This window comes from Gossypium arboreum, chromosome 3 (genome assembly GCF_025698485.1).
Source record: "Gossypium arboreum isolate Shixiya-1 chromosome 3, ASM2569848v2, whole genome shotgun sequence".
NCBI lineage: Eukaryota > Viridiplantae > Streptophyta > Magnoliopsida > Malvales > Malvaceae > Gossypium > Gossypium arboreum.
Genome location: NC_069072.1, coordinates 129,407,560 through 129,479,648, shown reverse-complemented (window position 1 = coordinate 129,479,648; position 72,089 = coordinate 129,407,560). Strand labels below are relative to the sequence as shown.

The following is a 72,089-nucleotide window of genomic DNA, read 5'->3' as shown; positions in this document are numbered from 1 at the left end:
TTATTTTAGTTGTATAATTTTATCTTATTATTCATTCATTCAAAAAAAAATGAAAGTAAAGAAAAAAAAAATACATATATGTTGATTATTATTAGTTATTTGTCTTGAGCTTAAATAGTTAATTTTATATTCGAAAAGAAGCTCATGTTTATCTTTTCAATTGATGTAACTATTTAAGTATTAGTTTATTTTTCTAGTTAGGTAATTTATCAATTTGATCTCAATTCTAACATTCTTTTTAAGCCTTTATCCACACCTTTAACCCAAGCGCCGTTACAGCCCTTTAAAGACCTTTTGATTTGTGTATCACATCATTTTATAGTGGTGGAGATTTGATTTTCATGCAAGCTTATGGTAATAACTTTTCATGTTTGGCTTTTGAGTGCTTAATTTTTTAACCTTAAACACTTTGAGTGATTTGAGTGAATCTTTAGTAAGGATGTCAATTCTTGTTAATTTCTGAATTAGAAGTAATTATTTAGATAATGGGAAATACCTATGTTTTCATGCTTTTAATGTTAGACTTGGAGTGCTTGTGCGTTTAGTGCTCTTTTAGTTGAATTATCAATGTATGATTATTTGTGAAATTATGATAAAAAATTATTGATGAGAATTATGAATTGAGAAATTTTAATTTTAATTGTGAGTTGAGGATTTTGCTTGAGGACAATTAAATGCTTAAGTGTGGGGATATTTGATAAACCATAAAAGTAACACATTTTTATCCCATACTTAGCATATTTTTGGATGGTTTATCATATAATTTAGTGAATTAGATGCTCCTAATCCCTTAATTTCATGTTTTATACTTAGGAGAGCATAGGGGAACAAAAGGAGTATAAAACGGGCCAAAAATGGGCTGATTGAAAGATCCACACGGCCAAGATGAATTCCATACGGGCTGAGCACACGCCCGTGTGAGCCACATGGGCTGGCCACACACCCATGTGGCAGCCCGTGTCGATATCGCTACCTGTTTCCCAAATACGCGGAAAAAAGCCAAATTTTAGAGTTCCTGAGCATTCTAAAGTCTATATAAACACACTAGAAGCAGACCTAAGGGAGCACGCAGAGCAGAAAGCAGAAATTACTCAAAGGAAGCCGTTAGAATCATCTCAGAAGTAGATCCACGTCAAGATTGAAGATCTCCATTCAAATTTCTCTCGAAGTTTATTTGGGTTTTTCATGTCTTTTTGTTTTTCTAAATTTGAGATGTCTTCCTTTTATATTATGAACTAAATTCCCTAGATACCTAGGGAAGATGAAACCTAAGATGGATCTTATTATTTTATATTCTGAATTTAATGATAAATACTTGTTCTTGTTCTTAATTATGTGTTATTAATTCTTGCTTTAATATTTTTAGGATATTATTCCAAGTTTGATGTGCTTATTCAATGGAGCAAAAGTCCCTGTTTAAGAGTAGATCTCACATAATTAAATGGAGTTGCATGCAACCCTAGAAATAAGGTGACATAAATCTGCCGGATTAGAGTCAAATCTAATAAGGGAATTCATAGATCAAGTTAATGCGACGATAGGGGTTTTAATTAGAAAGAGATTTTGATTAATCAACTTCGAGTCAGTTGTTCTTAGTCTTGAAAGAGATATTAACATAAATTAGGGATTTCTACAGATCAAGACAAGTGAATAAATCGTTTGATTCAGAGTCAGAATAATAAGTGAAGTCTAGGTGGATTCTTCCTTGGGTATTGCCTTTATTATTGGTTTATTCAATTATTTTCTTCACTCTCTACCGCGTGCAGTAGTTAATTGGTTAATTAATTTTAAATTAGAACAAATCCCGTATATTTTAGGCTAAATAATAGAAAGAAAGTTAATACTAGTACTTTTAGTCCTTGTGGATACGATATTCTGGACTCACCATAACTATATTACCATTCGATAGGTGCGCTTGCCTTAGTCGTGATCGTAGTCTAGTTTAGTGGCTCATAAAACGATCATGAATTGTTTTGGTGCTTGTTTAAGCCCATATAGATCTTTAACAAGCTTATATACTTTATGCTCTTGTCCTAGAACAATAAATCATTTCAGTTGTTCCATGTACACTCTCTCTTCTAATTCGTCATTTAAAAATGTAGTTGTAACATCCATTTGGTGAAAAACTAAATTGTACATTGATGTAAGTGATATTAAGAGTCTGATCATAGCAAATCCTACTATTGGAAAATAGGTATCAAAGTAGTCAATTACTTGTTTTTGTGTAAAACCTTTGACTACCGACCTTGCTTTAGATTTATTAATGCTTCCATTGACCTTTATTTTCTTTTTGAAGATCCATTTACAACCTGTTGGTTTGGCACCAGGTGAAAGATCAACTAATGTCCAAGTTTGATTTCTCATTATTGAATCCATCTCATTATTTATACTTTTTTTCCAAAAAGTAAAGTCTTGAGATTTCATTACCCCTTCAAATGTAATCGGATCAGGTTTTGTATTATAATAATAAGGATTTTATTGTCTATGTTTTCAAATTTTCTGTAATGCCCCAAAAATGTTAGTTATTGAATTATTAGACTTTTTCAAAAGTGATTAATCTCGTTTAGTGGTTAATTGTTGTGAGTAGTGTGTGAGAGGTTCTAGGTTCAAATTTTATTCCTTGGATTTTTGTTATTTTCTCTCAACTAATGACAGATTGAGCCTGTTGATTCAATGGTAAGGCTTTAACTTATCCTTTAGTCTTGTGTTTGAATCCCTATGCATGCAAACAAGAATATTTTTGCTACATTCCTGCTTGTGCCGCCCATGTGGTAGAGTTTAGGTGGATTTTTAATTCTATGGAAATATGAAAAGGATAGAGTACTAGATTTATGGGGAAGTGGGTAGTTTTTTTTTTTTGAAAATTACAAAAATTTTTCCCAAAATCTCTCTCACTCCGTTTCATGTTTCTCCCCTCATTCCCAAAAACTATTGTCACTTTTCTACTTCTTCATATTTTTTTTTTCATTTCAAGCTTCTCCCATTTTTCTTATTCGTCTTTCTTTCGCCAATTTCCCTTTCTTTTCTTCCTTTCCATTTGCCATTTCTATTGCATGATTTAATTCATTGGTGCATTTTGGAGTTTCAAAATTTCAGTAAGTGTTGTGTAAGTTTGGTGTTTCGTTTCATTTAATTTTGCTCATTTGAGGGCTATTCTTGAGTAAGTTGTTTAAGAAATCTTTGGTTGGTTTTGATTGCATTTGTAACACTCTCTTTTGTATGGGAATCAGTTAGGTGAGGTTGGTGAATTGCACGACTTACTTCCGAAAAATTAGGACTTTTGGAGGATTGCTATTTCTGTTTGGGTAAGTGATCGAATGCCGAGAGGTTAATTTCTGTTTTGTTAAGGCTTAGTGTTAGCGGTTGTGGACGAATTAGTTACTTGGAATTAGTATTTTGTTACTAAAATTGGTCGTTTAAATGCTAATTTTAGGTTCCGAAATTCTCGTTATGGGATTCGCATAAGAAAACATCTAGGTGTGTAACGAAAAACCTGAAAAATAACGAATGGTGTGATATCGAAAAGTGGATTGTCGACACCACACGATCGTATCGGCATCATGGTCTGGGTCAATTTGGTCGTGTGTTAGACCGTGTGAATCACACGGGCTAGGCCAGTTAGATCGTGTGGGCCACACAGGCGTGTGGGCTTATTTTTTGAAAATTTTGCTTAGGCCCGTATTGTTGTGTGATTCGTATTTAGCCACTCCGTAAGGTCCATACTATATAAATAGGACTTGAAATCATGATATCTGATAGTATATTACTATATGTAATATGGATATGGTATGTAAAATATATATATGATATGTATTCTGATAATTTTGATACATGTCTTATGTGAAAAGCATGCATGACATATGTACATATGATATCTGTTAGTGCCTGCATGAGCATTGGGGTGGGAATAATAATTAAAGAAGAGAAGTGTTGACAGTTTAATAATATGTCTTATTTGGTGGTTTAAAATCACATATATCTGTTATGATGGCTTGTCTATGTATCTGTTCAGGCAGTTTGTTTGCATTATTCTGAAAAGTGGCATACGCTCACTTATAGGTGTGTAGGGTTAAATGGGTATTTATTACCCTAATTGTTATGGACAGAGATGGTGTGTAGTGGATGGATATAAGATCTATATCTATCTCTGAATTTGCATATATGTATCTGAATTTGTATTTGTTTTTGAAATTACACCTGTAACTGAATTTGATTCTATATTTGTAATTGATATGTTTGTTAGGTTGAGTTATACATTAAGCTCATAGCTCCCCCTTTAATTTGTTTTCTTTCCAAGTAATCAATAAACCTAGGATTGGACGACGTGTGGGATCTCAAAATTGGTTTCTAGTTTCAAACAGTTAAATTAAGGACTTTTTGATTAATTTAGACTGTTTGAAATTTTTGGACTCTATTGTCATTTTGTGGACTGTTTTTATGGTTTTGGCATTTTAATATACCTATATGCAAAACTAAATGTTTACAAGTCAAACCATGGTTTTCAAAACTTTATAACTTAAAAAATTTCGTTGCAAATCAAAACGTTCACTGAAATGTTTTTTTTAAATAATGAATTAAACGGTTTTGCGTGGATTTTCTTTAAAGCTGGGAAACGAATTATCAAAGATCACACTATTATACCTTACGTTTTCAAATTAGATTTTTGGGCTTTTCTGGATTTTCAAATGAGTGGGCATAACTTTTCCAGATTCAGCCATAACGTTTAAGTCGGGTTTGGGGTATTACATTTTCCTTCTACAAGGAACATAAAGTAATCTAGTCCAAGAGTTCGTGCCTTTTTAATCTTTGTACTTCTTCTTAATTCTTGACAAGATTCATTATTATTATCAACTTGTTTCAAATGAATCCCATTCTCATTTGAAAAATGAGTTAATTGTTATTATTGTAGTTATCTTGAAATAGAACTAAATCTATTTTCATCAAAATTAGCATCTCTTAATTTAATAACAATATTAATTGAAATTGAATCATTTGGTTCAATTACCATGAATCTATATATCTTGTAATTATGTGCATATCCTATAAATATGTATCCAATTCTTTTTTCACCTAACTTTTTATGTTTAGGTGTTGAAACTTTGGTAATATCTCTACAACACCAAACCTTCAAATAATTAAGGTTTGATTTCATTTTCTTCCACTACTCATAGGGAGTTACTTTAGTTTACTTATTAGAAACTTTATTCAATATGTGACAAGTTGTTAGAACCAGGAATGAAACTAAAGAAATTTTGATTGTGGGATCAACTTTTTAAAATTAAAATATTTATAAAAGTCATATAAACTAATAAATAATATTAACCCTTGATAAGACAATGTATATGGCTAAACTCAACTTGATTATTTTAATTTTTTTTGAATTGGTTTGTATCTCACTTTGTCTATTCACTATTTCTTTTTCTTGCTGATCTTCCTCTACTTTACTAGTAGACTTTTTATTTTAAAAAATATGTTTCATTCCTATTAAACATTTTAAACAAATAAATCTAAACCTCAAACATAAAAGTTTTCATAAAGTTAACGTACAACTAATAATCTTCTTTCACAAAATAAAAATCAATGAAGTGGTGTTTTGGTGTCATGAGAATGTAATATGTCAATTTTGAAACACAAAATTCAAAACAATCACACTAACAACAACAATTTATGAATAAGAATACCAAATTTCTAATCAATATTCAAGAAAATCAAGATTACATAAATACAATCAATTCATAATTTTTGAAAGACTTGTATTAACCAATCTCTAAAATTATTACTCAATCAAGATTTTATATAAAATATATATCTCAAAATTATTCAATAAATAAAAATAATCTTGCATAAATATCTTAATTTATCACAAGAAAAACAATAATCTTAATTTTTTTTGAGATTAATAGTTTAAAAAGAAAATAAAAAATAGTTACCAAATTAGAAAGACTACGTTTAAAAGTGTTAGAGATATTGATTATCTATCCAATAAAGATTCTAGAGAGTGAGGAATAATAAAATTTAAGAAAAATTGAAAAGTATTGAAAGAAAATAAAAGGGTTAAAAAATTTTTTTGGAGTTTTAATGAGCGGAGAGTGATACATTTATTTTTGTATAAAATAATTCATTTTATAAACTAAATATTTTCAAAAAATTTCGTGGGTAATTTTAAAATTTTTGTAGGATGAATTGTATAGATTATATATATATATATAGATTATTTTCACAATTCCTTGAGTGGCTCTGCTACTGCTAAAGCTTCTCTCTAAAAAATTTTGTCCAACACTTAAATTAGAAAATGCCCAGAGGTGGAGTAAGGTTTTTAATCGAGGCTCGATTTTAAAATATTTTTCAAGCTTAAGATCATTTTTTTGCATAGTTAAGCTGTCAAAAAAGCTCGTTTTACTATTTAAAATTAATAAAATATTAAAAATATATTTTTTTGTTATTTTATATATTTTTATAATTAAGTTTAATTAAAATTATTTTATTTATTATTTAAATTAAATTCGGGCGGTTTGACATATAAAATCATTGTTCAAGCTCAACCCAAGTCGAGCTAAGCGGGCTTCCTAACCCTTACGCAGGTCTAACCTAAATATGGTAATACTAATTTTATAATTTCAGTTAAGACTATTTTTCCTTTTAGCTACACAATTTTGTTGTGATGTGTAAGGGGCTGAAACTTGATGGATGATTTAATGGAATAAAAATAAATTGGATTATAATATTCTCTACCTCTATCTAATTTTAAGCACTTAATGGATGATTTACACTGAAACTCAACTTCAAATTTATAAACTTTAAATTTATTTAGAATAATCATTAATAAAAGTAAAAAATATTTCTTCTCAGTAGGAGTACTATGCATGTCACATAAATCACTATGTATCAAATCAATAATTTTTGTTTTCTTTTTAACTTTGGGAAAGGGTTTCTAATAATTATAGTCAACATAATATTGATTTTGAACATACCATTAATATAAGTTTGAAACCAAACTTATTAAATAGACTTCTAGACACAAAATTCTTCCTAATTTTTGTACATAATATATATCATTAAAAGTTAAAATCTTTCCAGAAGAGAATTTTAGTACCACAAATTCTCTTATTTTTTATTGCTGCAGTGGAAGAATTTTTGATATACAAGTCATTGACATATTTACATTGAGTGACTTTGTGAACATGCCTTTTCAGTATACATGTTTAGTTGCTCCAGTATCAATCCACATGCATTATCAACTTGTGTTGTATTAATTCAGAAATCATGACAAAAAACTTTTCATTATTTTTAGCTTTAGAAGAATTATTTTTCTTTAAAAATAAACATTTATTCTTGAAATATCCTGGCTTACCTCAATGGTAGCATGAGGCTTTTTGTTTTTTCTTAAACTAAGGTGCTCTAATACTCTACTTGAACTTTCTCTTGGATGGTTTAGTAGTTTATCTTTTCTCTGTAACATGCACTTTAACATTTTCAAAATCTAAGTTTTGATATTGCTTTCTACATTCTTCTTCAATGTGAACATGACTTGCCAAAGCTTCAAGAAATACTTTCTCCTTCTTATGTTTTAGACTTCTTTTAGAGTCTTTCTAAGATGGAGGAAGTTTGTCTATAATGGAGGATATAACAAGCATTTCATCTATATTCATATTATATTTGCTTAAACTGATTCAACAATTTTTCAGTATCACGAAGTATTCCATAATAGAACAACCATCAATGATGTGATAATTATTTATATGACTAAAAAAAATTTTCTTACTTGTAGCATCTATGGTCATGTACTTTATCTCCCATTTGTCCCATAGTTTCTTACCGGTGATTTCGTTCTGGTAGGTGCCGAACAAACCATCGAATAAAACATTTAATATGTGACTTATGCACATGTAATCAACATTATCTCATTTTTGCCTTTCTCAAGTTGTGGAAGCATTCATTTTCATTCTCTTTTGATCCAAGAGTTTCCAAAACATAAACAACCTTCAAATTGATAGTAAAAAGTGAATCTTTTTCGGTTATCGTTGGAAGTTGTTACCATCAAACCGATTAAACTTGACAAAATTGAAAGAAAACTTAAAATTGATCAATTCTAGTTCTATTCAAAACGATTTTAATAGCTTCTAGTATCCAAAACATCTTCTACCGGTCTGTTTGTATCGTGTGAGTTGGTCAATTCTATAAAGACCAATAAAAATGAAAATCCAAAAAAAAATATTTAGAAGCTATTAAAATCATTTAAAAAAAAAAATTTAATCAATAAAGTAAATGTTTAGTCCGTTTATACGTCATTTTGTAATTTTTCTTTTACTAATTTTTCTGAAATTTTAAAAACAATCTTAATGATTAATAATTTATAGAAACAAGAAATGCAACCAATTCCACCTTCGGTCCAATTCAATTTTTCTACCATTAACGATGTCAACTCTCTTAACCAGGCCAGCCTGCTGCATGCTCCCGCTTCTTCGCATGTTTGGTTACGGTTTATTTGAACAGTCGACCTAGTCGGTTCTTTGCATGTATTTTACTGCAACTGTACTGCGCTTTTGCGATTTGCATGCATTCGTAATAATTCTAAACTTTGACAGATATTATGTTCCCTTACGGTTACTAACATATTAAGATGATAACAAGTACACGGAACCATTGAACAAAAAAGCAAGTACAGGGGATCAGACATGAAGAGTTAGCTGCTGCTCCTCCTCTGCATCATACTTCTTACACGTTGCAGCACACGAACAAATTCATTAAACAAAGAGAAGTCAAAACCTGGCAGTGTATCCTCTTCTGTACTCTTCATGTTTGAGTTTTGACAAATTACGAAGTCAATACTACCTAACTTATCTATCAAGCTCTCCAGTCTTCTACTTGTTAGCTTCTGGATGTCTTCTATGATCACCAACTCACCAGTTTGTCCCGTGTTTTGCCACCAATTCCGAAGGATCTTTTGCTTAGCTTCCGAAGTCTCTACAGCCACAACACCTTTTAAGTGAATGCCGAGCCGATGTAGAGCAATTGCAGCCCCACCAATGCCACTGAAAACAGATAACATTGTTAACCCTCCAGGATAAATTGGCTTCAATACTGAGAGATGATAACCCAAAGTGTCGGTTTGGAAAGATTGCTGGAGTAAGTGTAGCCTGTGAGTCAAGTCATTCTCCAAAGGTTGAGTGTGGTCCGATGGGTAGCCTAGTATGCGCTCCCAATGTTCAGGCTGCGCAAGGCAAAGCTTGTATAGACCAACCCATATGAGATTTGATATTTGGCATTGACGAAGAATATATTTTTGTTGATCTGATGAGAGTAATCCTCGAGAATCAGCTAACATGTTCCCAAGCCTAGCACACAGCTTTGATGCTCCTAGAACTTCAGACCCCATGCAATTCAATTGTTTCCTTGGATCCCAAGATGGCCACCACTTCTTTGTATTTGGCATTGCATCCTGTATGGTCAATGGTGACTTCGGAAGGATGTGAAACCTATTTTCAGCGGGAAGATTGTGCACATAGCCTTCATTTCTATTAAAAGCCGAGAAAGACTGAGTGTTCACAAATTCAGGCTCGATCCCGTATAAGAACTGTGAAATCTTGACCCAACCGTCGTAAGGCAAGTTGACAACATTTCCATACAAAAAATATGGTGGTTTTGCTACCACCTTGTTCACACTCTTGCATGAATTGGATTTGACAGGTCTGGGTACTTCAAAACTAGGAATAACATTAGGGTCTATTTTCTCTTCAAGCCATGGTGGATCAATGAAAGAACTTGCATTACCTACATGGTCTTGCTTTGGCCTTTTCCCTTCGCGTTTTTTCTCATTAAGAGATTGCTTCATCTGAGGATTAGAAATAGGGATGCCATCAAGACTCTCTTCTTTTGGTCGTTTCCCTTTGGAAGAAGATTCCCCGAGGTTGATATTTCCTGACTGAGGAACAGGAGTTGTACTGCAATCCTCTGTTTTAATATCTTCTCTCTCATTCACATTATGTATCAACCCACTGCCTGAAGCTGCTGATTTTAACTGCAATGACAATGTAAAAGTAACTTGACTATGAAAACTGCCCATAACATGGCAGAAGAAAAATAAGTAATAAGTTATTACGAATAAATAAAGAGCAAAATGTAAACAACTTCTGCATAGTACTTTCCTTTCTTTTGAGAATTTCAATGAATGCAGAACAATTCGTATTATGCACCGAAAATGGAGCATATCAACTAATAAATTTAACATCAAACACTACAGTGCACAAACCTTTTTACTTTCAATATAGCTACGAGAAAGATGACCAGTGAACATTGCATCTGCAAGCTCTGTGATTGGAACATCGGAACCTGCAATTTCAAATAATTTAAATAAACACAGATTGTCCTAGACTCCATTACTGTTAAAACTCTGAAGAGCATCTCAGAAAAGCTTGTCTTGCAATTACTGTTAAAACTCTAAATGCATTTTTTATCTCAAACTAGATACAGGAAATGATACTCTACAGATCTAAACAACATAACCAGCTGAGGATTAAGAATATAGAGTGTGCTTTATACATTTATGAAATCTAGATGCCAAATGGCATTCATTATCACTCAAAAGTTGTCAGAATAACAACTAACCGAACTTCTCGATTGCTATTGAAACCTCGTTCTCTGAGAAACCCATCTCAAGCAAGGAAAGTGTCTTCTCCATAGTCCCAAACAGTGTTTCATTAGTAGCATTCTGGTGATCATATGGTCAAGTTATTTGCTATTCGTGAAATGCAGTGAAACAATAAAACCGCAATTTAGTTTACTCAAAACAATATAATAAAATATATTCATGCTACCAGGAATGGTATATACAAAATATATAAGACCATCACCAATTTCATTCACGGTTTGAACCGGTGAAATGAAAAACTAGATAACAAAAATTGTAACAAGAAAACACCCCAGACAAATTAGTATAACTAAAACGATAATTAAAAACCTGATCGTTTTCTTCCTCACAGCTAAGTGAATCTTCTGATTCCTCAAGTTTTTCTGCTATTTGAGCAGCGGTAATGAAGTCCACTAATTCATTTATTGGAGCATCTTCACCTGAAAATGGAAATGGTGAAAAAAGGACAACCTATATAACTAAACCTCAAATAAAGTGACTTATTCACTCTTCTCCTTTATTGAAGTTCCAAAAAGAGATACGAGGAAAAGAAAATAATGTGTTGAATGACAGCAGTGATTGAACCCAAAGTGCAAAAACGTAAGTAGAAAAAAGAGCATTTGAGAGTAAAAAGTAATATGCTTATAGAAAATTGCTACAAACCAAGCTTTTCCAATGCAAATTCAACTTCATCTACAGAAAAATTCATCATTAGTAAAGATGCTCTTTTGTCAATAAGATCTTCATCAAATACATCTACATCTGGCTCCTGAAATAAAATTTAAAAAGGAAGGCAAAAAAGAAGAGAAAAGATGGCAGATAAGATATATTGTTTAAATTTAACTGAAAAGCATAAAGTACAAATTCTGTTAAAGATTGACACAAATAGCACCGAGAAAACTTGTGCATTGAGCAATTATTAAAATATCCAAACCCACTAATATATGTAAGAGGGAAGAGGGAAAGAATCTGGCTCCACAAGGGCACAAAAGACAGAAAGGGAAAGAATTAGTCCCAACCAAAGGGATCATAGCAAATTCATAATCTGGTCTTGCTCTCAAAGCCAATTGTAGCCTCACCTATGAATTTCACAAATATCCCAAAATAATAATTTTTTGGAACATTTTATACTGAATAGTCTCAATTGGATAGATTTACTATTGTCTAAAAAGCCAGAAACTTCAAAGTTCCATAGATATCTACTCAAATAATCTCATGAAATAGAGTAATTAGTATCATTCATATCACAATGCTCAGGTCAACCTCTTTCTTTCTTTTCATCTTTAACACTATATAAGAAAAGGGGAGCGGATGTAACATGATCAATTCCAATCTATGGAATAAGACTAACTAGATAAGTATTGAACAAGGAACTATAAGCAACAACGAGTAACATGCCCAAGACAAGGAATATGGACCTATTTAGTCCAACAGAAAAAACAAGAAGATCTATTAGCGGCAAGTTACCTCTTTTGGTTGTATATAATTGGCAATTTGTGGATAATCGCTTGCATCCTTGTCAACAAACAAGCTATTGAGATAACCTGATGACTGAGATGCCTTTTGAGTATCCTATTTCATTCCATGGAAGGCCACATATAGCTGTTACGAGTTTGCATCTTAAAGAACAAAAGAAGTTCATTTCACTTGAAACTGCAAATTAGCCACTAGCAACATGGTTGAGCTCATGATGCCGTATGCATCTCAGTTCTCAGCATTCACAAACAACAAAGGAACTGTGAGAGAGAGACGATGATGATGAAGAAAGATATTCACAGAGACCCCTAAAAGGTTTAGTTATACCAAAAAGAAATTCACACATAGAACTGAAACAAAGTAGAGTGTTTCTTCGATAAGTTCTTCTCCAATGCCAAATGAAAATCTGACAGTTTACACTATAGTGTCTTTTACTTACAGAATATTCAGTAAGAGTCTCCAGTAACAGGTCAGCATCGTCTTCACCTGGTTAAAGAGAAGATGCTAATAAGAAATAAACACTATCATTTCTAATAAACTAGAAAGAAATTAGTGGCTTTTCCTTTGTCTCTAATGATACTTTATGATATAAATATCACACATTCAATGTCTCCCAACCATTCTCACCAAGGCTCAAATAGGATAATTGTTTATGCATTACATACCCTTTTCTTGAATGACTTTATCAACGAGAGCTGGTAAAAATCCCATCCCAATGAAAAATGATCTGACATTGCTTCCTGATGAACTTGCAACATTGTCCTGAAATCAAATAACAGAAGAGAGGCGAAATAGAAGTTTCAGACATAAAGGGAATCTAAGAGAATGTAAAGAACTCTGCTAAATTTAAAGCCCATTTTACCTACCTACCAACATAAACATACATTACAGTAAACTCAGAATTTAAGATATTGAAAGTAAACTGTAGGAAGAGGTACCATAAAATGAAGAGGGGAGAAATCTTTATGCTACCCTAAGTAACAGAGATTACAAGGAAATTACTATTAAAAAGGAGAGTAAAAGTGGTATCATACCCCAACATGCTGGGAGTAGAGTGCATCCTCAGGGAAATCAAAATCCAACATTTCAGGCTTCGGCACTATCGGGGTTTTCCCTTCCTGAGAGGAACTTTTCCCATTCATATATCTCGACATGGCGATGACTCCTTTAACAGGATAGAACTATGGGTATCGATCAAATGCTGCTAAGAAGTACATGCAGTTGTAGATCAGCCTTCAAAATAATTAGGGAAAAAAGAGGAGCAAATCAATCATGTTTATGCAATACAAGAACTACTAGTGTGTCGAATTTTCCTCTTTTTAAAAAATTGAAAAAAAGAAGAAGCAAAACCTCGTAGCAAATGGTTTCAAAGAGACGAACTTAGCTGAAAAAAAGAGGAAAGAGGATAAAAGAAAAATATGAGTGATGAGATGAAGTTCAGTTCCACTATAGCTGAACCGATGGCCGGGAAAAGAAAAGCGGCCTGCGGAGGAGGAGGAGAAGGAACATAAAAATACAATTTTAAAAGAAAAGAGGGTAAATACGAGAGAATTAATATTAATTAGGAAATTAGGGGTTTTTTAAAGTCATTTTTTAAAAGAGAAACTGAAAACGAGTATTGGAAAAAACGTTTTTTATTTCGGGTTTGATTCGTCTTCTAATTATATTTTTCTTTTTATTTATGTTATTTCATTTATTTATTATTTTAATTAATAAATATATTAATTTTTATTTTAATTCATTTTAATTAATAAATCATTTTATTTATATAAATAAAATAATAAATATGTAATTATATATAAAATTATATATTATTATGTTAAAAATACTTTTTAATTAATATTTTTTATTTGTATAAATAAATTAATAATTATATAATTATATAATAAAATATATAATTTTATGTTTATCATTGTGTTAAATATATTTATTTTATAAAAAATTATTTATATAATAAAAATAAGGGCCTAATTTGCCAATTAACTTGGAAAAGGACAATTTTTGCTAATGCTCCCGAATTGTAAGGGTTAAATAGTAATTTAATTTTTTATTTCAACTTCAAATCTTAAATGGTTAAAATTTGTCAGAAATCCCTGTACTTTTCAAAAACTAGAAAATTAGTCTTTGTATTTTTCAAATTTTAAAATTAAACTCAATTGTTAACACTACTAAATTCTTTGTGTTAAATTTACTGTTGTGGTATTTTTAAATAAAAAACACTCACTTGATAACCATATAATTAAAAATAATAACTTTATAATTAACTTAAATTTAACAAAAATAATTTAAAATGTTAAAAATTAAATTAAATTTTGAAATCTGAAAAAGCAAAGAGACTAAATCCCATTAAATAAAAGTAAAACAACAAAATTTTAATTTTTAAAAGTATAATAACTTCTATCACATTTTAACCACCTTAAATTTATTTAGGTTTGTTTGTTGGGTCTAAAGTAAATATATCACATATTCTAATAATTACACTTTCTTATAATCATATAATATATAAATATTACAAAGTTTAGTTGAAAAGCCTATGCCACGTGAATTATTTATATTTTAAATTATTTAATATTTTTAAAATTTTATGATTAATTAAAAAATTATCGATACAAAATATAGTTTTCATCATTTATCTTATCTTATCTTTTATTATTCTAAAAATTTTGATAAAAATTTTATTGTGTCATTATCTTCAATATAATTTTTAAATTTTTAATAAATTAATAAAATAAGAAATACATATAATTATGAAATTTAAAAAGTTAGTCTTAACCCCACATTAAATAAAAAACACTCTCGTTGTTCACATTTATAAATAAGTTTCAATTAGAGTTGTTCATGGTTCAACTCACCTAGTCTGACTCGAAAAATAAAAGGGTTTAAGAAAAATATAAGTCTAAAAAATAGGCTTGGGTAAAAAAAGGCTTGTTTAGAAAATGAGTTAGGCCACAAGTAAGAATTTTTGGCCCAAGTGCAGCTCGTCCCGAATTTGCAATAGAAAAACCCTACTATTTTGTTTGGTTTTTTTTTTCATGTTTTGCTTATGTTTTTCCACTTTTTTGTCATTATTTTACTATCATTTCACTATCATATTGCTACTATTTTATTGTTAATTTTTGGATATTATATATCACTCGTTTTATTGTTAGTTTTGCTATTATTTTAAAGATATTTGTTTGTGAAGTTACACTTATCTTAGTATTATTTAAGTATAAAGACTTTTTTAAATTTATTTTAAATTTGTTGGAAAATGATTATTTTAATTTTTTTTAGTTCATTTCATGTATTATATATTTTTAAATTTTTATATAGAAAAATAAAAAAAATTTAATATGGATGGGCCGGATTAGCCCGAGCTCGAGTTTTAGCTTTTTTATCCGAGCTGGGCTTGGACAAAAATTTAAACCAATTTTTTGAGTCAGGTCGAGCCCAATCTTATCAATTGGGCCTAAAACTTTATTAGGGCCTAACCCGATCTGACCCATGGACAACTCTAGTGTCTATTTATTCACGATATTTTCCTAAACTTTTTAGGTAGTGCTTAGAAAGTCACCTAATAAATGGATTTGAGTATAATCCCAATTATACTTTCCAATTCTTGAGAGGTGAGAATTGGAGTAATTACACCGAATCTAATTTTAAAAATTATTTTATACAAGTTATAAAAATATTATAAACATGAACATGTATGAGTGTTTGAGATGGTTATGACAAAAATTTTCTTAAATTATTTTATTAAGTTATCAAAAAAATTATATTATTTAAAACTTAAATTTTTGTAAAGTTATGGTAAAAAATTTATAATGTTATAAAAGTGTTACAAAATATTTATTTATAAAAAGTTATAGAAAGAAGTCTGAACATAACTTATTTATTTATCTATGTTATATATTATAAAAATAATATACTTATTTAAAAAATTATAAAATTTTTATCACAACTTATACTTATTTGAAATAACTTTCTAAAGTTATGAAAAAATTATATTATTTATAAGAAGTGTTATGATAAGTTATAATTTATATTTTTAAAATATCAATTACAATTAAAAAGGCATAATGATTTATTTGGCCTTTAACTTCACAAAAAATTATTTTAATATTTTTTACCTTTTTAGCTCTTAAACTTGTGTTTTTTGTCAAATCACCTCAAAATAGATGAAAATTTTTTCACTTTGCTAGCTTGACAAACACATGGATCACGTAGATTTTATGTAAGCAATTAATTAAAAACTAAAAATACAGAAAAAAATAAAAATATTTTAAAATTTTAAAATTATTGAATTTATTAAAAAGTATAATTTTTTTAATATTTTTATTTTAAAAAATTAATTAATTCCTAACATGACATATATGTGATCTGCTATGTAAATGCCACGTCAGCAAAGAACTTAGTCGTTACTACAATAATTAATCTAAATGCGATCGCAGCCAATCACCCTACCTTCAGGCAGAAGAAAAGTTAACATAAATGTCTGGAAAGAGGTGTGTGATATGAGCTCCCCAACAAAGATAAAATAAGTGCATATGTGGAGAATAATAACAAATGCACTTCCAACAAAGACTCAACCTTAGTATTGAAGGAATTTTGATCTCTTAAGAGAAAAGTTTACTGTCATTTTGCAAGGATCAACAGATTCCCTCAATAGATCTGATATTGGACTCAAGATGTCTATGCTTGATCTTGTGACTGAAATTTATCTCACTTCCGTCCAGAGTCTCATCAAATTCATGGTGAATGCCTTCACCAATCGCACAAATTCATATCTTGCGTTTGGTGAAAAATGAACTCATACCCTTCGGCATGGAACCACTTGATCTAGATAAAAAATGATAAAAAGTAAAGTAAATAGTACACGTACTAAAGAAGAAAGAGTACACTAGGGAAACACAGGTACAACTATCTTATCTTTTGTAAAAGGAAAGGGAATTCTTTGTATCAATAATCGAAATGCAAAATGTAAAAGATTACACTGTATTCCCACTTATTCCGAGACAGAAGGCAAGAGCACTTCCACCCAAACAAAAATCTAAAACACGATCTCACTATATTTTTTAGTGTAGATGGATTCGAAACCCAGCTTAAGTAATTAAAGGGTTGAGAAACAGCAAAAACTGACCTGAACAAGTATTTATAGATTAACCAGCCTGTAACAATGAAAACGATGATACACTCAGGTTTACAATAGTCAAGATTGCCACCATAACTACACCTGGTTTAAGTATGTTCCAGCCGAAAAATAAGCCCCAGTTAATTATAAGCCTCGGCACGATCAAGTACCCCTTTTAGAAGACACACCCCCTTCATCAAGCTGTGGGGTCTTGGGATTAAGAGGAATAGTGCCTACTGTTAAAAAACCAGGTGAGTCAGTAAATTTATTGACTTTTACCGTCACTGATCCTATGTTTACCACCTCAACAGCATCACTTTTTGTAGCAGCATCTGTAGAGATTTTAGACTCATCCTGCTTCAGATTTATGCTGAGTGAACTAATCTTTAAAGTAGATGCATCATCTTTACCTTCAACTGCAATTTGCTCTGAACTTTCATTCATCCTTCTAGCATTAGTCCTATCACAATCTGTAGAAACAGGCTGAGTAGATGAAGGAACAATTGTTCTCAATAGTTCAGGATCACTTTGCTTGGTACTTCTCTCATGTTCATTCAGGAGTAGCTCAACATGGTTTAGCTTATTGACAGGATCAAATGCAGGTGCTAGGACTGGGTTCTCAATGCTTTTAATTAGCTGCATGGCTTTCTCTTCCTGCATGATTCTCTGACGATTTTCATAGTACATAAAGTCATCAAGTAGAGAGGTCTTCATCGCATGATTTTTGAATACTTTCAGCATCTCCATACCTTGCTTGTACATTATCTGCAATTGACAAAACATTTATAAGAAACAAAATAACACAAAGATCTCATCAAGATCATAAACCTGGAGAAAACAATTCAAAATTCACAAGCTCAGGTAGCAATGTCAGGACAGAGGAAGCAACGTTTCAAGAGAATAGCAAACCAATTTTAATATTATTGTTTCCTTCAATTAGAGAAAGCTAAAGCTCTGAACATACCTCTTGCGTATCCCTGCTATTAGTCACTGGCTTGTTTTCATTGTTGCCTAATATGATGTGTCTAAAATGGCTGTTGGGAACATCTTTAATGATGTGCCACTTGACAGGGAAGCTTCCGCTCCACTTATCTTGCTGCCAAAAATCCATATCCTTCTGAAAGTCAACTGGACCAATCATCTCTGCTACGCCACAAAATTGTCCACTGGCATTAACCTGTGTGACAAAGTACCATATTAGAGTAGTTAATGAATACCAGAAATAACAGAGACCTTCTAGTTGACAAAAAATCAGGAATAGCATAAAATCAACTAGTCCCCTAATATCCCAAACAGGTATAGAACTCACAGAAAAGAAGAGGAAGATGGGGCAGCCACTAGGTTTTCCTGCAGCTATTTTCTGTGCATCTTCAAAAGCACTGTCCAGTTTCCTATTCCCATGGGGTGTTGAAGACCAGACATTATATTTAATGCTCTTGTGTACATCATCCTCACTATACGATTTTATTACAAAAAACTTTGCATCAACATAGTCAATTGGAAAATCATCCTTGTTATATTGGTCAGTATAGATAATAATGTTTCCTTCAGCATCGCTATTTCCTGCTTTACTTGTGTAGGCTTTAACCATGAGTTGATTTTTTGATCGGTTGGTTCTAGGGCCTCGATTCTGTTCAGCCCATGAATCCGGGGATCCATGTGCATCATTGAAAACTCTGCTAACATGGATCTTGGGTCGCAGTCTATCAAGCACACCACGTCCAGGTGAACTTGCACCATAGTCAGAAATGGCATTACCAACAGGAAGATCTGTTTTTAGTTGATTACGGTAAGGTGGGAGTTTCCCACCAGGAATGTTGCCAATGGACTGAACGGATCCAGAAGCAACTCTAACCTGCAAACATAATTAGCAATGAGAACCGTAAAACATGCCATTCAGAGCAATGACATAGCATTTCCATGAAATTTCAAGAAACTCCAATTCAATGTGAATTAGAAGCAATGCAAATGTACCTGATGAGCACGTGCTGAAGCTGAACCAGAACTAGCAGAAATGCTTTCCTGGATTGCATAATGCTTACTTTGTCCATCTGTCACCCTACTCAAGGAATCTGCCTGATTTGGAGCAGATTTTCTGGAAGTGGCTGCAGATGCCGAAGCAAGGTTATATCTCACGCCCCTTCCATCAGGTCTAGTACCAATTGAAGCATGAGTATCTAAAAAAGAGTCTGTTGAACTACTTGGAATGCCATCTGGTTGAATGAGAACGGGAACATAAGCAGTTGGTGATACAGGGTTCTGATAAGGAGGAAAGGGGTAATATTGTTGTGCTCCTACAAATGGGCCATCACCCATCACGGCACCAGGTATATAAGGATTGTATGGGTTGTATGGAGACTGTGCATATCCATAGCTAGGTGTGTAATATACATAAGGCAAAGGTTCAGTTTGGGCACCCTGAAGAAGAGAAAGCATGCCTTCAGCAAATTTAGACACGATAAATAAGATAGAAGCAACTTATCTTGGATGCAACATCCGACTATGATAGTGTATCAATTATAGAATTAGAAAGATTAGTTTGCCCACCGCAAATTGGACATCTGGACCATCTGCACTAAAAATATTCTGGTGGTCCTCCCATTCAACGGGTGATTCAAAACCTATCCAATTACAATCAACGGTTTTCATTTGAGATTTTGTAAGTAATAGTAACACCATGTAAAATACAATTGAAGCATTTAAATTACCTGTACAATAATATCCATAGTTGGTAGCTGTAGGGTAGTACATTCCCTGATCAATAACGATCTCAGGGGCTCCTTCCTGGTACATAGCTTCTACTTGTTCAAGAAGTGGACTTGTGTTGTGGGTTTAGCAGAGAATTTTGAATCTGAAATCCAATGAACCATTAGTCATTGGTAATACAGTTATACATACAAGAAAAAGTGAAAATGGACAAGCCTATTATTGAGAAACAAATCTCAAGTAAAACCTTTTTTCCCTTCCCAAGCTTACATGGGAAGGGAGAAAACAACTCATAGTATAGTCAGTAGCACATATCAGAGCAACAATACCTTAATTAAAAGAGTCAATCAAAAGAGATGATAAGATAATCAAAAAGGGGAATCCTATAAGCAAACCACATGGTCAAGAAAGAGGCTTCTATCTTGGTCGGTCAAACCCAAAATCCCCCATGAAACGAACAAAAAAGAATGAGAAAACAATAGAGAAAAACAAATGAAAAGGTGACCAATGGCATACACCAAACTGAAGCAGATTCCATTTAGCTATTAAGATTTGGAACTAAAGAGGGAATAAGAAAAGGAGGGGAAACGCGTCATAAGTCAGCAACTACTAAAAACACCCCAAAACAACAATTGAAATTCTCAAACTAGTTGAAGAAATCCCAACACTCGAAGAATCAAATACCCTTCCAAACACACGCATTCATATAATAAGCCCAACCATAACAGCAGAAAACCAAGTTGCAAATCAATCTTTAAGGAATAATTTCAAGTTTTCAGGTCTCCAGTTATAGTAAAAGGGGGATTCAATCAAAGCAAATCAAGTTCGAAGATAAAAAAAAAAAAGTAAAAAGGGGGCTTTACGAAGAGAGAATTCTACCGGAAAAATAAAAGAATCAAGCCTTAGTTGACCTGGAAAGTCGCTCCAAAGAAAATTCGTGCAATTTATAGAGACAGAAATGGGTTTTCTGCGACATTTCCTTCGATTAGAAACCCTAACCCCATAAAATAATAATATAATAAAAAAGGGAAGGTAATAGGACACTTGAAAACGGCGGTTTTGATGGTGTGGGATAAAAGAGAAAACCAGAGAGAAATAGATTGACGATAAGGGTCACAAGTGGTTTCGTTAATATCGAGATTGCCACTCTCTTGAAACGTCGTCAGTTGGTTTCAACTTCTAAACTTACGACCCGTGACGGTTTTGAGATGACAGTCCAATTATGTTTTTTTGAAAAAGGGCAAGAAAATAAAAAAGGGCAAGAAAATGCTTGCCGACACTGTTTTATGAGAATGGGATTGGTTGGTCACTGATGGATGTATTAAAATATTGAGAATGAGGACACAGTAAATTCCAATTGGCAGCCTATAGGCAAATAGCCCCAATAGGTATCATCAAATATTAATTGATATTCATTTCTGTATTAGTTGGTGTAATTTTGTCAATGTACCAAATTCAAATCTACTATAATTATATATAAAGTTTGAAACCGAAGTTTAAATCAAAATTAATTGGCACAAAATTTTTTAAAAAAGACAGCAGAATTTTCTTTTCCGCGTGCCCATTTAATAAAAAAATTTTACTTAGTTGAGAAGATAGTAGTGAATACAAAAAATATAGCGTTAAAAATCTGAATCTGATTATTATTTCGAGAATACCTTCTCATGTTCTGGGTGATTTGATTCAACTTAAAAAAGGATATTTAGGAAAGTTGAGAAAGTTTGAGTAAAAATATAAATTTAAAAAATATATTTAGACAAAAAATAAGATTCATTTAAAAAATAGATTGGAACTCGGGTAATATTTTTTTTACCTAAGCCTGACTTGAATATGTAAAATAAAAATAGTTTTTGACTTTTTTGTTTTTTTTCACTATTTTGTTACCATTTCACTATTATAATGTTACTATTTTGTTGTTATTGTATAACTTATTTTATTGTTAATTTTATTACTATTTTATAGGCATTTACTTGTTAAGTTGCACATATCTTCTTGTTATTTAAATATACATATATATTTTTAATTTATTTTTAATTTGTTGAGAAATATTTATTTTAATATTTTTAATATTTTGACATATTATATATTTTAAAAATTATATAAAAATTAATCTGATCGGGTTGGGGTGGGTTTGGGTTTTTACATTTTTATCCATGCCGAACTTGAGCAAAACTTTATGCCCATTTTTGGGGTCGGGCCCAGACCTAACAAACATGCCTAAAATTTTAATTGGGCCAGTCCAGCCTATGAGCACCTCTAATTCTGAGTGTTCAATTTTATTTTTATTCAAGTTAGTTCCTTTGATTATTGTTCTCAGTTTTTGAACTTTTTTTATTCAAATTAGTCTCTTGTAATTGTACTCACATTGGAGTTTGAATTTTTTTTTGTCTAAGTTAGTTTTTGATATTTTCTTGAAAACCCTAAAGCCTTAATGTGAGAATAATTGCAAAGTTTAGGCCTCAATGTAAGAAAATTTGTCAAGTTCATGGACTAACTTGGACAAAAAAAAATCCAAACCCCATGTGAGAACAACTGTCTAGTTCAAGTCCCAATATGAGAATAATTACCAAGTTCAAAGGCTAACTTGAACAAAAAAAATGTTTAGGCTCCAATGTGAGAGTTGTTGATAAATTCAAGCCCCTTTGAGCCAAAAATATATTATCCATAAAATATTAAAAATATCAAAATTGAAACACTGACAGACACATGTTTAAAAAAGGAGGCCGACTGAGCATGGGTCCCAGCTAGGATGGTAATTCAGATTATAGATTCGGATATATGACCTGAAGAGGTATTTATAAAAGGAGGTTTAGTAGGCATGGGTCCTCACTAGGGGATGACAATTCGGATTGTGGATCCGAGTATTGCGGATTCAAATGTTAAAATTACTATTTGCTACAAATTCAGAGTGGATGCGAATAAACCCTCTCAAATATCCATTATATGAATCCTCATTCTTACAGTTGCAAATTCGAAATTAGACATCTGATCCAAATTTATTTGTTACAAAACAAATGATCCTAACAAGGTTTGAATCCAAAATCTCTTACATATAAGAGCATGTTTTAACCACTAATATTTGCCTTAAACATTTATTACAATTTTCAAAAATAATAAATGATGAATAATGATCTAATAAAATATTTTTTAAAATTAAATATAATAATTAATAAAAAATGAAACATAATTTTTATTTAAAAATATATTTTCTTTAATATATATATATTTTAAAAATCTCATTTAACTTCTCTAAATCATATTCTTTTGTTTACGTAAACCTAACCAAATGATAAGATGGGATCTCGATTCCCTAAATTTGTGTTTATCCTCTTTATTATTTGATCAACTCAATTAGATAAATTACTTTAATAAAAACTAATTAATATTTATATAATTAAAATAAATACTATAATATGATTTTATTTTATAACGTGAGATATAATTATATCAATACATATTATATTAAAAAGAGTATACATACATGTTTAACTACATATTATATATCAATTGTTATATATAAGTAAATTACGAATGTATAATTATACAAATATAATAGTGTAATGTACATTCTTTTATTAATGATATGCAACCTAAACCTTAAACGTGAAACTAATTTTATGGTAGAATATAATATATACAATTAACATTATGAAATTAAGATAGATTATTAAAACATGTATCCATGTATATCACTTTGTTGTACATTTTATATTAATGATATGTAAGCTTAAACACTAAACGTGTAATTAACTCTATGATAGATTATAATATATATAATTAGCATTATATAATGAAGTTAGATTATTAATTATATGTAACTTGAAATACAATTATGATATTATAATATACATTTTACATTAATGATACATAACCTTAAACCCTAGAGGTGTAACTAACTTTATAATAGATTATGATACATATATATACAATTAATATGGGTTAAGTAATTAAATTATTTTGGATTGTTATGTGTTAGACCGAAACTACCAAGAAAGGTGAATTGATATTTAAAAATTTCTACAAACTTTTCAACATGTTAAAGAATGGAAGAAAAGCTGGGAAAATTTGATTTATAGTGGTTTGACCCCAAATGTCTACCTCCATTACCTTAGCTTGCCAAAACTAAGGATTTCTCAAATTAACTATATTTGAACCTTTCAAGGACAATGTTTAACCTTTACAAAACACTATCATTTCACTAGGCAAGATAGAGCCACTTCCCTTAAGGTTTTTTACCCCAAAACCTTAAACAACCCCTTACAAAGATAAGAAATAAGAACAAGAATAAAAGACACCTCCCAAAGGAAGATATTATAATGATAAAGCTCACTCAATAACAATACAACACTTAAAAAGAATAGGAAAGATGGTTATTCAAGTATGTGTATGAAGAACAAAGAGAATATAAGAAACAATAGGATTTTTGTGCAATTGCCTTTACAAACTTGTTTCTTGTCTTAAATGTGGAGCTGTTGACTTGTATTTATGCCTTCTAACAACTGTTGGGATGTTGGAGACTGTTAGAGTTATGTAACCCAAATTCTTGTTAAAGAAATAAAATACAGTGGCAAAATTGGAGGATCTGTGGGGGCGAATGCTATAATTATTGTAGATCCTCATTAGGCATAAAACTAAATTGAGGTCATAACTGAAGGGTCAAAGGGCCCCGCGGTACACTACAGGCTGTACAAGTAGAATCCATATAGAAGTACACTTTTTCTATTTGACATTAATTAGAATAAGGTTTTTCAACCACGTAAAATCTGTGTATTCTTATTTTTCTTTCTTATTGCTTTTGTGATCGTTCTATATAGCCATTATCAACGTTCTATTTTTACAAACTGGTATTAGAGCTTTTCAAGTTGTTTATCTCAATCACGGTAATGGTGACAATGAAGTATGATATTCTGCTGTTGAATCACAACACCAGATTCACGTTGTGGTAGGTAAAGATGTAGAAAATTATTGCGCAGATGGTTTTAGAGGATGCCTGGAAAGACGAAAATATACATACTTTTCCATACCCTTTTTAACTCAAATTCATGTAATTTTGGTAAAATTCTTGTCAAAAGATATATAATAATTATAAAATAATTAAATTACACTCAAATTATGAACATGTTGAATTTTAATTAATTTTATATCAATTTTTGATTAATTTTGATTATTTTCGATAGATTTGAATAAAATGTGAAAAATAGCTCGGTAAACACTGCTAGAAGCGCAAAACTGAAAAGCAATTTTGAAGCATCAAGGTGAATTAATTTTTCAGCCTAAGACGGTCCCAATTATGTGTATTAATTCATAATATAATTAATTTTAAGTCTAATCCAATTTAATTTGGGTTAAATAAATTATTATTAATTAATTATGAAAAGGGGCCCAGTTGAGCTGAACCGAGAAAACCAATCCAACTGAGCACTGGGTAGCCCAAAATCGTCCCACATTCTGACCCAATCAGCTTGTTTGGTTGATTATTTTGCTTGCAAAATGGCCCTTGAAGACTCCTTCAATTTGCATTCAAACCCTTCCACTATTCATGCTTTTCAAGATTTGCCCCTACTTAAAAATAACATGTTTGAAATCTTCAAATATGCCACATGTGTGGCCGACCATGGGGGGAGTCTTTGGTTGCTGATTTTGGCTATTTTTAGCCGCCTTCTCAACCTATAAATACCCCATTGGCTGCTCACTTCAAACACATCTCAAAACCATTCATTCTTCACTTCTCTCTCACTTTTCTCTCTCCATTGTTCTTCATTTTCTTCCCCATTCCCTTGCCGATTTCACCTCTTGAAAAAGAGTCATTCAACCACCATTTGGAGCAGCATTCAAGTGTTCATGGAAGCCTTAGTTCAACAAGAACAAGCAGAGAAGGAGGAGCAGAGCAAACTAGTCAAGCCTTGGAGAAACACTGGATTTGATTCTTGTTCCTTATCCTTTTAATTTTATTGTTGTTGCTATGATGTTGATATGTTTAATTTATTTAATATGGCTTAAATTTAATTCGTGTTAGGTTGATTGCATTTCGTCTACTTGAGTTATTAAAATTGTGTTTGGGTTGTTATAGGCCTCGGTAAGATGTTTGATTAAATAAAACCATGGCTAATTATTCTTGCATTACAATTGTAAGGTAACTAATGAATTAATTATTTAAACGGATTGAAATTGTAATTAATTGACACGATACTTAATCAGTGAATGTTTATTCATCTAAGGTAGCTGAGGGTTAAATTAGCAACTGTATCTAACGATACATTAGCCTTGCATAATTTGCAAGGTTATTGTGATTAAACTGTTTCAATGTAGAAATACGTTGTTACCTCATGTAATCTTTTATGTGCTTATGAGATTGAATTAATTGTTTGAATTGACATAGAGATATATACAAGAGATTATTTTAATTTCATAAGTATGTATGTACATTAACAAATTTTCTTAATAAAATTTGTTTAATCGGTTGAATTGAAATAGAGATATAGTCAAGAGATAAATGGATTTTGGTTGATAAGTATGTTCATAAGTTAGCAAATTACCGAGTTGCCGTGAATTTATTTGTAACAACATAAACATGAGTTTAATAATTCTAAGTTAAGAAATGTAAATAATTTAGCACAATTATGTCATCTCGATTAAAATCATCTTTTGAAATCGTGCATTGGAACTTTTATTTTATTTTTATTTATTTTACTCAGTTAAAATCCTAGTTTTTAACCACCTCCTTAAATCAAAATATTTTTCTTCACCAAAGTGTTTTTAATTGCATTCATAAATAATTCTTTTCACAGTCCCTGTGGGTACGATAACTCGACATTTACTTGTCACTTTATTACTTGTTGTGATTGTGTACACTTGCACATTTTCGTCGTTCCAATGCCTTACTAGGGTTAGATAAGATGCCTTCAACTTTGACAAATGAAGAAAATAAGCGTAAAGATCAAAAGGCTTTAACGCAATTATAACTACATCTGTCGAATGAAATTCTACAGGACGTGTTGAAGGAGGAGACTGTCACTGCACTATGGAAGAAGCTGGAGCAACTATACATGTCGAAAACCCTAACTAGCAGGTTGCATATAAAGAAACGTCTTTATACTTATCGTTTGGAGGAAGGTGCGTCTGTGCATGAACACTGAAGGTGCGTCTGTGCATGAACACTTAACTGTGCTTAAAGAAATTCTCTCGGACCTAGAGGCCATAGAGGTTCAATATGATAAAGAAGATTTGGGATTGATTCTACTTTGTTCGTTGCCCCCGTCTTATTCAACCTTTAGAGATATGATTTTGTATAGCCATAAATCTCTCACAGTTAATGAAGTCTATGGTTCTCTAACCTCATATAACAAGATGAAACATCTTTTGGTTGGATCCAAATATCAGGGAGAGGGTCTCATTGATCATGGAAGACAAGAATAAAATATTGATGATAATCATGGGAGGACACATGAATGAAATCCTTGTAGTAAATCTAAGGGTAGATCAAGATCTTCAAACATAGGTAGAACCCTTTAACTTCTACAAGAAGAAAGGGCACATTAAGTTTAAGTGTCATAAGTTACAGAACAAGACCAAAAGAGAGGCTATGAATCAAAAGGGAAAACAACCCTAACAATCCGGTGAAGCTAATGTAGCAGAAGACACAGCGATAGTGAACTACTAGTTGCTTCTATCGACAACTCTAAAGTGAGCGAGGAATGGATCATCGATTTTGGTTGCACATTCAATATGAGTCCCAATCAGAATTGATTTACAATATATGAAACGATGTTTGAATGCGTTATTTTGATGGGAAATAATACTTCATTTAAAATTACAGGTGTTGGCATGATCAAAATTAAAATATTCCGTGGAGTCGTCAGAACACTTAGTGGCTTACGACATGTACCAAGATTGAAGAGGAATTTGATTTTGTTGAGTACTCTTGATTCAAAAGGGCACAAGTACGCAGCTGAAAGTGATGTTCTGAAGATTAACAAGGGTTCCCTTATTGTAATGAAAGGGCAGAGAAAGACTGCCAAGTTATATGTATTGCAAGGTTCTACTGTTACTGGTGATGCAATTGTCACTTCCTCTTCCTTGTTAGATGATGATGTTACTAGACTTTGGCATATGCATTTAGGGCATATGAGTGAGAATAACATGATAGAATTGAGCAAAAGAGGACTTCTTAATAGACAAGGCATTAGCAAACTAAAGTTCTATAAGGATTGCATTTTTGGGAAACAAAAAAGAGTTTGATTCACCAGGGGAATCCATAACACGAAGGAAACATTGGATTATATTCATTTTGATCTTTAGGGACTATCTAGAGTGCCTTCAAGGGGTGACACTAATTATATGCTGACGATCATTGACGATTTTTTTAAAAAAGTTTGGCCATTTGATCTGCCATAATTCGGTATAGCAGATTAAACTAAATTCCGCACTTTAGGAGCTTAAAAGCAAGCATTTTCATTAAGTTTTAATTATGTTTTCATAAGTTTTTTTAAAGTTAATAAAATGTGCAAAGTGAGTTTTTTATTTACCTTAGAGGCCAAATGAGGTCTAAGGGTGAGCTAATGAACTTTGTAAGTGTGTAGGAGACATTAGAAGGCGTGCTACATCAATACTGATCATTATGTCGCAACATAGATATGTGATGTCACAATATAGAGAGCAAAATGAAGAAAATTGAGATTGCCTTCAATGTCGTGACATCCTAATTTGAGGATGTCGCGACATACCCCTGAGGACACCCCGAAGAAGAACATACAAACTACTATGTTACGACACATGTCCTAGTGTGTCGCAACATCGATTCTAGACGAGAAATAATTACGAGACAGGGGCATTTTGGTTAACACAATCCAACTTAAAGCTCAAGAACATCAGCTGACTTAGGGTTAAGGATGACGACCACCTAAAATCTATAAATAGGTTCATTTGACGCCTGTTTTAAACACCAATTCCTTAGCTTAGAATTTCTCTCTTAAGTTTAGTTTAAGCTTTCTCTTTTTCTTAGGTTTTAGTTTATTTTCGTTTTTCTTTATTTTATTTCAGGAGATCCAATTTGTGAATGAAATCAGATGCTGTGGATTTGTTCTTGCTCTTAATACAAATCATACTTTTTCTTAAATCTTATATTTTTTATTCGCTCATTATGTCTATCTTTTATATTGATTTTATAGTATTTACGAAAATCATGAGGAACTAATCCCTCTATAGGGGATTAGCGAATGGAGGTATAATGAATTGACTATTTTGTAGGGTTACTTAACAGGTCAACTATTCAGGAAAGGAAGAACGTGAAACAAACCCTACGCTTGACAACCCTAGAAAGTTATCGATGTAAGAATTAACCCAAAACTGGTATGGCCCATCCGTGAACGCCTTAACCCCGAGTCGGTCTGGACTGTAAGGTTGAAAGATGAGTAGTCCTTGCTGACTCGTTATTTTAGTGGAAGATCGAAAGATCCTGTTGGGATATTGACTAGTTGGTTAATGAAAAACCCGAAGCAACAATTAATAAAGATTACTGAAGCAAGCTAATCTCATACAACTAGATTTGATTAATTCTACTTTCCAATTTCTTGATATTTATTGCTTTATTTTACATATTTTATTATTATAAAAATTTTAAAAACTCTTTTTTTTTTTATTTTTACTTTTGTACTATAACTTATTTTGAGTACTAATTAGATCTTTTGTGTTTAGGTTAAAATTGATCTAGCACTAGCCTCCCTTGGATACAATCCTCGAAGTAGTCACCTTCTTCGTTGTAACTATATTACAACTGGACCGTATACTTGCGGATACTGCTTCATTTATATATCTTTTACTGCAATATTTACACTTTGGGCGTTAATACATTCGGAGGTGGTCAACATTCTTCTTAAAGTAGAAAAGTGATTTGTTGTCTACGTTTAAGAATTGAAAGACTATGATCGAGAAGCAAACAGGAAAATAAATAAAACACTTCTGCACAAATAATGGCTTGGAATTCTGTTATGAAAAGTTTAAAGAACTGTGCAAATTAGAAGGGATTGTAAGACACTTAACAGTTCTCCATACTCCACAACAAAATGACATTGTAGAACGAATGAATAGAACAATCATAGAAAATGTTCGATGCATGTTGTGAAATGCTCATTTATTGAAGTCGTTCTGGGTTGAAACAACCTCTATAATATGTTTTTTGATTAACCGATCTTCATTCGTTATCATTGAGAAAAAGACTCCATAAGATGTATGGTTTGGTAATCCTGCTAACTATTCTGATTTGAAGATTTTTGGGTGTCATACGTATGCTCATGTTGATAATGGGAAATTGGAACTTAGATCCATTAAATGTGTTTTTCTTGGTTATAAGGCTGGTGTTAAACGGTATTAGTTATGGTGTCATAAAAATAGAATAGTTGTGATTAGCAGAGATGCTGTTTTTTATGAAACTGCTATACTACCTAACTTATCTCTTAAAGACTTTTCCAACGAAGACTAGCAAAAGTAGGTGGAGCTTCAGATTGATCTAGGATCTACAACAGAGTCTACTCTTCAAGTTAGTATAGAAACTCAGAGTAGAGTTGCTTCTTCACCACAATATTCTATTGCCAAGAATAGACCTAGAAGAGAAATTAAACCTCTAAAGAGGTACGTTGAGGCTGATTTAGTTGCTTATGCTTTAAATATAGCTGAAGATATATATTCAAATCAAGAGCCATCTACTTATTCTAAGACAGTTAGCTCGCTTCGGTAATCCTTATCAATTGTCATTTTTAAGTTTTTTGTCAATCAAATAGTCATTATCCAGTAGGATATTCCGGTCTTCCACTAAAAATAACGAGTTGATAAGGAGTACTAATCTTCCGACCTCATAATCCAGACTGGCTTGGGGTGAAGGTGTTCACAGATAGGCCATACCAATTTTAAGTTCATTCTCACCTTGATGGCTTCCTAGGGTTGTTAGGCCTAGGGTTTTAGGTTCTACCTCTCCCAAATAGTTGATCCGTTGAGTAACCCTATAAAACAGTTAATAGATCATACCTTCACTCGCTAATCCCTCATAAGAGGACTAGTTCCTTATGGAATCAATAAACATCATAAACTTGGTATTGGATATATGCATAAAGAATAAAATAAGAGTAGAGTTTAAAGAATCCTATTTGTATTTGATATATGAAGTGCTGAAATCCTCAACTGTTTGATTGCATCTACAAATCAAGTTCTTCGAAGAACACTAATGAAAAGAACTGAAAAGAAGTCTAAACCCTAAGAGAAAGAAAAATAAACTGAAAAAGAAAGAAAAATAAACTGAAAACTAAATTTTACAAAGAAAACTAATAATATCAAAAGCTATCCATAACAAGTATTGAATGAGCCTATTTATAGATTTAGGGATGTCATCGTCCTTAACCCTAAGTCAGTTGACTTTCTTGTGTTAAACATTTAATTGTGCAGACCAAAACATCCATGGCTAGTAAGTGCTTCTCGTACAGTACCGACGTCGTGACACCCTAGTTCTTGTGTCGTGACATCGAGGGCAATATGCCTATATTTAGGGTGTCTTCAATAGTGTGTTGTGACATCTTCAGGCCGTGTCACGGTATTGAAGGCAGTCTTGGAGTTCTCCTATTTTTCTTCCTCTGTTGTGGCATCAAACTCTCTGTGTTGCAACACAGCGACCAATATCGAGCTAGTGTGCCTTCTAATAGTCTCTTGCACACTCACAAAGTATATTATCTTACCCTTAGGCCTCATTCGACTCCTAAGGTCAATAAAAGACTTAAATTACAATTTTTTATTAAATGTAAATGAAATTATGAAAACTCGACTAAAACATAAAAAAAGTGCTTGTATTCAGGCTCTTCAAATGCGAAAACTAGTTTAATTTGCTACATCTAATTACGGCAAATCACTTGGGTACGATCCTTGGAGCACTCACCTACTCCATTGTAACTATATTACAACCTCATCCGTATACTTGCAGATACCACCTCATTTATATATATCTTTTGCTGAAATATTCACACTCTGGACGTTAGTACGTACTACTGTGAACCTTAGATAAAATGTCTCATTTTAACTCTAGATTATTCAAAACACACAATCTTTCATGAAAATACAACATGCCGTCAGTATCAACCTTAAATTTTGTAGTTTAATCACTTTGAATTTGTTCTCGTGTAGCTATCAGCTTCGAGTCATCATTTTGCAACTCCCGAATTTGCTGAAGAAACAACGTCTAGCTTTTTATCTGCTAAAATAAAACGATCAGCATTCAAAGTCAAATGAGCATCTAACACTCTCAAGGCCAACAATGATTTTCGACTTAGTACGTCTACAACCATATTAGCTTTCCCTGGATGTGGTATCTCTCACCATGCAAGTAATGTTGCCATATCTTCAAAGTGAAAACAATCACAGCCAATTCTAGATCGTGAGTCGGATAATTTCTCTCGTGTGGCTTTAACTATTGAGAAGTATATGCTATTACCTTTTTGGTTTGCATCATTAGACAACCTAATCCATTGAGTAATGCATCACTACAAACAATTTACTTTTTCCCAAATTCAGGTTGAGTCAGTACAAGAGCTTCCGTCAACATATTTTTCAACTGATCAAAACTCTGCTGGCATTTATCTGACCAAATAAACTCAATATTTTTCGGTAACAACTTGGTAAACGGTAAAGCAATTATCAAGAAATTCTTAATGAAACGACGATAATAACTAGCTAAACCTAGGAAACTATGTACCTCAGAAACATTCTTTGGAGCTTTCCAACATGAATTCTATTCGCAGAAATTACATGACCAAGAAATCCAAACTCTTTAAGCTAAAACTCACATTTATTGATTTTTTGTGTACAACTGTTTCTTGCGCAAAATATGGAGAACAATTCTTAAATGTTGAATAGGCTCGGTTTTTGTTTTTGAATAGATCATTATATCATCAATAAACACAACCAAAAATCTATCCAAATGAGGCTGAAAAACCCGATTAATCAAATCCATAAAAGAAATAGGGGCATTGGTTAATCCAAATGGCATCACTAGAAATTCATAATGATTATTACGAGTTTGAAAAGTAGTTTTCAGCATGTTGACATCTTGAACTCACAATTGATAATATTGCAATCTAAGATCTATTTTTGAAAACACTGTTGTACCTTTCGGTTGATCAAACAATTGTTAATACGAGGAAAAGGGTATTTATTCTTTATTGTGACATTATTCAGCTGCCTGTAATCAATACACAATCTCAGCAATCCATCTTTCTTTTTCACAAATAACACAGGTACACCTAAGGAGATACACTCGACCGAATAAAACTTCTATTTAACAATTCTTACAACTGTGATTTAAGTTCTTTTAACTCAACTGGTGCCATTCAATACGGTGCGATTGATATAGGAACAGCCCTAAGCATCTGATCAATTACAAATTCAACTTCTCGTTTCAGTGGTAATCCCGTTAACTCTTTAGGGAACACATCTGTAAACTTATTCACAATCGGTACTTGATCAAGCTTTGATTCAAGAATGCCTTACAACCCTTATGAATCAATTTCTATGCCGAAATAAATCTGAAAACGCTATTTGATCTATCTGACTCAATTGTAATTATTTCACTAGTCTAACATCTCAAATCACTCCGTTTCAGTCTACAGTTTACTACAACATCATGTAACGTTGATTGTAGTAGAAAGAGCATATGTCTTCTCTTTACTTATTGTCTAAATTGTTCCCATTTAGTTACCCTTAGCATACATTTTAGCATGTTTAGTTTAGTAAATTTCATTTTATAACTCAGTGAATCCTAGCCTATTTTATCTTTAATTTTGCTATCTTTCTGTACTAATGTCGCTGCATGAGTTAATTCCAGATGGTATTCAGAATTGTCGCTACAATTGACAGCTATCTGATAAGAGCCAACCATGACTGAGCTATCCAGTTCGGTGTAACTACCCTGTACGAACAAGGATAGAAGAATCCTGAGAGAAGGACACCTGTACTGTTGAGGAAAACATAAAAAGATAACGTGAGAAGAATGAAAAGGAGGAATTTTTGGTGGACCACTATTCTATTACCCTATTTTGAAGTTTTCAGCTCTCCATTCGATTCTTTCTCATTTCTTGAAAACGCAGGTGATTACTCTATGTTTTCTACTGTATGGAAGTACAATGAATGCTTTTTTAAATGTTATCTTATTAAATCTTATTTTTGTTGTTTAATCTTGAGGGTTTGAACGTTCTAAACACAGAAGTGTTATTATAGTCACTAACACTGGAAGGTGTAGTGACAGTCTGAGCTAATAAGCTTGTTAGCAGAAGTTGAGTAATGACTAAAGAAATTTTGTCTACTTGTTCTTAATAGTGCCCTATTACAATCATCGGAAGGTGAGGTTAATGTGTACGGTTAAGTCTCAGATTAAACCAAAGAGTGGCATCTGGTAAGATATACATTAATTTTATTGCATTGACAATCATCTATCTTTTATACAGTGTGAGTACTTAGTATACTGCTGAAGATTCATGTTGGGGATCCCAGTTTATCCATAGCATACTTTATCTTATTATTTTCGAGTTATTGCTTCGACAACTATACTTACAATTTACCTCATTTCTATCTAGTGTTTACACCAACATTAATAGAAAAAAGACAACCATCCCTGTGGGATTGATATCCGACAGACTCACATCTATCTTTTATACTTGTATCGGCAGTTTATGCTTGCACATTATTGCTGTGACATTTACAACCGATCAAGTTTTCGGAGCCATTGCTGGGAATGGCATTTGTTTGATGTTTATTTTTGTTCTTGTGTGTCTTTGTACTTTGTTTTCTTTATATAATTTTTAGTATTCGCTAACTTGTTTTCTCTTTGTTGTTGTTTTTTTTTAATTTCATCTTAGATGTTTTATGACTAAAAGCAATTCGGATTTTCTTGCCAACTTTGATTTAGAAATTGAAAGAACTATTCAGAGAAGACTTCGAGAACAATGAAATATGGATTTACTAGAAGACAATACAACTATACCCCTGGTACAACAGCCGATACAACAACAAAACATTCATAACTCATTGTTGCCACAAAATGCTTACATCCACAATAAAACCACAAGATTGTGTAGTACCTATTCTTGATGATCTACAATTAAAAGTTGTTAGACCAACAATTCAAGCTGGGAACTTTAAACTCAAACCAGTGATGTGTCAAATGCTGAAATCCAATGGCCAATATGCTAGATTGCCACATGAAGATGCGAGAGAACATCTTAAATCCGTTTTATTGATCTGTGTTTCCTTTAGTCAACAAGGTGTTCCTGATGATGCCTTAAGAATGCAATTATTTCCCTATTCCTTACAAGGAAGAGCTTGCACTTGGTTTCTTGGGCTACCTGTTGGATCAATCACTTCTTGGAATGCTCTCGCCATGCAGTTTGGGTTGCGATTTAACCCACTGACAATGAATGCTCGTCTTTAAAATGATATTATTGTTTACCATTTGCTGAATGATGAAAATCTTCACACCACATGGGAACGTTATAAGTCTTTGCTTCGACGTTGTCCCATGCATGGCATTCAACCAAAAACATAAATTGAGGGTTTTATAATGGGTTGAATTCATATACAAGGAATCTTGTCGATGTATCAGCCAATGGACTGCTGCTAGACTGTACTTACAATAATGCTGTGAGAATTCTTGAGGTAATTGCTCAAAATGATTACCAATATCCTATCTCTAGAGCTGGACAAGCAAAGACTACTCCAGGAGTTATTGAATTAGATTCAATATCCGTGCTAAGTGCCCAAGTTTCTTTGCTCACAACCGTGATTAAAAATATGCGAGGGATGAGTGACGTTGCACCTATACAGGTTGCTCAACAATAGGATTTTCCTACCTTTTGCTGTGAAATTTGTGGTGAAAACTATAGTTATAAAGATTTTTCATAACATGCAGAAAATACCTGTTATGTTAGTAATGTTCGCACCAATTCTTATGGCAACTCTTCCAACAACACTAGACGGAACCAATAGTTTTAGGGAACTCAGAATGTTGGAAAAAAATGCTACAACATTCAGATATGAGAATTCATCTACTCAGGCTAATTATAATCCACGACAAGGGAATTATACTCAACAACAACAGAACTACAGTCTGCATCTTTAGAGGTATCAACAACAAGGACTGACACAATCACATCAAAGTTAGATGCAACCACAACATTCTTCGATGATGAATCAGAATATCTAAGGACAGCGACAACAATAGTATACACACACTTCTACTTCTGACCCATTAACGGCTCTTGAGGCTTTAATGAGGGAGCATATTACTCACACAGAAGCTATTGTTCAAGGAAATTCATCTTCCATTCGAGCATTGGAGGCACAATTGGGATAACTTGCTTCAAATCTGAATACTCGACCACAAGGCTCCTTACCGAGTGACATTGAAAACCCCAGCTCAAGGGAGAAATAGCACTGTAAAGTTATCACTCTTAGAGTGGTAAACAAACTGGTGAGCCGGTTATCTATTCTACTGTAGCCTTCCCAGATATTAGTGATATAAACCCTGATGGAAAGGTTAATTCTGAAGAACTTGTTGATGTACCAGATAAAGAAGTACCACAAATTGTCGCTCACATGCTTTATATTTGACCCTCGAAATTGTGGACGCAACCAAAGGTATTGCCGCAACCGGATGTCATTCCACCTGTACCTTTTCCATAAAGATTCAAGAGGAATGAAAATGATAAACAATATTAGTAGTTTCTAGATACACTGAAGCAACTGCAGATCAATATTCCTTTAGTGGACGCTCTGGTACAAATTCTTGAATTATGGGAAATTTATGAAAGACCTCTTGTCCAAGAAGAAAATACTCGCTGATGTTGAAAGTATTGCATTCACAGAAGGCTGTAGTGCTGTCTTGACAAAAAAATACTCCCTAAATTAAAAGATCCTGGTAGTTTTACCATTCAATGTTCGATTGACAATCAATATTTGGGCAAAGCTTTATGCGATTTAGGAGTAACATCAACCTCATGCCACTTTTTACTTTTAGAAAGTTAGGAATTGGTCATATGAAACCCATTGCAGTGACATTGTAACTGGCAGATCGATCTTTAGCTCAACCTGAAGGGCAAATCCAAAATGTTTTAGTTTGTATAGATAAATTTATTTTTCCGGTTGATTTTATCATACTTGACTGTGAAGTTCACAAGGAGGTTCCTATAATCTTGGGACAACTATTTTAAGCCACCGATCAAACTCTCATTGATGTTTATAAAGGAGAACTCACCATGAGACTGAATGATGAGTAAGTTACCTTCAATGTTTTTGAGTTTGTTCATTACAAGGATAAAGTAGAGTGCCATACTATCAACGTGCTCGATGATTTGATTGAGGAAAAATTCAAAAATCAAAGTACAGTCCTTGCTGAAGAAATTGCAGTGACATCTGAGGCTGTATCCATAGACAATTGTGATAGCACGGTTGACGCTAGTACTGTTGAAGTCAAGAATAGATGGCAAATTAAATCCTTAGACCTAACCAACTGAACCACTCCAATTTCTAAACCATCAATTGTAGAAACTCCCACTCTAGAATTGAAACCACTACCTCCTCATCTTAAATATATCTTATTGGGTGATCACAATACTCTTCTAGTTATTGTCTTTGCAGCACTAGATGCAACATATGAAAATAAATTGACTCACATTCTCAAGCAGCACAAACGAGCTATTGGCTGGAGTATTACGGATATTCAAGGTATTATTCCTTCTTTTTTCATGTACAGAATCACGTTAAAAGATGGAATCCAGCAGTCAATTGAACCAGAAAAAAGGTTAAGCGAGAATATGAAGGAAGTGGTCAAGAAAGAAATCATAAAATGGCTTGATGCAGGAATTATTTACTTGATTTCTGATAGCAAGTGGGTGAGTCTAGTGCAATGTATCCCGAAAAAGAGTGGCATCACAGTGGTTCGTAATGATAAGGACGAACTACTACCAACATGCATCCCCAAGGGATGGCCAGTTGTATGGACTATCGTAAATTAAATGCAGCCACAAGGAAAGATCATTTTCAACTTCCCTTCATTGATCAAATGTTAGACTGGTTTGCTGGAAAAGCTTATTATTGCTTCCTAGATGGCTATTCTAGGTACAATCAAATTGCTATTGCACCAAAGGATCAGGAGAAAACAACTTTCACCTACTACTTTTGTACTTTTACTTTTCGTCGTATACCTTTTGGTCCTTATAATGCACTAGCCACATTTCAAAGGTGTATGATGGCAATATTCTCAGATACAATCGAAGACTCTTTAAAGGTTTTTATGGATAAATTTTTAGTTTATGGGAATAATTTTGATCATTGTGCTGACAATTTGGATAAAGTAATACAGCGATGTGAGGACACACATCTTGTCTTGATTTGGGAAAAATGTCATTTTATGGCAACTGAAGGCATTGTGTTGGGCCATCGCATCTCTAATCAGGGTATTCAAGTAGATAAAGCTAAGGTGGAATTCATCGAGAAATTGCCCGCACTGACAAATGTGAAAGGTATTCGTAGCTTTCTTGGACATGAAGGATTTTACTGACAGTTTATTAGGGATTTTTCAATGATTGCAAAACCATTGTGCTTATTGCTGGAACAGAATTGAAAATTCCTCTTTGATGAGGCATGTCTGGATGCCTTTAATCAGTTAAAGAATCAGTTGGTCAATACCCCCATTGTCATTGCACCTAATTGGTCTCAGCCTTTCGAAGTTATGTGCGATGCAAATGAATTCGACGTGGGTGCAGTGCTAGGACAACACAAAGGAAGATTTACCACCACAAAGAAATAATTGGTAACCGTCGTCTTTACTTTTGAAAAGTTTCATTTTTATCTTATCGATGCAAAAGTTACGGTATTCACTGATCATTCGGTGTTACGATATCTCTTTATGAAAAAATATGCCAACCAAGACTGATATGATGGATTTTATTATTACAAGAATTTAACATTAAGATAAAAAACCGTAAGGGGTCGGAGAATCAAGTTGTTGATCATTTGTCTAGATCGGAAGTTTGTAGCAAAGATGGGAAAATACCTCAAATTATCGACATATTCCCAGATGAGATGTTATTCGCTGTTAATGTAACTGATAAACCGTAAACTATACATATTTTTACCCCATATTTAATGCATTTTATAGATGATTTCTCATTAGAATTGGTGAATTCATTGCTCCTAATGCTTTAATTTCATGTTTTGTACTCAGGAGAGCACCAAGATTCAAAAGGAGCCAAAAACGAGCCAAAAAGGGACAAAGCGGACCAAATCAAGAAGATGACACGGCCTAAGCCTTGCCACACGGGCAGCTCACACGCACGTGTCTTTTGAGGGTGTCGACCAAGGCTTTCACGATTCACACTGCCTGGCCATTGACCCACATGGCCGTGTGCAATTTAACGGATCGAACACGACCTGGCAATCACGTCACATGGCCGTGTCACACAGCGTGTCCCTGCTAAGCCCAAGTTAAGTCCAATTCGGAAAACGCCACTTTGGAGGTTTTCTAGGCATTCCAAAGCCTATAAATATGCACTAGAGGAGGAGAAAATGTGAGACGGAGAAGAGGGGTAAGGAATTACCCCAAGGAAGCCGATTGATCCATCTCAGAAGCTGGATTCATCATCAAGACTGAAGATCTCTCCTCAATTCCCCTTTAGGAGTTTTGGGTTTTCTTTATGTTTTGTATTCTTTATTCTTCTGAGATGTTTTCTTATTTAGTTATGAACTAAACCCCTAAATACCTAAGGGGAATGAAACCTAAGACGAATCTTGTTATTATTTTCTGAATCGTATGATAAATATTTAACTTGTTCTTAATTATGTGTTCTTAATTCTTGTTTTGATATCCCAGGATACTGATTCAGGACACGCTCTCATTCAGAGGAGGAATAGACCCTGTCTAAGAGTACATTTGCCATAATTAAGCGGAGTTAATTGTGCGCCTAGAAATAGGGTGACAAGATTTTACCGGATTAGGGTGAAACCTAATAAAGGGATCCATAGATCGAGTTAGTGCAACCCTAGAGTGTTAATTAGAGAAAAGTCTCGGTTATTCAATCTAGGGATTAGATGTTATTAGTCTTGAATAGGGATAATAACATAACTTAGGGATCTCTAAGGAACAAGTTGAATGAATAAATTGTCCGATTCGGAGCCAGAATAACAAGTAAAGTCTAGGTGGATTTTTCCTTAGGTATTGTCTCAAGTCAATCGATTTTCCCAAAGCAATTCCCCAATTCTTTTCTCTGTGCATTCTTAGTTTAAATAATTAGTTAATTAAAACAAACCATTTTATTCTTAGGCTAGATAATAAAAAGATAGTTATTACTAGTACTTTTGGTTCCCTTGGTTACGATATCCCGGTCTTTCCATTACTATACTATTGTTCGATAGGTGCGCTTGCCTTTTCGTCGTGATAATAGTTAGTCTAAGTTTGATCTTCATTATAAATATTTATTACTTGTTACAAATCACGCGATCAAGTTTTTGGCGCCGTTGCTGGGGAACTGGAATATTAGGAACACTAAATTTTTATTACTTTAGCCATTTATTTTTCTTGCAATTTTATTTTATTTTATTATTTATTAATTTACTTTTTCTCTCTCTTGGTAGGTTTTTTTAGTTTATGACTAGAAGAAACCTGTCAGGACCATTACTTTTTGACAAAGAAATCGATTGTACAATTCGCAAAAATCAAAGAGAAATAAGGCATAGTTTACGATACACGGAGAACGAGCGAGAAGACGATACTCAAACCCCAACCGACAAGATGGCTGAAATCCAAAGCAATCAGCTGCCTCTTGCAATTGCAGCTAATCAAAATCCTGCTCCACGTACTATGTATGACTATGCTAAACCTTCTTTAACAGGAACTGAGTCCAGTATAGTTAGACCTGCTATTGCTGCGAATAATTTCGAACTAAAACCTAACACCATTCAGATGATACAACAGTTTCTTCAGTTTGATGGTTTGCAGGATGAGGATCCTAACATGCACTTAGCGAACTTTCTTGAATTTTGCGATACATTTAAAATCAATATCATTTCTGATGATGCCATTCGTCTTCGGTTATTTCCCTTTTCACTGAGAAACAAAGCTAAACAATGGTTGAACTCGTTACCACGAGGGTCTATCACTACTTGGGAACAAATGACCAAGAAATTTTTATTAAAATATTTTCCGCCGGCTAAAACAGCTAAATTACGTAATGATATCTCTCATTTTGTGCAGATGGATTTTGAAACACTTTACGATGCATGGGAGAGATACAAGGACTTACTGAGAAGGTGCCCTCACCATGGGTTATCGCTTTGGCTGCAAGTTCAAACGTTCTACAATGGTGTGAATTCCTCGACAAGACAAATGATTGACGTAGCTGCTGGCGGAACCATCAACAATAAAACACTGGAAGATGCCTATGAATTTATAAAGGAGATGTCACTGAATAACTATCAGTGGCAAGTTATAAAGACAAAGCCAACGAAAATAGCCGGCGTCTATAACATCGATTCAGTCACCATGCTCTCAAATTAGGTAGAACTTGTCAATAAAAAGATTGATAGTTTTCTTGGTTCTACGCAGGTGCATCCAGTAATGAGGTGTGGCTCAAGTGGAGGAGGTGTGCATACAGAATACCAATCCTTCAATCCTACAACTGAAGAAGAACAAGTCAACTATATGGGTAACAATAACTTTAGATCTCAAAATAACCCATACAGTAATACTTATAATGCAGGTTGGAGGAACCACCCAAATTTCTCCTAGGGTGGTCAAGGAAATCAAAAACCACAAAATTATCAGGGTTTTCAACAGCCACCTTATCAACAAGAGAAGAAACCGAACCTTAAGGAGATGCTCTCAAAATTGTATCAATGTCAAAAACCCATTTCCAAAATACCGAGGCAGCACTTAAGAATCAACAAGCACCGATCCAAGGACTAGAAACTCAGATAAGCCAGCTTTCTAAACTAATCTCGGAAAGACCACCAGGAAATCTATTTAGTAATACCAAATCCAGAGAGCATGTCAAAGCAGTTACACTAAGCAGTGGGAAAGTGTTAGCGGAATCTGAAAAAAAGTTAGCACAAGAAGCCGTGGAAAGCGAAAGGAGGGAAGAAAAACCCGAAAATAGTGACAATCCAGTACCGGAGGAATATTTACCACCGGTTCTATATCCAGCAAAATTAAAAAAGATCGCATTGATGCACAATTCGGTAAGTTTCTTGAACTTTTTAAACAATTACATATCAACTTACCTTTTGTTGAAGCTATCTCGCAGATGCCTACATACGCAAAATTTTTGAAGGAGCTTTTAACAAATAAAAGGAAGTTTGAGGACTTTTCTATAGTAGAACTCAACGAGGAGTGCTCCGCCATACTCCAAAATAAGCTCCCAACCAAACTAAAAGATCCAGGAAGTTTTACTATCCCTTGCTTAATTGGTAATCTGAATATTGAAAAAGCACTAGCTGATTTAGGCGCTAGTATTAATTTGATGCACTATAAAATGTTCAATCAGCTTGGTCTTGGGGAACCTAAACCCACTAGGATGAGTATTCAATTAGCCGATAGATCTGTTAAATATCCTAGGGGTATTATAGAAGATGTACTCGTAAAAGTAGATAAATTTATATTCCCTGTTGATTTTGTTGTGCTTGACATGGATGAAGATGTGGAAGTACCCTTAATTTTAGGACGCCCATTCCTAGCCACTGCTAGAGCCGTGATTGAAGTGGGTGACGGTAAATTGGTACATAGAGTAGGTGACAAGGAAATGATCTTTAAAATATATGATGCTATGAGATTCTCTAGGGAACAAGATGATTCATGTTATTTCATTGACTCTATTGATCATATTACTCAAGACTCTTTTCAGGAAATTGTACAAGAGGGGACGACAGAACCGTGTCCAGCTCAAGACGAGAAGATAGGTAAAGAACCTAATAACCATCCGTCAAGACAAGTAGAATACGAGGGTATTAAGATCAACGATGAACTTAAGCAAAAACCCTCGATTGAGGAGCCTCCCAAACTGGACCTTAAACAATTACCAAACCATTTTGAATATGCATTCTGTAACACCCCAAACCCAGCCCAAACGTTATGGCCAGATCTGACGTGTCACATGGACTTACGACTTAGTATGCATTCGCTGGTTTAAGTGATTGGGGTGGTCTTTGTAAAACAATGTTGAATGAAAAGCGGTTTATCAATCTTTAGGCTATCCATTTGTTGTGCTTGTTGAGTCTTGGAAACGTTTATTAATTTTGAAAACCCGCGCAACCTAACACTAGCAGTTTCGACATAGTATAACTATAATCAGAAAATAAAACCATAGCAGAAAAAGAAATTTAAATAGCGGCCTTATTACAACTTAAAACCCAAAATTAAATCAAAATATAAAAATAATAAAAACAAACTAACTTAGAAAAACCAACTTTGCAGATGATGTGGCCACTCTGAATCCCTCACGGCTCCAAGCCCACTATGCTTGGGGATTTCCTGCAAAGATAAAAATAAAAGGTGAGTTCGGTAAACTCAATGTGTAACATAACCCAACCATAGCCCAAAATAGATCAAACCTCAGAGTCAGACTTATCTGGGCCTTGGCTCAGTACAAAAATCAGAATGAAACCCATAGGCCCATAGCAGATATGGAACAAATATATCATGAACGCAGAAATCCCAACCCAGAGCCATCCATAACACCCCCGTACCAGCCTTACACCATGTGGGTAGAGTACTCGACCCACCCAACCGCTACACACCACAGAAATTGTAGCGAGGCTGCCAGATATTGTGACGAAGTCACCAGTCTGAATATTGTTTCTAGGCCACGAGCAGATATATATATATATATATATATATATATATATATATATATATATGGCGGTTACCAGATTGCAATGAGGTCGCGGATATTGTGACGAAGTCACTGTATCAGTATATATCTGGCGAGGCCACCAGATTGCAAATGAGGTGGCGTAACGCTTCCTCCATCAATATAAACCCATGTCCCATGCAATAGAAATAATATGTCATGGCATACGATACGTAAGCAGAACATCATGCTTTTTAGAAAAAAATAACCCTAGGGGTAAAATTGTAATTTTACATGCATAAGGGTATTTCAGTAATTATTACCTATTGCTAAGGTTTCATGCTCATTCTAACGTTTACAAAGTAATCAGAAGTACTTACCGCGTCTTTTTACCAAAGTAGGCCCGTTGGCCCATGGCCTGTTTTCAGCCCATTAAGCCCAAAAATACCGTTGTGCACAGAAATGCACCCTCTACACTCTAATCATCCAAATGCACCATATTCATTAAGAACTGTCTCACGAGCGCTCGCACGCTCGCGAGTTCATAAAATACCAACGTTTCGGTATTTTGGCTTTTATCGATTCAATCTAAGGGAGGGTGTCGTTTACACACCTGGTTGATAACGATTGATGACGATATCTCCCACGCGATAATCCTACAATCGATCACTAACACATTAGACTTATGAATTAATGATAACTAACATAAATCCACGTCAACTAACCCAATCATCACACAAGTTAGTCATTTACGCACAAGGGGCAAAATAGTCATTTAACACCCTAAGGGCAAAATGGTAATTTTACCCCACAAGGGTATCTCGGTAATTCTACCCTATAGGGGTATTTCGGTATTTCTACCCTACAAGGGTATTTCGGTAATTCTACCCTACAGGGGTATTTCGATAATTTTACAAACCAGGGGTATTTTAGTAATTTTACAAACTAGGGGTATTTTGGTAATTTTACTGATCGAGGGTATTTCAGTAATTTTGTAAATTGAGGGTAAAACGGTAATTCTGTAAATCGAGGGTAAAATGATAATTCTGTAAATCGAGGGTAAAACAATAATTCTATAAATCGAGGGTAAAATGGTAATTTTATAAATCGAGTGTAAAATGGTAATTCTGTAAATCGAGGGTAAAACAGTAATTCTGTAAATCAAGGGTAAAATGGTAATTTTACAAGTCGAGGGCATTTCAGTAATTGGAAAACTAAAGTATTCTAAATAGGGATAACAATCCCGGCCCAAATGGGCCCACATGCTTGTGTGGCCCTTTTAGCCCAAATCTAGCCACAGATATGAGATTCACCTAGCCTAGTCCGATATTTACTACACAATCAAACAACTTATCCAATTGGGCCCGTAGGCCCATTGGGCCCACATGGCCTCTTTCGACCCATCGCGGCCCGAAGTAGCCATCCTACAACTAGAGTAGTGAGAAATACACACCTGATAGGAGACTGGAGTTAATCCGCGCTCTGAGCACTCCTAGCTGACGCCCAACCCAAACGAGCACGTCACAAAACGAAAGGGATCAGCCAAGAAGGGTATGCCTACTCTCCTCATGGTTTGCTCTATTTAAAGCCACTCTCCATCTACTCTTATGTTAGCTTCCGATGTGGGATCCTCCATCACCGAGTTTAAAACCAACACCAACTCTTGCCGTCCCAACATAGCAAAATAATCAACCTTTGCGTGCCAAGGGATTCGAACCAAAGTCCTCTCACATGCCAACTCACGCCACCACCACTAGGCCATCAACTCATTTGTGTCATAAATCCAACACATTAAACTTTAAAGCGCACCTACTTGCTTCCAGATTTATTGAAAAGAAAAACCAAAATATATTGCAAGAGCCAAGACTTGAACCTTGGACCCCTTTCTTCCTCTATGGCGTCACTTCCTTGTCTCCTAAGTGGCGCCACTTTGCCACTACACCACAGTCCTTTTTGTGTCATCTTTTACCCCTTTACTCTTAAAAGCCCAAACGCCAATTGCATCACCTGTTCATAAAATTAAAATTTCGAAGACTACCATGGATTTAACTTAAGTTTGGGTCTTCCAAAGGCCCACTAACCTACTAAAATATATATTTTAACCAACCAGAACACACACAAATTTTAAAAATCACAGAAACATAGAAAACCCAAAAATTGGGGCGTTACACATTCCTTGGAAATAATTCTACATTACCAGTTATTATTGCTTCTAATTTGCAACCCAAGGAGAAAGATGAATTAATCCAAGTATTAAAAGAACATAAGAAGGCCATAGCATGGAAAATTTCTGACACTAAAGGAATCAGTCCTCTTTTTGCACCCGCAAAATTTGAATGGAAGATGAATACAAACCATGTGTGCAAGCTCAAAGACGTCTGAACCCCAACATGAAGGAAGTTGTAAAAGCCGAGGTAACTAAACTTCTAGATGCTGGAATTATTTATCCTATTTCTGACAGTTCTTGGGTAAGTCCAGTGCAGGTTGTCCCCAAGAAAGGAGGCATGACGGTTGTGACCAACGAGAAGAATGAGCTAATCCCAACAAGAACGATTACAGGATGGAGAGTTTGCATAGACTACAGGAAACTAAATAACACCACAAGAAAAGATCACTTCCCCTTGCCATTCATTGACCAAATGTTAGAAAGATTATCCAGACACATGTATTACTACTTCCTAGACGGACTCTCTGGTTACTTTCAAATCCCAATAGCTCCTGATGATCAAGAAAAGACGACATTTACATACCCATATGGTACGTTCGCGTATCGTAGAATGCCTTTTGGATTATGTAATGGCCCTGCTACTTTTCAACGCTGTATGATAGCTATACGACGAACTCGTGGAAGATAACATGGAAGTCTTCATGGATGATTTTTTGGTATTTGGTAACTCTTTCCATCTTTGCCTTAAAAATTTAAAACGAGTTTTAATAAGATGTGAAGAAACAAACCTTGTGCTTAACTTGGAGAAATGTCACTTCATGGTTCAAAAATGTATTGTACTAGGGCATAAAATTTCTAGTAAAAGGGATTGATGTGGATAAATCTAAAATAGAAACAATCGAGAAATTACCACCTCTTAGTTCAGTTAAGGCTATTAGAAGCTTTTTAGGACATGCTGGTTTCTATAGAAGATTCATTAAGGATTTTTCTAAAATAGCTAAGCCTTTAACTAAATTGCTAGAAAAAGATATACCTTTTAACTTCGATCAGGAATGTTTAGAAGCATTTAATACTTTAAAGGATAAATTAATTAATGCTCCAATTATAATTGCACCTGATTGGAGCTTGCCATTTGAACTAATGTGTGATGCGAGTGATTTTGCAGTAGTTGCAGTATTGGGATAGCGAAGAGACAAGCATTTTCAACCTATCTATTACGCCAGCAAAACCTTAACGGCTGCACAAGAAAACTATACTACTACGGAAAAAGAGTTGCTAGCTGTGGTTTTTACTTTTGATAAATTTCGATCATATCTCATATTGTCTAAAGTTGTTGTTTACACTGACTATTCCGCCCTTCGCTATCTTTTAACTAAAACCGATATAAAACCTCGACTCATCCGATGCATTCTCCTTTTGCAAGAATTTGACTTGGAAATTCAGGACAAGAAAGGAGCTGAAAATCTAGCGGTTGATCATCTGTCCAGGCTCGAGAAAACCAATACCAGGGAACTAGATGACGTGGAAATAAATGATTCGTTCCCTGAAAACAATTTTTCGCTATATCTAACTCCGAGGTACCTTGGTTTGCAGACATCGTGAATATTTTAGCTGCTAACATTATCCCAAAAGGGTTAACACACTAGCAAATGAAGCGATTCTTTAATGATGTAAAAAACTACTTTTGGGATGATCCATTTCTGTTTCGTAGATGTGCAGATCAAGTCATTAGAATATGCGTTACAGATAAAAAATATCAAAAATATTGGAACACTGCCACTCAGGGCCAACCAGAGGACACTGGAACAAAGAGCGCACACAAAATACTTGAATCAGGTTTTTATTGGCCTTCATTATTCAAAGATGCTATCAGGTATGTTACTTTATGTGACAAATGCCAACGGACAGGTAACATATCTAAACGTGATTAAATGCCTCAAAACTATATGCTTTCTTGTGAAATATTTGACGTGTGGGGTATCGATTTCATGGGCCCATTCCCCAGTTCATTTGGAAATAAATATATCTTAGTAGCAGTTGACTACATGTCCAAATGGGTAGAAGCTCAAGCTCTACCTACTAATGATGCTAGAGTGGTAGTACGTTTCCTTAAAAAACTCTTTTCGAGATTCGAAACACCTAGAGCAATTATCAGCGACAGGGGCACTCATTTTTGTAATACCCAATTTGAAAAAACCCTTAAGAAATACGGAGTTTATTATAGAACGGCCACCCCATACCATCCTCAAACTAATGGACAAGCTGAAGTATCAAATCGAGAACTCAAACGGATCCTTGAAAAAATAGTAGAATCAAACAGAAAAGACTGGGCAACAAAAATAGACGATGCCTTATGGGCTTATAGAACCGCTTTTAAGACTCCTATAGGGACATCACCTTACAGACTTGTTTATGGAAAAAGTTGTCATCTCCCATTCGAACTAGAGCATAAAGCTTTTTGGGCTATTAAATTTCTAAACCTTGATCCCGAACTTGCAGGAAAAAACAGGTTGATGCAGCTGAACGAGCTAGATGAGTGGCGAGCCAATGCATACGAAAATTCACGCCTATACAAGGAAGCAACAAAGCGGCGCCATGACTTTCGTTTAAAGCAATGGAAACAGTTTAAAGTTGGAGATCTTATCTTACTATACAACTCAAGGCTCAAATTGTTTCCCGAGAAACGAAATCACATGGTCAGGACCCTTCGTAATTCAATCTGTTCATCCATATGGCACGATAGAGGTAAGTCACCCATCATATGGTACTTTCAAAGTAAATGGACAACGCCTCAAACTTTATAATTGGTGAGGATTTTAAGATCGATGGAGAGGAGTTACGACTCCACAAACTGCCCTGAGTATACTAACAAGGTAACAGTCGAGCTTAGACTATAAACAAGCGCTTCTCGAAAGGCAACCCGAGTACTAACCATTTTAAATTATTTTAAATTCAAGTTTTAAACATTTAGGTCACTAACAGAGTATTTGAAGCACAGGTTCCCAGCATCGCATGGCAAGTAACACGGCCGTGCTTAAGGCCGTGTGCCCAACACGGAGGGAAACAAGTCATTGCGATACGACCGTGTGAAAATAGGGTAAATGATTTCCCCAAAACATGGGGTGCGATAAATCCCCACGATCGTGTGACATGGCCGTGGGTGTACTCGATAGGAAAAACACGGGCGTGGGGATGGAAACCCACGGGCATGCCAGGGGACAAGGCTCGATTCTGTTTCTTCGACAAGGGCGGGCGACACGTTTGTGCCCTTCAGCTGTGTACAACAATCCACGGGAGTGGGAGAAGCGAACAAAGCTAGGCACGGCCGTGTGATATGGCCGTGTACCACACACGCCCAAGACACACGGGCATGGGAGAATAACTAACCACGTCCTAAACTTGCAAAATTCAAAACACACGGGCTCACCCTCATAAGTACATGGGCGTGGCCCTAGACCGTGTGCCCCCTATATAAGCAAATCACTGTTCATTTTCTTCTTCCTTTCCAAAGCCCTAACCGAAATCTCCCCTTCTCCACTCCCTAATCCCTATTCTCAGCCACCACTACCCTCTTGTCCAGTTCATGTGGCAGCTTCATATGCTAACATCTCTGAGCACCTCACCCGATTCAAGCTTCAGTGTTTTCAACAACTTGACAATATTGATGCTACTCTACGGCAGAGTTGTCAGCACCTTTCCATCTCATCGCCAGTCCCGCCTCGCGAACCATCCAGCGATGAAGATGTTGAGAAATATTTATTTATTACTTTCTATTTTTACTTATTATTAAAACTATTTCTATTATTTTTATTAGATTTTAGAATTTTTATTTTTATTTTTTATTTCGGTTATTTCTTTTCGAATCCTTATACTTCCTAATATCTCCTAAAAAGTTCCTGATTTTATCACAGTTATATAGAACTCCTAAGCTCATCATCACATAGGAACTACAACTCCACCAGGGAAGGTTCTCCACGACTGCCATGTCTTGCTCGACCACGACCATAGCTACTACTAGATATAATATTCTTTTAGTGCAGGACTTATGGCCTAATGAACATCTACGACTACCAGAGTATCCTCCTCCACTCTCAAACCGATCACTCTCCAAAACTCTAAGTTCGAGGAATTCATCATACAGGAAGTTTCACTTCTCTCCCTATCTTATTTTTATTCCCTAACATCTATCATTGTACATTGAGGGCAATGTACATCTTAAGTGTGGGGGGTATTTATTTCACTATCAGAAAAAAGATCCCTGAATAATCATCTTGTTCTCATGAAAAACTCGCATATCATGTTTAGGATAAATTTTAATTAATTTCTGATTTTGATTGATATATCTCGAATTAAAACATAGGGATTTATGAATTGATTATTTAAACTTTAAAACATTAGAGAATCAAGCATGATAAGTTGATTTTTTTAAGAAATTAAATTATAAGTTGTTTCCCCAAGTCTAGGTATTATTTTGAATTAGAATTTACGAGTCTAAACATCAAAAAGCTATAATTTTTTTGTGAGATTTTTTAGCCTTTTGAGCATCTATTCATCTTTTCATGCTCACTTTTATTATTGCTTTGAATGCGTCAGTATTGAACTATTATTCTAGACCTTGCTTGATTATGCATGTCGAGACCACACCATTTGATTTGATATATCAAAATGATTAAGGCACTTAAGATTAACCCACTCATGCCATGAAAACCCTACCTCCACGATTAACCCCTAGTAAACCCCCCTGAGCCCAACAAACCAATTCTTGTATTACCCTTAAATATTAACCTTCAACCCATTATTGTTGAAATCCCCTAAATTAATCCCTATTTTTGTCGAGATTTGAGTTGAATGGATTGTCTAGCTATGTTTTGTTCTTGATATTTAGTCTATATTATTTAACTTGTTCTTAAAAAAAAAAATACAAAAGACACAACTATGTATGCATATCTGTAATTTCATATTCTGAGAGAAGCTCTGTTGTACGCAAGTAAAGATTAACTCTTTTTCTAGTTAGGCAACTTTTCAATTCAATCTCGATTCTAACCCTTTCTTTCAGCTTGTGACCACACCCCCTAACCAAGCCTCATTACAACCCTCTAAAGACCTTTTGATTGATGTATTATCTTAAAATTAAAGTGGTGGAGATTTGATTTTCATGCAAGCCTATGGTAATGACTTTCCATTATTGACTATTGAGTGCTTCTTTTATTGTCATTAAAACACCTCGAGTGATTTGAGTGAATCTTAGTGAGGATGTAAAACTCTGTGATATTATGAATTAAAGGTAATTACTTAAATGAGGGAAGACACCTATATTTTCGGGATAAAATGCTCAACTTGGAATGATTGAAACTTTTATGTTCTTTTAGTTAAATTCTCAATGTATGATTACCTATGGATTAATTTGAGATATTATTAATAGAAATTATAAGTTGAGAAGGATTTATTCTGATTACGAGTTGAGAATTTTGCTTGAGGACAAGCAAATGCTTAAGTGTGGGGGTATTTGATAAATCGTAAATTATTCATATTTTTACCCCATGTTTAATGCATTTTATAGATGATTTTCATTAGAATTGGTGAATTTGATGCTCCGAATACTTTAATTTCATGTTTTGTGCTCAGGAGAGCACCAAGAGTCAAAAGGAGCCAAAAACGAGCCAAAAGGGACAAAACGAACCAAATCAAGAAGATGACACGACCTAAGCCTTACCACACAGGCAGCTCACATGCCCGTGTCTTTCGAGGGTGTCGACCAAGGCTTTCACGATTCACACAGCCTGGCCATTGACCCATATGACCGTGTGCAATTTAACAGATCGAACTCGGCCTGGCAATCACGTCACACGGCTGTGTCACGCGGGCGTGTCCCTGCTAAGCCCAAGTTAAGTCCAATTCAGAAAACGCCACTTTGGAGGGTTTCTAGGCATTCCAAAGGCTATAAATACGCACTAAAGGAGGAGAAAATGTGAGACGGAGAAGAGGGGTAAGGAATTACCCCAAGGAAGCCGATTGATCCATCTCAGAAGCCGGATTCATCATCAAGACTGAAGATCTCTCCTCAATTCCCCTTTTGGAGTTTTGGGTTTTCTTTATGTTTTGTATTCTTTATTCTTCTGAGATGTTTTCTTATTTAGTTATAAACTAAACCCCTAAATACCTAAGAGGAATGAAACCTAAGACGAATCTTGTTATTATTTTCTGAATCGTATGATAAATATTTAACTTGTTCTTAATTATGTGTTCTTAATTCTTGTTTTGATATCCCAAGATACTTATTAAAGACACTCTCTCATTCAAAGGAGGAATAGATCCTGTCTAAGAGTACATTTGCCATAATTAAGCGAAGTTGATTGCGCGCTTAGAAATAAGGTGACAAGATTTTGCCGGATTAAGGTGAAACCTAATAACGGGATCCATAGATCGAGTTAATGCAACCCTAGAGTGTTAATTAGAGAAAAGTCGCGGTTATTCAATCTAGGGATTAGACGTTATTAATCTTGAATAAGGATAATAACATAACTTAGGGATCTCTACAGAACAAGTTGAATGAATAAATCGTCCGATTCGGAGCCATAATAACAAGTAAAGTCTAGGTGGATTTTTTCTTAGGTATTGTTTCAAGTCAATCGATTTTCCCAAAAGCAATTCCCCAATTCTTTTCTCTGTGCGTTCTTAGTTTAAATAATTAGTTAATTAAAACAAACCATTTTATTCTTAGGCTAGATAATAAAAAGATAGTTATTACTAGTACTTTTGGTTCCCTTGGGTACGATATCCCGGTCTTGCCATTACTATACTATTGTTCGATAGGTACGCTTGCCTTTTCGTCATGATAATAGTTAGTTTAGGTTTGATCTTAATTATAAATATTTATTACTTGTTACGAATCAGGCAATCAGTAACTCCTTGGTATGCAGATTTGGTTAATCATTTGGTGTGTGGTAAGCTCCCATTTAGTATCAAATGCCATAAAAAAGAAAGATTTCTTCATGATGTAGTGAATTATTTTGTAAAAATAAAAATGCTGCGGTTTATAAGAAAAAGAGAAAAAAGATGAAAGATTATTTTGTAGTGACAATTTACCACAGGACAATAGGTTTTATTATTAAACTCTCAACTTAAATTGCACCTAGGTAAATTGCGTTCACGTTGGTTTGGTCCATTCGAAGTTGTCGACGTATTTCCCTATGGTACAGTCACAATTCGAGATTTACGTGATTGATACTAGTTCAAAGTCAATGGATAGAAATTGAAACACTATTTTGGAAATAAAAATCTAGAGTAGGCAGAGGCCATTAAGTTGGTCCAAACAATTTAAATTTTAAATTTATTATTCTGAGATTTCATCTTATTTTATTCCTGTTTTGTAAATGTTGTTTTCTTTCCTTTTTGCAGACTAATAAGGTACCAATGTTGACACAACAAGATTTGGTTGTCAACACATTTTGTGCCACTATGTTACCATTAATCATAATTAAGGGAACTTCAATCTTCACCATTGGATCAAAACCCACCTAGCTGTTTGATCTATTTGAGCAACCACAATTCTTATTGGACGCCAATCTTTCCGCTAGTTTTGTATCTATACAAGCAGCCATTTTTATTATTTTTCCTTACTCAAGATTCTACCTTTTTCACTTACAATTGTCTTTCCACCAAAAAAGATGACAAGAACAAGAGGTTTAACCACGAAAGCCAACAAACCTATTAAAGAACATGCATCCTCTGCCACTGCAGTTCACGAGTTGGAATCCCCCAAGCCGGTGCAGAAAAAGAAACTAGTAATCTATTTGAATAAAATGGTAATGGAACAATTCAAAATAATATATTGGGTCAAAATTTTCACCCCAAACAAGGCATTTCCCTGTCACAACAACAGGAGTTGGGCAAATAAATTCACCGAACTATTTCTAAACTGAAATAGGGAAATTTTTATGCACACCCTAGAAGCTATTCCTCTTCCCTGGTACGTAAATTCGATGCTAACCTTTATGACCAAGATTTAGAATTTATTTTATTTTGTGAAGGTATACTCCCATAGGATGCCAACACAATCAATGAGCTGTATTACCTTATTGCCGATGTCAATAAACACTCCTATTTCTTTATGGAAGTGATGGACGAGAAAAGGGGCTGCTCGTACAGGATTTGTGTATTGAAAGAGCACAGTGGACAAGATCGCACCCAAAGAATTTTACAATGCATTTCTATTTCTTAACATTGCATAGCAAAATATTGTTTCACTTTGTTAACTGTAGACTACTACCGTCTACCCACAGCACCACCGTCAACCTTAATGTGTCTGATACATTAAATTGTAAAGGGTAGAAAATTTGATGTATGTACAATTCTCTACAGGAAAATTGCTGAATGTGCCGCCTAACAGATCGACATTTTGGTTTTCCCATCATTGGTGATGTCACTAAGTTGGTAGAAAGGACTTGTGCTTCGGGAAGATGAAAATATTATGGAGAATAAAGGTCCAATTAATGAAGCCTTTATCGAAAGGATGACTCGTGGCACAGAAACACCAATACTAAAAGAGTCAGGAACCAACAAGAAAAATAAGGGTAAAACCAAAGCCGATAGTAAAGGAACAACCCTGCATATAGAGACATCCTTATGGCGCAAGATAAAAGATGTTGAGAAAATGGTTACTTCCGTTAGCAATAGGCAAATAAAACTTGTGCTACAATTAAGGACATGGAGAACTTTCAGATTCTGTTTTTTGCTTATATTAAAGCTTGAAATAGTTCCATTATAGCCACATTAAGCCAATTGAGCCCATCTCCAATATCAGACTTCCCAGTGTTTCCACCAATCATTAGGAACTATGAGCATTCATCTGCAACTGATGACTTTGAAGATCAAGCAAGATCGGTGGCATCTCCTCCCATCCTGCAAGTCTCTGATAATGACAAAGATGAAGAATCTAGGGACATTGAAGAATGTCTGTGCAAGATTGATAGCTTGTTCGAGGATGGTATCTTTGCTTATCAAGAGGACACTGTTGTTGAGAAGGAAACTGATGTTGTCGAAGAAGAAGTTGTTGTCGAAGCGGTAGTTGTTGCTGAAGAAGAAAAAGTTGCTAAAAATGAGAAAGAAAAAGCAGAGGAAGATTTTGTTGAGAAGGTTGTCACCGTGCCCGGATCTATGGGTACCAATATTGATAATGTGGAGCAAACTGGAGTGAGACCGGTGGAAGTTGCTGAGGTCACTAGTGAGGGGCAATGCAATTTGATGGTCGCTAAACTGACTAAAAATTCGACTAAGGCAAGCGCACCTATCGAATAGTAGTATAGTTATAGTGAGACCGGAAATATTGTATCCACAAGGACTAAAAGTACTAGTAATTACTATCTTTTTATTATCTAGCCTAAGAATTAAAGGGGTGTTTTTAAACTAAAATTAACTATTTAATTAACTAAGAACACGACAGAGATAAAAGTTGGAAAATACTTTTGGAAAACTGACGGAGAAGACTATGCCCAAGGAAGAATCCACCTAGACTTCACGTACTACTTCTGAACTAGACGATTTATTCACTTGACTTAATCCTTAGAAAACCCTAGTTTATATGAATATCTCTCTCGAGACTAAAAATAACTGACTCTAGGTTGATTAATTGAAATCTCTTTCTAATTAAAATCCCTATTGTCGCATTAACTCGATCTATGGTTTCCCTTATTAGATTTGACTTTAATCCATCAAATTTATGTCGTCCTATCTCTAGGATTGCAATCAACTCTGATTAATTATGGAAGATATACACTTAAACAGGGACTTTTACTCCACTGAATAAGCACATCAAAACCTGAATTAATATCCTGAAATATTAAAGCAAGGATTAAAACTAATAATTATGAATAAGAACAAGTATTTATCATATAATTCAAAAGATAATAACATTCATCTTAGGTTTCGTCTTCCCTAGGTATTTAGGAAATTTAGTTCATAATGATGGAAGAAAACATCCCAAAATTGGGAAAACAACAAAACATAAAGAAATCCAAAAACTTCGGTAGAACATGAATGGAGATCTTCAGTCTTGAAGTCAATCCTGCTTCCGAGTTGATTCCAATAGTTGTCTTCAAGTATTTTCTGCCTCCTCCTCCGTGTATCCCTTTTGGTCCTATTCTAGGGTGTTTATATAGACTTTGGAATGCCCAAAATAGCCTAAAATTAACCTTTTCCGAGTAGAATTGACTTGGGCTCGACAAGGACACGGTCGTGTGCCACGTCCGTGTGAAGGTGCTCAGGCTGTTTGCAATTCTGATATTGTTTTAAGCCGACACAGCCTTGACACATGGGCGTGTGGTCTACCCGTGTGTCTAACACGGGCGTGTGGATTACGTGTGTGGAAGTGTCTGGGCCGTGTGTAGCACTGAAATAAACCTATTTTGTCCGTTTTTGGCCTTTTTCTTACACTTTTCGCTTTCCTATGCTCATCTGGATATAAAACATGAAATTAAAGGATTAGGAGCATCAAATTCACTAAATCTTATGATAATTCATCCAAAAATATGTCAAGCACGAGATTAAAATATGTTACTAATGAGGTTTATCAAATATCCCCACACTTAAGCATTTGCTTGTCCTCAAGCAAAATCCTCAACTCGCAATTAAAATGTATTTTTCTCAACTTATAATTCTTATCAATAGTGTTTCGAAATAATTCACAAATAATCATACATTGAGAATTTCAACTAAAAGAACATTAAAGTTACAAACAATCCAAATTGAGCATTTTAATCATAAAATCATAGGTATTCCCCTTTTTCTAAGTAATTACCTTTAATTCCAAATCGATAAGGGTTGACATCCTAACTAAAAATTCACTCAAATCACTCAAAGTGTTTAAGGTTCAATAATTAAGCACTCAGTAGTCAAACACGAAAAGTTATTACCATAGGCTTGCATGAAAATCAAATCTCCACCGCTATAATTGAGATGATACACAAATCAAAAGGTCTTTAACAGGATTATAATGGGGCTTGGGTTAAAGGTGTGGATAAAGGTTAAAAAAGAGGGTTAGAATCGAGATTAATTTTATAAATTACCAATCTTAGAAAAATAAAGCTAATTACTGAATTACAAACAAGTGCCAGAATTAAAACTATCCAAAACCAATGAAGTGAGCTTTTTCTCAATATAATAACTTTAACTTATCCAAGCTCTTTATAACAATATGTAATTATATAATATAAATATACGGTTTTTTTAAGAATAAGAGCAAATATAAAAATAGAAAGTACATAATAAGAAATAATTCAGCAACTGAAATGAACGAACATAGTTAGGTAACTAATCGAATCAAATCTCGATAAAAAGAGGAGTCAATAAAAACTGAGAAATTTTTAACGAATCAAAAAAAGTTAATTTGTGGGTTATCATTAAGGGGAAAATCAAGAAACAATGGTTAAGGCTCAAAGGGGTTCACTAAGGGTCAATTATTTGGGTAGGCTTTTTATGGGGTAAGTGGGTTAAAACCTAAGTGCCCTTATCATCTGAGTATATCAATCAAAGGTGTGGTCTTCACATGCATAATCGAAGCAAGTTCTAGAATAACAAATCAATGTTGACACACTCATAACCAATAAAATAAGTGAGCAAGAAAGATATATGCTCTAAAATGTTCAAAATCTCACAAAAATTATGGGTATTTGATGTCAATCTTGTAAATTCAAAACGTCAAGATAATACCTCAATTCAGGGAAACAACCTAGCAATTTTAATTCTCAAAAGTCAACCTATCATGCTTGATTCTCTAATGTCTTAAAGTTAAAAAATCAATGCACAATTACCTATGATTTAATTCAAAACATATCAATAAAAATTATAAATCAATCAGAATTCCCTCTAATAATAATATGAGAAAATTATTTGAGAACGAGAAAAAAATTTAGGGATTTTCTGATAATCATATAAATAACCTCCCCACACCTAAGATGTACAATGTCCTCAATGTACAAAGATAGATAATAACAATATAAGCATAATATCAGAAGAGAGGGAGAGAAGCAAAACTACCCTGAATTTTTCGATGAAATCCTTGGAATAGCGAAAGCTAGAATTGTAGATAAGGCATGAGTCTGAGTTACTAATAAGAAAATAAACACAATTGTGGAAGAGAATTAAGCAATTACTCGATAATAACCATAAAGATAAACATAATTCAAAATATAAAACATAATTCTTCAAAAATAAATAAAAGAAAAATAAAATTAAAACTAAAAACAAAAAAAAAAATAAAATAAATGGACTCAAATGTCCTCATTATCATATGCCTCGTGGGTCAACGGTACCGAATGAGAGATGTGAACGTGGTGGCAAATCTTTCGAATAGTGGCATCGATGCTGTCAAACTGTTCAAAACACTGCTGCTCAAAGTGAGTGAGTCGCTCGGATATATCTGTCAAGCTGGCAGCAGTGGGGCAGTGACTCTGTGATGGTGGTGGAGGTGGGTCCTCATGAAGGGGAGGAACATTTTCAGTAATGTCCTCTGGAACATCCTGACCATTAGAACGAGCTAACCGGTAGTGAGGTGGATCGAATCCATGAAGTCGCTCGATCATCCTCATGTGGATCATACTAGGAATTCCTTAAGGAGACATCTGGCCTACTAGTGTGAGTGTCGATGACATCTCTGGCGTGTCGAAGAGACAGAAGTGTCAAGCGAAGCGAGTCACGTAGGGGCCAAGGCAGATAAGACCCTTCCTGTGGCGATTTGTCTGATGGCGAAAGGAGAGAGTAATGAAATAGGCTAAGTCGAATATGTGGCTAGTCACTATGCTCTAAATATAGTACGCGTCAGTAGTGCTTACAACTTCTGTATTCTCTTTCCTGCCAGTCAAAGTATGAGCTAATGGGGCGTGGATGTATCGTAGAGCCGGAGAAAGAGATGTCGCCTTCGAGTGACTCATATCATAAAGGATCTGACTGGCTGTGAGATCGATTCAACAACACGAAGGTGAATAATAGTTGTTACGGTGGAGGTGAAGAAAGTTATCGGCACCCATAAACTCATCTGTGTAGATGCCCAAAACTGCGCGAAACTCAGGGACTCTCATATGTCGCACTAAGCCACCCAGTTGGAATGTAATCGTACCATGCTCATCATGGGATGACATCACGCGCTGAAGGTAGAATGTCGAGCAAAACTCCAAAGTAAGCTCCATATATGTGGGCTCGACGATATCAAAGAAACGGTCCCATGGTGCAGTAGTAATGAAAGTGTGGGCCTCATCAACTAATCCGACTTGCTCCAACACGGCCCAGTCAATGCATTGGCCCAGACCTAGTAGTCGCATGCACAGGAGCTGCAATAAGTCCTCAGGTGGGTCCGCAGAGAATTGAAGGTAAAGATGCCGAACCTTGGTAGAGGCGCTCGAAGAGGTTGTGCCAGGACCCTTCCTCTTTTTTGAAGCGGGGACTACGACTTTGAATTTACCTCTTGTGTTTGTCATAATGTTCCTAAAAAAGAAAAGAAATGATTAATAAAAGAAAAATCATCCAATAGGCAAACTAAATCTTTAGATAATGGACTCCAAGTAGTCTAAATAATCATCAGCACGTAGGAATACCTAAGCATGCATAATTCATGTAATAAGACTAGCATAAAGCAAAAATTAAAAACAAAAATAAATCATAACAATTACGAAGAAAAATAACAAGTAACTTAGTAAACTAAATGTAAAAGTGATAAGCAAGAAAACCTAAATAGATAAATAATTAGTCCTAATGGGAGAAACAATTGAAAACAATGAACCATGAATTCAACCATGAATTCGACTTTCCTTTCATTCACATGGGCATGGTGGATCACGGAGTCGAAACTCCACTTTCTCACTGTCAATTCCTTTATTTAAATAAGGTTTAAGTCAAGTACTGTTTACCTTAAAAGTGCAGAAATGTGAATGGGTTACCTCGGCTGTACCGTACGGAAAGACTTTGAGTACCGTAAAAGGAGTCTCTCCATTTGCGTTGAGCTCTGTATTGATAATTCGAGGGTCTTTTTTATCTAACCAGACTTGGTCCCCTACCTTGAATTGGTTCGTCTCTTCTTTACGTACATCATGGTTTTGCTTCTGCTCCTCCTTGCCATAAGTTTGCCATTAATCTAGTTCATCTATCTGTAGCATTCTTCGTTCATGGATGGTTCCATTGTTAGTGCATGAACTAGAACTTGGCTTGTTGATATTACTCGAGAATTTTTCCTGCAAAGAGGGTTGAACAACAAGGTTACTCACATTAAAAGAACTTGTATAGTCATCTCGATCACTAGTCTTTCTATCAGAATCACGATCTTGGAGTTTAATCATGTCATCGCCTACCCGAAGTGTGAGTTCACCTGTTCCAACATCAATGATAGATCTAGCAGTTGCTAAAAAGGGTCTACCTGGAATTAAGGGTACATCACTGTCCTCATCCATGTCTAAGACAACGAAATCGACTGGGAATATGAATTTGTCAATTTTAACAAGCACATCTTCAACGATACCCCTAGGAAATCTAATAGTTTTATCAAGTAATTGTATGCTCATCCTAGTATGTTTGGGTTTCGCTAGTCCTAGCTGCTTAAACATCTTGTAGGGCATGACATTAATACTTGCCCCTAAATCAGCTAAATCATTATTAACATTCAAACTACCAATTAGGCAAAGAATCGTAAAATTCCCTGGATCTTTCAGTTTGATGGGTAGTTTGTTTTGCAAAATAGCTCAGCAAACTGTATTTAACTCCACATACGATGACTCATCTAACTTTCATTTTTTTGCTAAAAGCTCCTTTAAAAATTTAACTACGTTGGGCATCTATGAAAGAGATTTAATAAACGGTAAGTTAATATATAATTTTTTAAAGAGTTTAAGAAATTTACCGAATTGTTCGTCTATGTGGTCTTTCCTTGTCGCATTAGGGTATGGCACACGAGGTCTATATTCTTTTCTTACCAGTTTTTATGTACCATGACTCACTTCAAACTTACCATTGCTTACCACAGCTTCTTACCTCGTTTCAGATTTAGGTTTAGCTAACCCTTATTTGTCGCGCACAATGATAACATGGAGTTGCTCCATTGGGTTAATTTCTGTATTATTGGGCAAGCCACCTTGCGATCATTCAGAGATCAACTTAGCAAGCTGACCTATTTGAGTTTTGAGCTATTGAATCGATGCTTGCTAATTTTTAAGTGCTGTCTCGGTATTCTAAAAATGAGTTTCTGACATCGAGATAAATTTTGTAAGCATCTTCTCAAGGTTAAACTTTTTCTCCTATTGGTAAGGTGGTTGTTGAAAACCTGGAGGGTGTTGTGGCCTTTGATTCCCTTGACCACCCCATGAAAAATTAGGATGGTTCCTCCAACCTGCATTGTAAGTGTTACTATAAAGGTTATTCTGAGGTCTAGAATTGTTGCCCATATAGTGGACTTGTTCTCCTTCGGTGCTGGGGTTGAAGGATGGATAGTCTGTGTTGTGTATCCCTCCTCCATTTGAATCACACCTCATCACTGGATGTACCTGAGTAGAATCATACAAACCATCAATCATTTTATTCAATAGTTCTACCTGGTTAGATAGCATGGAGACTACATCGAGGTTGAAAACACCAGCTACTTTTGTTGGCTTTGTTCTCATGACTTGCCACTGATAGTTATTTAGTGACATCTCTTCAATAAATTCGTAAGCCTCTTCAGGTGTTTTTTTGTTCAAGGTTCCACCGGCAGCTGCGTCAATCAATTGCCTTTTAAGGGGTTCACACCGTTGTAGAAGGTCTGAACCTGTAACCATAAAGGTAACCCACAGTGAGGGCACCTTCTCAATAAATCCTTGTATCTCTCCCATGCATCATAAAGTTTTTCTAAATCTATCTGCCCAAAAGAAGAGATATCATTCCTCAATTTAGCCGTTTTAGCCGACGGAAAATATCTAAGTAAAAATTTTTCATTCATTTGTTCCCAAGTAGTGATTGACCCTCGTGGTAACAAGTTCAACCACTGTTTAGCCTTATTCCGTAATGAAAAGGGAAACAACCGAAGGCGAATGGCATTGTCAGAAACTCCATTGATCTTAAAGGTGTTGCAGAATTCCAAAAAATTTGCTAAATGAGTGTTTGGATCCTTGTCCTGCAAACCATCAAACTAAACAAACTGTTGTATCATTTGAATTGTGTTAGGTTTCAGTTCAAAATTATTTGTAGGAACAGCAGGTCGAACGATACTCGATTCAGTTCCTGTTAAAGTAGGTTAAGCATAATCATACATAGTACGAGGAGCAGGATTCTGATTTACTGGATTTGCAGCAACTACAGGAGGTAGCGGATTATTCAGATTGTCTGCCATCTCTTCGGGTATATCAGTCACATCCTCTTGCTCTTCCTCTATATACTGTAGGGTTCGCCTTATTTCTCTTTAATTTCTGTGAGCTGTGCTTTCTATCTCACTGTCAAATAGCAAAGGTCCTGACGGGTTTCTTCTAGTCATGAACTAGAGATTCCTACCAGAAGCAAATAACATGGAGATTAGAATAGAAGTAAAAATTAAATTAGAACAAAATTAATTTGAAAAAAATAAAAAAAGGCTAAAGTAATAAAATTCAAGCGTTCCTAATATCTTAGTCCCCGACAATGGCGCCAAAAACTTGATAGTCATTAAACTGACTAAAAATTCGACTAAGGCAAGTGCACCTATTGAACAGTAGTATAGTTATGGTAAAACCGGAAATATCGTATCCACAAGGACTAAAAGTACTAGTAATTACTATCTTTTTATTATCTAGTTTAAGAATTAAAGGGGTGTTTTTAAACTAAAATTAACTATTTAATTAACTAAGAACACAACAAAGATAAAAGTTGGAAAATAATTTTGGAAAACTGATGGAAATGACAATACCCAAGGAAGAATCCACCTTGACTTCACTTACTACTTCTGAACTAGACTATTTATTCAATTGACTTAATCCGTAGAAATCCCTAATTTATGTTAATATCTCTCTCGAGACTAAAAACAACTAACTCTAGGTTGATTAATTGAAATCTCTTTCTAATTAAAACCCCTATTGTCGCATTAATTTGATCTATGGATTCCCTTATTAGATTTGACTCTAATCCGGCAGATTTATGTCGTCCTATCTCTAGGATTACGATCAACTCTGCTTAATTATGGAAGATCTACTCTTAAACAGGGACTTTTGCTCCCCTTGAATTAATATCCTGAAATATTAAAGCAAGGATTAAAACTCATAATTAAGAATAAGAACAAGTATTTATCATATAATTCAAAAGATAATAAGATTCATTTTAGGTTTCATCTTCCCTAGGTATTTAGGGAATTTAGTTTATAATGATAGAGGAAAACATCTCAAAATTGGGAAAACAACAAAACATAAAGAAACCCATAAACTTCGGTAGAATTTGAATGGAGATCTTCAGTCTTGAAGTCAATCCTGCTTCTGAGCTGATTCCAATGGCTGTCCTCGAGTATTTTCTGCCTCCTCCTCTGTGTGTCCCTTTTGATCCTCTTCTAGGGTGTTTATATAAACTTTGGAATGCCCAAAATAGCCCAAATTAGCCTTTTCCGAATAGAATTAGACTTGGGCTTAACAGGGACACTGCCGTGTGCCACGTCCGTGTGAAGGTGCTCAGGCTGTGTGTAATTCTGATATGGTTTTACGTCGACACGGCCATAACACACGGGCATGTGGTCTGCCCGTGTGTCTAACACGACCGTGTGGATTACCCGTGTGGAAGTGTCTGGGCCGTGTGTAGCACTAAAATAAACCTATTTTGTCCATTTTTGGTATTTTTCTTACTCTTTTCACTTTCCTATGCTCATTTGGATATTAAACATGAAATTAAAGGATTAGGAGCATCAAATTCACTAAATCTTATGATAGTTCATCCAAAAATATGCCAAGCATGGGATTAAAATATGTTACTATTGAGGTTTATCATAATTCATGGGCAATAGTGGTCTACATTGGACCACTTCAAGTGGCTTCTCCGACACAAATAGGAGCTGATGATGCCGGGGCTGAGCCAGGAACTGAGGAGCAAATCGAAGGCTATGTAAAATCCAACGAAAAGAAAAAGAAGCGTCCAAGGATAAAAAATAAAAGAAGGAAGAGATGAAAAGGAGGAGAAAGAAGAATTATGCAGCTACATCGAACAGATAACTGAGTTACTTTGTTTTAAACTTTAGTTATAGTATTCATGCATTGCATGTAGCTGTAGGTTTTATTTATGCACAAATGTTCAAATTTTTTTTTGTTACATTCGATGCTTAATTCTTGGATCATGTGAATTTTCAATGAATGGGTTAGATAAATTTGATTGAATGTTGTATCTTCAATATTTTGATGAATGATTTAGGTTGCATTAGTAATAAATGACTAGTAGCATTCCTTGAATCTTGAATGAAACTGCGTTCTACAGCTGCTTATATATAGATAGTTATAAATAAGTGACACTATAAAATGGGTGTATTGTGGAATGTTAAAAAGGGAACACTCCAATACAAGCGTTAGAAAAATGAATCTGGCCAAAGGCCGTCACTACATGAGTGTTTGTTGCACCCTATCGTTACTTCTCAGGAACAAGGGTATAGGACTGCAAAGATATCCCTTATTCCGTAAAAAAAAAACAAAGAAAAATATTCATAATTATAAATACTTAGTATTGTACAATAAATGTTGTATTGGTAGATAGAATTTAGGATTTGAAGCATGATGTTGGGATTTTAAAGCTTCAAGTTTAATTGGTAAACTAAATTTAGCCCTTTTCTCTTATTTTTGATTTTTTAGAAGCTTTAAAACAAAGTTTTTTTGAAATTAAATTAAGGTTTTGGTAGTTCTTAGGTTTTTAAGCATGGGTTATGTTGAACAAAAAGAAGAATTAGGGATTTAATTGAATGAATTTTAAGTTAGAATTGAAAAAGGATTAAATTGTAAAAGAAGCTATAAGTTTTGTGTTTTAGGAAATTAAATTGAAAGAAATTTTAAATTAGGGTTTTATAATGAACATTAGATTGTTAGGGTGAATATGGAAGGAAATTGAGTATAAATGAAATATAAATTAAGTTAAACAAATAAAAGAGTTAATTAGGATTCAATTAATTATTAAATTAATGCTGTAATTAATAATGTCAATTTTATTATTATTTTCAGTAGCTAACAAGGAAAACGAGCCATCGACATCCAAAGGAAAAGAAAAGATCATTGAGGAGTAAACGCGTATTTCGGGTTTGTATTACTATAACTCAAACTATTTATTAATTGTTATATTGAATTTGTAGTCATGGGACATCTAAGATAAGGTAAGTAATAATATTTGAAATTAAGTAAAAATATGTGTGAATATTGAATTATATGTGAATTGAGATAATAGATGTTTTGAATTGATTGAATATTTGAAATTGTTGTGGAAATGAATTCGAAATTGGAAAAGTAAAATAATACCCTATTAACTTGTCGGACTAGATTGGATACAAATGGCATGCCATAGGATTGTGATGTGATGAGGAGAAGATGATTCTGTTATTATATGCTTCAGTTTAACCGAAGAAGCATTTAATGCCTTATTGGTGTGCTTGGGAGGATATGATATACCAGTGTGTTTGGGAGGCTATATTATACTGGTGTGTTATGGAGGATTTATATTATTCCGGGTGTGGTTGGGTTGGATATTCTGGTGTGTTTGGGTGGAATCTGCGTATCTATCAGAGTTCGAGCCTTGTTAATAGGGTAAATAATTGAAATGAAAATTTGAAACTGAGATTGATTGATTTGGTACTACTAAAAAGTACGAGAAAGAATGTATGAATTAAATTATGAATTGAATTAGTATGTGAAAAAAAGTAAAATATGCATTTAAAATTTATGAAGTAATATATAATTATGTATAATTAGTTTAAATGATTTATAAAGCTTATGGTTGTTGTAATTTATTAATGTTAAATAGTTTGGTTTATAGTAATACCACTGATTATGAAATACTCAGCGTACGGTTGTTTCCGTGCGCAGGTCATTAGAGTTCAAGATTCAGTTCAGCATCCAAAAAGATCCCGACTCCAACAAGAAATTTTGGTGATGTGTTTCTTCTTTTTGTTTAAGTGGCATGTACTAGGTGGTTGTACATGAGTCATATATATATATATATACGTTAAATGATCTTGTTGTAATTAGATAGTTATGAAATTTTGGATGATAAGTAAGTTTAAAGTTATAAATTAGTAAATTTGGAATTAAATTTTGAAATGAGATGAAAGATATGAATTAGTTCCTTATATGTTAACACCTTAAATTTTAAGTAATAAATCAATGGATTAAGCATGATCTAGTAGTGTTTAAGATGTAAAATTCTTTGGTTGAAACATTGGTATTGGTTTGATTTTGGTTTGAATTTGCAGGGGGTTTTAGGTAAAAATAAACAGAAATACTGTTGAAATTTTTGTAAAAAAAAAAACAATTTACGAAAAATTTTCTGGAATACTTGAACAAGTCCCCTTCTACTTTTAATACATGTTTTGGGCTTCGAGAGTCTAATATGCGGACTTAATTATTAAATTATACTATGAATGTTATATTAATTGTGAATTATTTGTAAGTTGTCTGATATGTCCGGTAATGCCTCGTAACCCTGTTTCGGCGACTGTTTGGGGTTAGGGGGTGTTACATGGTCAAACGGGCGTGTTGCCCTTCTCACACGGGCGTGTGCCCCTGTGTCACGTGTTATTTTTTAAAGTTATTAAAATGACCTGAATCGGTCCCGGATGGTTTCAAACGAATGTTTTGCGCCTTGTAAGCCCTTATTAAGGAGTTTATGGTAAAGTTGGGAAAAGTTTTAAATTTGACCAATTCTTGGTGACTCGGATAACGTATGAATGTATGTGTTCAAGTTAGGTAACGCCTCGTATTCCGTCCCGGTGTAGGGTACGGGTGTGGGGTGTTACATTTTGTTTGTTTTAAAACTATTCATATGGTCAAGTATCGATACCAAATGCCAAAATATCGATACCTATGTTCAAAATGGTAAAAAGCTCGACTTTAAAAGTTCATTTCATGCCAAATTTTCCTATCACACAAAAGACATTAATTTCACCTATTCAAATACTTAAAAATATAACCAATGTGCCATCATTGACACAAAAATACAAATATCCAAATCAAATTCACATTTCATACCAACTTAGATTTCATTTAAAGTTCTCAAATACGTACAAAATCTAATGCTAAAAATACCATTACCATTCAAACCATTCACAACCATTACACCATATTTCAGTTACTATTTATGCTAATAAGCTAATTAGCTAAAATTCAAGTTCACAAGTAACCTATTTATACCAAAAACAAAGGCACATATTCAAGCAAATTAAAGCAACTTTACATTAAGCTAAAATATAATATATGAAGCAGTAAGTATCACAACAAGTACAAACACACCTATTGCATGCCATATAACCTAAAAGAAAACATCCAAAAATTACCAAAAGATATTTCGATAGTGTGATTTCTTCGAGTTGATCCGATCGTTGATTCCACAAAACATAATATACAAAAAAATAAAAGAAAAGACATTAGTAAGCTATACTAGAGCTTAGTAAGTTCAACGGTTAAAATGATAAGCTTACAATAATAATATATAAAACACACAGTATCAATTAATAAACTATAATCCTGTCAACCATAGCCATTCAATAGGTGAGTCTGTATATCAATTAACATAATGAATAGTCCATTTAATTAATACTAGCTCGTTGAATATCAACTCAAGTTAACCAATCAAGAAACCATATATTCAATCAAAATTTTGCTTGATGAATGATATAACAGATTCGGATACGTGGTTAACCAAATGAGCTTATCCAATTGAGAACACACCTGGGCACCAAATGCCTAGCCCGTAGGTTAACATCCCTCCGAAACACACTTTGGCACTAAGTGCCATGCCCGAAGGCTTTACATTCGCCCCAGTAACATACTAGAATCACTAAAAATATAACACGATAGTCCACAACAAATGTTGGACTTTAGTATGTTCAGTGAAAAATAATGAATCAATAATCATCATTTCCTTTCATTACAAACCCGTATCACACGCATTAAAACCTATTGACATGCCAATTATATCCTATCCTATGTTCACCAGCTCAATACATTATTGAGTAACAAAGCTCAAATAATTTATTTCCTCGACTCACATCCATTTATTAAAATTTAAAGAACTCAAAATATCCATCAATCTCAACTCACAATTAATATAACATTATAATTTATACAAAAATAAATTGTACGAACTTACCTGGCATAAACTACAAAGATGTTGAAAGTTTAGGGACTACTCAAAAACTTTTCCTTTTCCTCGGTTATCTACTTCTACTTGATCTATAAAATGATTTATTTTAATTTATTAGATTCAATTTCATATAACATTCAATTTGATGCAAATGATTTCCTATTTACAAATTTACTATTTAATATCAAGTTAATAACTAACAAAAACTTAGTCCATATTTTTCCACTAATATCTTATATGGTTTATTTACCAAACAAGCCCATATAGTCACATTTCAATAAATATTTAAAACAATTAATTAATAGAACTAACTATTTCAATTTTCACAGTTTAATCCTTTTTACTTAATTAGCTACCTAAACATTAAAATTTCTTAATCAAAATTTAATATGACACTAATGACTTCATAAATACCAAATAATTAATACTTATTTACTAGCACGTCCAAATTGTGGTCCCAAAACAATTGTTTCCGATACCACTGGAAAACAGGTTGTTACATCATCGCCTTAAGCATCCAATTTCTGTAGCATATATCACGTCTTAGTCTGTGTTGCCACTTTGTAGGCTCACCCTCAGTTTTCTTCTCGACATCAGCCTTTTTGTAGATCGAGTTACATCCCTTCTTTCGCTACCTCGTTGATTTCACTCCTGAATTTACTTCCTATAAAGCTCTTGAAATTGTTAGAGCAAGGAATCTTCGATGATGTTGTGTGTTGGACGCTGAGTTTGCTCAGTGGATGCTATGTCGACACCAGCCTTGTGATAGAGGTCAGTGACTAAATGTGCGGGATAAATATCAACCTTATAATCTGCTATAATTCGGTGTAGCAGATTAAACTAGTTTTCGCATTTGATGAGCTTGAATATAAACATTTTTTTATGTTTTAGTTATACTTTTATAATCCCGTTTATATTCAATCAAAAGTGTAATTTGAGTCTTTTATTGACCTTAGGGGTCGAATGAGGCCTAAGGGTAAGCTAATATACTTTGTGAATGTGCAAGAGTCCATTAGAGAGTGTAGAAACTCAATACTGGTCGCTGTGTTGCACCACAGGGAGTTTGATGTTGCAACATAAGAAGCAGAGAGCAATAATTCCAAGACTACCTTCTATGTCATGACATATCTCTGAAGCTACCCTGAGTAATGACCGCATCCAGAAGTACTAACGTCCAGAGTGTGAATACTACTATAAAATATATGGAATTTAAGGCAATGTCCGCAAATATACAAGTCAGGTAGTAATATAGTTTGTTTGCAACGAAACACTTCATAAGTATTTCGAGGATTGTACCCAAGGTAGGCTTGTACTAAATTAAGTCTAACCTAAACACCAACAAATCTAATTAGTATTTTAAATCTGTAACATCCTGAATTAGGGCTTAGTCGGAATAGTGGTTTCAAGACCACAAATTTGAAATAGAAATATTTATTTTATGATTATTGTAAAGTCTATGATATGTTTCTATACTTGTGTGAAAATTTCATGAGGAAATTTTATGTGAAAAGTGCCTAATTGAACTTCAGAGACTAAATCGAATAATTTGTAAAATTTGAATTCTAGAAGCAATTTGCATGAAATTGAATTGGATTATTAATTAGAGGTCCTTAATGAGTAATTTGAACAAGTTCTAAATATTTGGACAAAAATGGGCTTGGAATGGTAAAAATTTAAAGAATAGTAAAAAGGGCATTTTGGTTATTTAGGGGTAAAATGAGCTAAAAGACAACAAAAGCCAAAAATCTTTCTCTATTTTCTTCCTTGGCCGAATTCTTCATGAAGAAACCATGGCTAGGGTTTTTTCATCTTCCAAGCTCAATAGTAAGTGTTTTCGAACCCCGTTTTTAATGTTCTAAGCATTTTTGAAGTCCCGGTAACATGGTCTATCTATTTCTACCATTATTTTGAGCTAGGGTTCATGTTTAAAAATTTACCCATGCATGAAATGTTAGTATTTTGATGTTTAATGGTAGAATATGAAAGATTGGAGTGTGTTTAACATCTTTTACTAAGTGATTTTTCATGAAAAAACCTAAAAAGGACTAAATTGAAAAAGGTGTAAAATGGGTAACTAAAATCTTTTTTAATGAGAAATATGGGCTGCCGTAAGCTTGATTATGGTTTGGCTAGGCTTGGGTAACCAAGAAGTTGAACACATTTCATTTTACGAGCCTAGGGACTAAATTGCAAATATGTGAAAGTTTGGGGTAAAATTGTAAATTTTTTAAAATATGAAATGTAAGATCAAAGAAATCGAGATTCGGGCTTAAATAGAAAAAGTAAAAGGTTAAGGGCTAAATTGGTAATTTTACCATTTTCGTATTTGAGGTAAGTTTGTGTGTTAATAATAATGCACTATTATGTATGAATTATATTTCTTGTTATTGTGGCATAAATTGTATAATGGACTATATTGAAAAGTTGATGGAATGAGTATATGGTGTGAAAATATGATATGAAATAATGATACATGACTAGCAATGTATGAAATATATGATAATTGTATGATTAATGTGTTATATGATTATTTGATGATATAACATGCTATGCAAATGTGATGAAAGTTATTTCAATGATTTATGAATATGTGATTATTTCCTTGTGAAATGAAACCTATATTCTGAATACGTCTGGTTAAGCTTTGTAAGTTAAAAATCCCATTTGAACATTAGGAATAGTTAAGGATATGAGTGACATGTCACTAGGAATGATCTATCTGTTATGAGCTCAATTGATACGTAATACATGCTAGGGTCCGGGTGCTTTTGAGTAGCCCCGTTGAGAGACATGTGAATATATGATACATGCTAGGTTTCGGGTGCTTTTGAGTAGCCCCGTTGAGAGGCATGTGATTTTGTGATCTGTGTCACTTCGGTGCATTGTTTCTGTGTGTCCGATTCATATTTCAAGTGTTCAACAGGTAAAAAATGATATGAAATCCGAAAGTAAAATAAGTAAACTATGTATGTGCGAGCGGGCACAGGTACGTAATTGAATTCATGTGAGTACTTTGGAAAATGATGGTTTTGTGGAAGGTATGTATGTATGTGCTTTTGTGTATATGTATGGATGTGTTCATGTGTATATGGGTATGAAGGTGCATAAACTTAGTTAACATCATTTTGACACTAAAACTACTTTGAGACAGCAGCAGTAGTCCTACTTTGAAAATCCACCAAAAATTGTGGAAGTCGAATTAGAGGCTAAATTAAATATGTGAGCAAAAAAAATTAATATTATGAGATATTTGAATTCTTGTGAGATAGAGTCAGAATGAATTCGGATTTTTGAAAATCACTATAAATTATAAAAAAATAATTATGAGTTATAATTTATATGACTGAAATCCTTAGTGAGTCTATTTTCAAGATAAAGAGACAGAAACATTATCTGGGTCTTGTACTATGAGATGTTTGATTTTTAGTAGATAAAGGTCGAAGCTGTTGGATAGCGAAACAGGGGAGAGTTTAATGAATAAACTGTACTAATTGGATAAACCAAAAATTATAAAAATTTTATGGTAAGAATATATGTCAGTTTAGTTTTTGGTAAAATTAACAGATCTTAATTTAAAGTTCTGTAGCTCTAGATATAAATGATTTAGTGACCGAGACTCGAGAAAACAGCCTGACGGGAATATTAATAATAATGTGAATTTGGCAAGAACTTGTTAATAATTTGCTTATTTTTTTCATACAAACTTACTAAGCGCAAAGCTTACTCCCCCTTTCCTTTTTCTCTTACTATTGTCAGGTCGGCTCAGGGTTGGAGATCGTCAAAGGCAGCATCACACTATCAAGTCACCACTTTTGGGGTAATGATGCATATGTTAGTAATTTC

At 34.0% G+C, this 72,089-nt stretch overlaps 2 protein-coding genes and 2 non-coding genes across 7 annotated transcripts; 1 reads left to right on the top strand and 3 right to left on the bottom strand.

Moving 5' to 3' along the window:
- Nucleotides 1-8,588: 8,588 nt before the first annotated feature.
- On the bottom strand, nucleotides 8,589-13,699 carry LOC108476301 (probable inactive DNA (cytosine-5)-methyltransferase DRM3). 2 transcript variants are annotated; one of them, XM_053025917.1, is made up of 10 exons: nucleotides 13,454-13,699; nucleotides 13,138-13,307; nucleotides 12,769-12,865; nucleotides 12,543-12,589; nucleotides 12,095-12,199; nucleotides 11,291-11,396; nucleotides 10,958-11,067; nucleotides 10,606-10,708; nucleotides 10,250-10,329; nucleotides 8,589-10,018 (listed from the first exon to the last, which is right to left on the bottom strand). In XM_053025917.1, exons 2-10 carry the CDS (start codon nucleotides 13,255-13,257, stop codon nucleotides 8,684-8,686), a joined length of 2,103 nt encoding a protein of 700 aa, XP_052881877.1. In that variant the 5' UTR covers nucleotides 13,258-13,307; nucleotides 13,454-13,699; the 3' UTR covers nucleotides 8,589-8,683. The 2 variants fall into 2 exon arrangements, with proteins under 2 accessions (XP_052881877.1, XP_017633961.1); XM_017778472.2 differs by having other exon boundaries at nucleotides 13,138-13,304; nucleotides 13,454-13,698.
- A 3,308-nt stretch (nucleotides 13,700-17,007) lies between these two features.
- Nucleotides 17,008-21,016, bottom strand: LOC108476282 (YTH domain-containing protein ECT2). Of its 3 annotated transcripts, none has more exons than XM_053025916.1 (8): nucleotides 20,799-21,016; nucleotides 19,922-20,064; nucleotides 19,761-19,834; nucleotides 19,188-19,631; nucleotides 18,523-19,068; nucleotides 18,178-18,390; nucleotides 17,624-17,978; nucleotides 17,008-17,449 (listed from the first exon to the last, which is right to left on the bottom strand). In XM_053025916.1, the coding sequence occupies exons 2-8, from the start codon at nucleotides 20,004-20,006 to the stop codon at nucleotides 17,376-17,378; spliced, it is 1,791 nt and encodes a 596-aa protein (XP_052881876.1). In that variant the 5' UTR covers nucleotides 20,007-20,064; nucleotides 20,799-21,016; the 3' UTR covers nucleotides 17,008-17,375. The 3 variants fall into 3 exon arrangements, with proteins under 3 accessions (XP_052881876.1, XP_017633940.1, XP_017633937.1); XM_017778451.2 differs by having other exon boundaries at nucleotides 17,008-17,545; nucleotides 20,799-21,014; XM_017778448.2 differs by having other exon boundaries at nucleotides 17,008-17,978; nucleotides 20,799-21,012.
- A 20,147-nt stretch (nucleotides 21,017-41,163) lies between these two features.
- LOC128291048 (small nucleolar RNA R71) lies at nucleotides 41,164-41,270 on the bottom strand. The gene has a single exon (XR_008280825.1). It is a non-coding gene; the product is annotated as a small nucleolar RNA R71 (small nucleolar RNA).
- Nucleotides 41,271-61,750: 20,480 nt separating this feature from the next.
- LOC128291025 (small nucleolar RNA R71) lies at nucleotides 61,751-61,857 on the top strand. The gene has a single exon (XR_008280803.1). It is a non-coding gene; the product is annotated as a small nucleolar RNA R71 (small nucleolar RNA).
- Nucleotides 61,858-72,089: the final 10,232 nt, after the last annotated feature.

What these genes read in the sequence shown, in the direction of transcription:
- LOC108476301 (XM_053025917.1), bottom strand. Translation starts at nt 13,257, where the DNA reads ATGTCGAGATATATGAATGGGAAAAGTTCCTCTCAGGAAGGGAAAACC. An exon ending in TAAAGTCATTCAAGAAAAGG is followed by an intron (nt 12,590 to 12,768) that starts GTATGTAATGCA and finishes CTCTTTAACCAG; the next exon opens with GTGAAGACGATGCTGACCTG. An exon ending in AGACTCTTACTGAATATTCT is followed by an intron (nt 12,200 to 12,542) that starts GTAAGTAAAAGA and finishes GGAATGAAATAG; the next exon opens with GATACTCAAAAGGCATCTCA.
- LOC108476282 (XM_017778448.2), bottom strand. Translation starts at nt 20,006, where the DNA reads ATGTACCAGGAAGGAGCCCCTGAGATCGTTATTGATCAGGGAATGTAC. An exon ending in GTCCAGATGTCCAATTTGCG is followed by an intron (nt 19,632 to 19,760) that starts GTGGGCAAACTA and finishes TCTCTTCTTCAG; the next exon opens with GGTGCCCAAACTGAACCTTT. An exon ending in ATAGCAGGGATACGCAAGAG is followed by an intron (nt 17,979 to 18,177) that starts GTATGTTCAGAG and finishes TGTCAATTGCAG; the next exon opens with ATAATGTACAAGCAAGGTAT.